We start from the raw sequence: 72,089 nt of genomic DNA, 5'->3' as shown, positions 1-72,089 counted from the left end.
AGATGCAGGAAAAGCAGCTTAGTCAAGGAGATTCAAAAAAAATGCTGAAGAAAATAACATATTAAAGACCAGTTAGGTCAAATAGATAAAACAATCCAAAAAAGTTAATGAGAATACTTTAAAAAGCAGAATGAAGGGGGCAGCTAGGTGGCGCAGTGAATAGAGCACTGGCCCTGGAGTCAGGAGTACCTGAGTTCAAATCTGGCCTTAGACACTTAATGATTACTTAGCTGTGTGACCTTGGGCAAGTCACTTAACCCCATTGCCTTGCAAAAACCTAAAAAAAAAAGCAGAATGGAAAAGGAAATAAGAAAACTCTCTGAAAAAAAAAACAAATCCTTCAAATATACAATGGAACTAAAGGAAGCTGGTGATTTTGTGAGAAATCAAGATGCAATAATTCAACACAAAAAGAATGAAAAACTAGAAGAAAATGTGAAAGATTTCATTGAAAAAACAACTGATCTGGAAAACAGATCTAGAAGAGGCAATTTAAAAATGATTGAGCTACCTGAAAGTCATGATCAGGAAAAAAGCCTTGACCTCATTTTTAAAGAATTTCTACAGAAAATTGCCCTGATATCCTACAAGCAGGAGGCAAAGTAGAAATTGAGAGAATCCACTGATCTCCCCTGAAAAGAGATCCAAAAAAAAAAACCCCAAAAACCAACCCCCAGGACTCCCAAGTCAAAGAGAAGACATTACAAGCAGCCAGAAGGAAACAATTTAAATATCATGGAGCTGCAGTCAGAATTATCTACGACTTAGCAGCATCCACATTAAGGGTTCGTAGAGCTTAGAATATAATATTCCAGAAGGCAAAAGAGCTTGGAATGCAACTGAGAATCAACTACCCAGCAAAATTGAACATCCTCTTTCAAGGAAAAGGATGGACTTTCAATGAAACAGGGGAATTTCAAATGTTCCTGTTGAAACAACCAGAGCTGAACAGAAAGTACAGAACTTCAATTACAGAACTCAGGTGAAGCATAGAGAGAATGGACAAGAAGGGCAAATTATGAGGGACTTGATGATGAACTGTGTGTATTCCTGTATAGGAAGATGATACTGATAATACTCATATGAACCTTCTCATTTATTAGAGCAGGTAGAAGGAGCATATGTAGACAAGTCACAGGAGAGAGCTGAATTTGAAGGTATAATATAATGTAAAAATGGAGTCAATGGGTGAAAGGGAAATGTACTGGGAGTAAGAAAAGGAGAGGTAGAATAGGCTACAATATTCCATGTAAAAGAGTTAAGAAATAGCTTTTGCAATGGTATGGAAAGGGGGAAGGGGGAATGAGGGAGCCTTCATTCTCATCAGAAATGGCTTAGAGGTGAAACAACATACACACTCAATAGGGTATAGACATCTAGAAGAAAAAGGAGACTAGGTGGTACAATGAATAGAGCACTGGCCCTGGAGTCAGGAGTACCTGGGTTCAAATCTGGTCTCAGATGCTTAATAATTACCTAGCTGTGTGGCCTTGGGCAAGTCACTTAACCCCATTTGCCTTGCAAAAAAAAAAAAAGAGAAGGGGCATGGGGAGGGGAGGGAGAGGTGGGGGATAGAGGAGAGGGTAGTTCATAGGTGAGAATAGTCAGATATAACACATTTTCTTTTTTTACTTTTTGCAAGGTGGTGGGATTGGGTGGTCTGTCTGGAACCATGGGGCGGATGGTTGCTGGGTCTCTGGGGTGGGATGTAGGCTTGGGACTCTGTCCAGCACCACTTGACTGCCCCACAGCACATTTTTGAAGAGGGACAGAGTAAAAGGAGAGAGAAAATATAATAGATGGTAGTGGGGAGGAATGGATGGAGGGAATTACAATCAGCAACTGTGTAAAAAGATGGAAGTAACTTCTTTGATGGACTTATGATAAAACATGTGATCCACCCAAGACAGAGCCTATGGTATCAGAACACAGACTGAAACACATTTTTTTCTCTTTCTTTTACTTTATTTCTAATGAGGTTTTATATTTTTGTGGGGGGAGGGGGTATTATGTTTACTCTTACAACAAGAATATTTTAGTAATGTGTAAATAAAGAAAAATTTTCAAAATAAAATAAAATTTAAAAATTTAAAAAAATTTAAAAAGAATATAAAAAAAGAAGAAGCAATACAAGGACATTCTCAAGGTCTTTCTGAAGAACTTTGGAATTGATTGCATGAGGAGCACCCAGCATGGCATGCCCACATCAAAAAAGGTGCTCTGCTCTACGAGCAGAGCACAATTGAAGTAACACAAAAGAAATGCAAGTTGCGAAAATATAGACACGTCACCACTCCCAATGACCATAAGGACTATTTGAGCCTGACTTGTGGTAAAGCCACAGGTCTGAGCTCAAATTGGTCTGATTAGTCACACTGAACCTTGACTCCAGCATAGTGATGTCATTTGGTCCTCTTCTGCCTCAGTGAATGTTTGCTGGTTGATCGTTAGAGGGAAGATCCTATACTGGAAACAGCACAGGGTCTGGAATCCATAGATCTGACTTCTAATTCTGACTCCACTTCTTCCTATGTAAAAGACTTGAACTAAGTTCTGGGTCTCAGTTTGCTTATCTGCAAAATGAGGTCAGACACAATTCCCTTTCAGCTCTTGAATCCTCTGAATTCTAATATCCTAGTGGCTGGGTAAAAATGGATCATGTTTTAGAGTGATGGGGCTACATTTTCATTTCTTTAGGTTTTTGCAAGGCAAATGGGTCTAAGTGGCTTGCCCAAGGCCACACAGCTAGGTAATTATTAATGTCTGAGCCTGGATTTAAACTCAGGTACTCCTGACTCCAGGGCCAGTGCTCTATCCACTAGCCACCCCTTATATTTTCATTTTGATAGTAAGAGATTGTTTCTTAGAAAGGGTTTGACTCATGCCAGTGTTTAGTATAGGGTGGACATCCTTCCTGAAGGTGATTCCTCCTTTTCCTGCAAGCTCAGAATTGATCATTTCATTCACAGTGACTAAGTGGCCGTTCTGGGGTCTGCTTCTGATCTATATTCTGCCCAGACTATGCATTCATCATGAAATGATCTGCTGAGAACCCACCCACTTAATTCTCAACTGTTTATCCCCACTTGAGCCTCTCTTTAAAGTTCTTTTCAATTTCCTTTAGGGTACTTGTTGGCTAAGGGTCAGCTCCCATTGATATTTAATCCTTGATAGGATTTGCCACCACTTTGGACTAGACTCCCAAGTAACCCTATGTGAGGACCACCTGTGCCAGCCTCACACCCTCTGTGGTCCTGATGGGAAGCACTTTTCACCTGGTTACCTCCTCCTCCCACTTCAAGTGAGCCTGTGTCTCTCCATGTTTCAAGCATCAAGGTTTACAAGGAGTTCTTACTTTTTATAGAGGGAATTCTGATTTGTTTCCTTTCAGTCATTGACTAATATGCTTAAATTCAACAGCTTACTCTGTCAGCCCTGAGACTGCATGGTAGGGTTGACTTGTTTCGGCTGACTGCCAGCCCTTCTCTCCCTATCCCTATCCGTCAGGGGGGATAAAGGGAGGTTGACATATTTATGGCTCTTTACTGCCATTTCTTGCCCATTGCATTTCTCATGTCAGCAATGTTCACCCTTCCCCATCTCTGCCTATGGTTTTGAGACACCTGTCAAAAGACATCTTCTTCATTAAGCCTTCCCTGATCTTTCCAGGCTTGCAGAGAATGTGGAAGGCCTATGAATGCAGTGTGAGAATATTTTCAAACAAAGAAGTTACCTCATTAAGTATAATAATGCTCATTTAATGGAAATGCTCCAGATGCTATAGACAGGGGGAAATAGTTGGCCCTTGTGTCTTGTGTTTCTTTTTATTTCTCTCAGTGTTTTGCACACAGGCAGAGTCTTAACTAGGGCAAAACTACCAGAGCATCCATTGCTCAAGGGTGCCAACAATCAAAGGGATCTGATGGAACTATGTTTATCCTATTGTGATCTTCTAGTCTGATCCTTGGATTTCAAAGTCTTCTATTGCCCAGGTCTACACAGAAAACCACCACCTCCTCCCCCAGAGCCCCGTTTAATGGTGCCTCTTTTAAAATCCACATTCCTCCATTTCTGGAGAGGCCAGATTTTGAGGGATGGAATCTTTCCCATCTCCTTGCACCTCCAGGTTACACTAGATGAACTGCCACTTCTTATCCATTGCATTTCTCATGTTGGTCATGTTCTCCCCTCCCCATCTCTGCCTATAACTTTGAGACTCCTGTCAAAAGATATTTTCTTCTTTAAGCCTTCCCTGAGCTCTCCAGATTTGTAGAGAATGTAGAAAACCTGTGATTGTAGTTCTACCCTGGAAATGCCCTTGTCCAGGTCCATAAATTCCTAGTTATGGTTATATCCAAAAGAGTGCCTTAATAAATATTTGTCAATGGAAGACTCAAACTTTAAATATAGTAAGGACCTGATAAATATTTACTGTATTGTGTTGTGTGCTGCTTTAATATATGGTAAGGAGTAATTCTATATTTTTTCCCAAAAATCCAAGTCAAGTTCACTGGGCTACTGCTTGTGGATTTTGATATTTTCCTTTAATTAATTAATTCACCAATTAATTAATTGACAAGTTATCTAGTTCCTTGGCTTAGATACAGGTTTCCCTTTTTAATCTTGGAATTGGCATTTTCCTGGGTTTGGGTCTGTTGACTCTCTCTGATTCACTAATTATCACTAATCCTTTAGCAGGGCTGGGATGTTATTAGGCTTTCCTAACAAAATCAATCCTAATAAAATCCAATCAGAAATTCCTAACAATCCAAGCAGGAGCAGAAGCAAGTAGGGTGAGGGTTCATTTCAGACTAAAAGAGCAGTGCAGCAATTAAATCTGGGATTAGGGTAAGAATGATCACCCAGGGCCATAGCAAGGGTCAACTAATACAGTAGCAGGGGAGCTCAAGGGAAGAGACTCAACTGGGAAAAGCCGTTACTATAATTTATTGGCAATGATGGAGTCAAAGTTCTTTTGATCATTTAAGGCTGGTTCATGAGGTTTTCATTAGGCTAGCCCTTATCCACCTGATCTCTTTGATAGACATCCCTCCCACCCTGGAGGATGCTATTGCTTATGGTGGGTAAACTCTGGTTTGCTTTCCTATGCTCCTGAATGAGAAGCTATTTTGTTAGGAAGATAGTGGCTAAATTGGTTAGACAATACAATCAAGATTGAGGGTTGGCTAGCTTATTGAATGCCGACTGGATATTGGGTGGGTCCATCAAACTGGTCTTGCTTTTCCTCACATATTCCATTCCATCTCTAACTAAGGCTGTCTCCCAGACCTGGAAGGCAATCACTCCTCATCTTGCTTCCCAGACTTCCTCATATTTTTTATTGTCCAATCCTTAAGTTGATTCCTTTTGTAGATTGTCTTTCCTCATTAGACTATAAGCTTCTTGAGGGCAGGAATTGTCTTTCTTTTTCTTACCTGTACAGAATTTACTTAGTTCCTGCACAGTGTCAGCACTTAATAAATGTTTATCCTATCCTATCACCCTAAGTGCCACCTCCCACAGGAAGCCTGTCTTGATTCTCCTTCCTTGCCATGATCATGGTTGAGTTAGAATAGCATTTGTTGTTCCTCTACAATAATTTTCCTTTCTGACCTCTTCTCTATAATCAATTCTGGGTTACTGCAGCATCTTCCTAATTGATCTCTCCACCTCTAGTCTCTCTCTGCTCCAGTCCATCCTTCATATTGTCAACAAAATGGTTTTCCTTCATTTAAGATTTAACGTGTCACTCCTCTACTCAATCAACTCCAATGGCTCCTTGTTGCCTCTAGGATCAGACATAAATTCTTCTTGTTTAGTTTTCAAAACCTTTCACAAACTGGCCCCAATCTCTCTTCACTCAACATGTTTTTCCTTTCCTGCCCTCTCCCTTTAGTCAAACTGGCCTTCCTTCTCTTCTCTATCACCTCCTATGGCCATGTCCTCATTCTTGGAATGCACTCCCTTCTGCCAGATACATCATGTTCTCTGCCTTCAAGATGAAATCATCAACCCCAAGTCTTTCCTGTTCCCCTCAACCTCGAGTTCTTCCAAAAGACCTAATTTGAGTTACTTGGCATTTATTTGTCTTTATTCTCTTTACATTTATCCTTTTTCTCTATCATCTGTCTATCTATCTATCTATCTATCTATCTATCTATCTATCTATCTATATCTATCTATCTATCATTTATCCTATCTGGATGACTGGTTTTCTTTTTCTTTCTTTCTCTCTCTCATTCACTCTTTCCTTCCTTCTTTCTTTCTCCCTTCCTTCCTCTTTCTCTTTCTCCCTTTCTCTCATTCTTTTTTCTTTCTCTTTCATTCCCTCTCTTTCTTTCCTTCTTTCTCTCATTCTTTCTTTTTCATTCTCTTTTTCTTTCTTTCTCTTTGCATTCTCTTTCTTTCCTTCTTTCTTTCCTTTTTCATTCTCTCATTCTCTCTCTTTTTTCTTTTTCTTTCTTTCTCTCATTCTATTTTTCTCTTTCATTCTCATTCTTTCTCCCCTTTCTTTTTCATTCTTTCATTTTCTTTTTTCTTTCTTTCTCTCTCTCTTTGTTTCTCTTTCTATCTATCTATCCTTATTGTCTTCTCCATTAGAATGCAAGCTCCTTTTGAGCAGAGAATCTTTTCATTCTCTGTATTTCTATCTCCAGAGCATAATATAATGTCTATCACTCAGGACATGCCTAATGAATGTTTGTTGATAGGTAAACTCTATTATTATCTTAGAGGGGGAGCAAAGCACTAAGCATGTTGCCTTAGTAGCTTAATCTTCAGTACATAACTTTGCTTAAAAGGCAGGCAGAGCAAGGCTATTAAAAACCAGTCATTAGCAATGCTATGCAGCCCTCTCAATATGTCTGAACTTGTGCCCTTCAAAGGATCAGATAACTAACTCCTGTTAGACCCATCAGACATGTCAGTCATTCCTTTAATGAAAAACAAACAGAAAAATCTCTTCTCACAACCCTGGTGGAAGATGAAGAAGATACACCCAGGCTTTGCACTTAAAAATGAGGTCAAGTTCAAGGGAAATGGGAAATACCTTGTTTCCTCTCAGTAGGGACAGTGAGACAATCGCTAAACAAACTCAGAGAAGTGGAATCAAATCTTCACTTCAAATCTACTTAAAAAACTTAATTTTGTTTTTATTTTTGTTTTTATTGTCAACTTAAGTCATCAGAAGATATGGACATTTTAGCATAAGAGATTAATATATAAAATTATAATTTTTTTCTTAGAAAAATATTAAGTTGAACAAAGTTGTGACAAAATTGCCTTTTGTTTCCCTTTCAGAACTCTTTAAATATTTTTATTTTTAAATACATTTTAAAATATTTGAAAATAAGGCTTTTTTTTGTTTGTTTTGCATATTTTTATTACAAACTATGAACTCACTCCTTCCTTCAATATAAAGGAAAAAATACCTTTGGAAGATTTTTGTTGTTTTTTTAGTCCTTTTTCATTTATTTCTGACTCTTTGTGACCCCACTTGGAATTTTCTTGGAAGAAATATTGCCATTTTCTTCTCCAGCTTATTTTATAGGTGAGGAAACTGAGGCAAACAGGGTTAAGTGACTAGCCTGGGGTCACCCAGCTAGTAAGTATCTGAGGGTCAGTCTTCCTGACCCTGGATTTGGCACTTTATCCACTTCTCCATCTAGCTACCCCCTACCTTTGGAAGATAATGACTCCTATTAATGAAGTGGCCAATCAGTATTCAGGGAAATGATGATGAATCATAACATCAATTTCTGTGAAGTAATAGATTATGGGTGTAGCATAAGGCAGGAATTTTCAAAAGCAGCCAATTTGTTGATTGGTTTTAAGTGACCTTGCTCACTATGCTAGCTGATCACTTAAACACTTTCTGCATGTTTCTGTAGAGAAAGAAGGAAGTACTGATGAAATATGATCTGATGGAACTATGTTTATCCTATTGGGGTTTACTGGTGTATATTTTTAATAAGGCACTCTATGATTCTGAGTTTTTGGGGTTAATTTTACTTAATGCTCTTCTATTCCCAGCCTCACCAAGTTTCAGAGCTGGATGGGGATCCCAAAGACCATCAAGTCCAACTAATATCTGAACATGAATCCCTTGTATCCCAGTTTTGTCAAAATTCTAGTAGAAAGGGCAGTATATTGACTTAGGAAGCCACATATTAACATTATCTTTGTTCTATTGTAATTATATATATATATATATATATATATATGTACATATATATATATATATATATGTTGTTAAAGATTTCCCAACATTATCTTTGTTCTATTGAAATTTTATTCAGTTTGTTAAATATTTCCTAAAATACATTTGAATCTGTCTTAAGGTCATTCTAGGGCTATAGGCTACATCACCCTGGGTTGGATACTTCTCTTCTACAAAATCCAGTCTTTACTTTAAGATTAGCTATGGAGGAAGGGTTTGGGAGTGAGCCACTTCTTCCTGGGGTAACTTTAGTAAGTTCTTAAATCAAGCTTAAATCTGTTATTTTTGTCCATTGTTCCTAGTTTTATGTTCTGGGGCCAAGTAGGACAGACTACTTGAAGAGAAGCTACTGTGATCCCCCTGCATTTTCTCATCTCTCAGTTAAACATCCTACTTCCTTCAAATGGTCCTTATGAAGCATAAAATTTGACAGAATAGTACATAATTATCCTGTGAGGAAGTGCTCCACACAGGGCTATTCATCTCTAACTCATTCAGCAGAGAGACCTTTTCCCAACATGGGATTTTCCATGAAGAATGATAATAGCATTTGACAAAGAGAAGGGAAAAGGAAAAATGAGGAGAGACATAGGGATGGGGAAAGATCAGTAACTCTTCATATTAATTCCTACTGACTCACAGCTTTGGTGTTAATGAGGCAGAGTTATCACCTCTGGGTGTTTGGAACTTCCTGAAGGTCACCCACCCTCTGGCTGCTGGTGCACCTGTTAGAAAAGATATGTCAGCAAGGCAGAGGCTGAACTGGATCTGATCTTCAAAGAAGGACACTTCTCTGGACTTAACACAGAGCTCCCAGGAAACTTTGATTATCACATGCTCATTTCAGTTGCTCAGTTTAAGGGAGCATTTGGGTACCTTGGCAAACTTTCAAAAAGCAGACTATCTTTTAGACTAGGAATCTTGCTGCTTGGGGTAGGTTGTCCTCTTTCCTTCAAGGAGGTATTTGTGTTGAAAGCAGCCTTTTTCCTTTAACCCTTCCCTTCCCTTTTCCCTTTTAAAACTCTTTCCAAAAGCAGTCCAGGGTAATTTACATAACATGTCCCAGGTTCCCTGGAGGAATATGGGAAGCAGAAAGATGGAAAGGCAATAGGAATGTCCCTAGGAACCTTCAAACTCAGTGGGAGGTGCTCATAAGAAAACTGGGATAGGGCAGCTAGGTGGCGCAGTGAATAGAGCACCAGCCTTGGAGTCAGGAGTACCTGGGTTCAAATCCGACCTCAGACACTTAATAATTACCTAGCCATGTGGCCTTGGGCAAGTCACTCAACCCCATTGCCTTGAAAAATCTAAAAAAAAACGGGTAGTGAGGAGGAAAAAAAGGATTGATTGACCTTGAATTCCCATATTTAATACAAGGTGCAATCTGCATTTTTCTCAGGGTCTAGATGTGGTAGATTTAGCTCTCTGAGGGACCTTGGAAGTCATCTAGACCAACCCAGTCTTTATGGTTGAGAAAACCGGAGACAGATTAAGTTGTCCTAGGTCACACAGGTTGTGAGGATGTGAGCACTTCAATGAAGGTCCTCTGATGACAAATCTGGCAACTTTTCTCTCATTGCACTTTCATTTCTGTACCCAGTAGAACTCTAGTCTCTCTTTTTTTTGCTCTAATAGTTTGAAACAGCTGCTGGAGGGACTTCTAAAGGTGGTCCATTAGAAATGGATAAAAGAATGATTGAGCATCAGAGAACATCCAGCTAACGTAGTATGAATGCTGCGTAGTCTTGTTTCTTGTTGCTTAGAGGTCAGTTTGAGTGATGGTTCTTCAGAAGAGATCTGAAGTAATAAGAAGACCCAAATTTGAATCTGCCACTTGTTGGTTGTGTTACCTTACACAAAATCACTAAAATTCTCTGAGCCTCAGTTTCTTCATCTGTTTAATAGTGATGTCAACTCTGAAAATAAATGATGAAAAAGTTACAGGGTTTATGCAATTGCTGCCAATTCAAGAAATAAAATAAAAAAAAACCAAAGAGCTCACACAGTCTCTCACAACCTATGAAATAAAATAAAAACATAGTACCAATACTGGTTATAAACTAAAAGCTTTCTTTATTCCATTGGAGGAGGGAAACTAGATACCCTCTTTAGAATAGGCAAACCTCAATTCTTATACCAATGACTATACAATGAGTTGTAACCCAGAGAGTGAAGGGTTTAACAGCAACAACGAGGCACATTTGATTCATAGTAGAGCTTCATGACTGGACCTTGGGTCCTACAGGTGCCTGTCTGAGCTTAGAGGCTACCTAAGGCTGGTAAGAAACAATTCTGGAATTTTATTTTGGATGAGTTCAAACAATCTGTGCAAAGGATGGTTGTTATGCCAAACTCAGGATTGCAACTTGTTTGATGGGTCTTAGCTCTGGAAGACAGGGTGCATCCTAATAGTAAAAAGAAAAGGCTTCTCAGACAGGGATAATAATGTTTGTACTGCCTATTCCATAGAGGTTTGCGAAAATAATGAGATAATGCACATAAAGTATTTTGTTGATTTTAAAGTCTCTGTAGAAGACAGAGTAAGAAGTATCAAGAGACCCATTCAGGACAAGGTCAGACTTACCAGGTGCTGAAACCTGTAAAGGAGAGGAAACTGGCAAAATATCAACAAGAGAACTCTTGCAGACATTATTTATCAAGTAAAAGAGACCTTCAGAAGGGATGCATGCTCGCTATGTTACATCTAATTAGAAATTGGCCTATTCCATATGTTTTTATCTGATCAGAAATACCTAATGATTCTGTTAATTTTGCAGTTTTGGAGTTTTTTGTTTTTTGTTTTTTTTAGATTTTTCAAGGCAATGGGATAAGTGGCTTGCCCAAGGCCACAAGGGCTAGGTAATTATTAAGTGTCTGAGACCGGATTTGAACCCAGGTACTCCTGACTCCAAGGCCGGTGCTTTATCCACTACGCCACCTAGCCGCCCCTAGTTTTGGAGTTTTAACAGACATATGAGTCCTATGGGCCACACAGTATCCCATATGTCTATTAGTCACATTTCCCCAGGTAGATGATAAGCTCCCAAAGACAAAGACCATGCCATACTTCTGTGTGAGACCTACTCAGACCATTTTGTTCCATAAATAGATGTTAAATAATTGCTTCACTTTCTTTATACAACAATTTAACTTTCTACCAAGCTTAGGGTAACTCTAGCTAAATGTATATATAATGAGATTTCTCATACTAAAACAGTCGACGAATTCAAACAGATGCATTTTTGTAACTTTAAGTTAGAAAAATAACACTACCTGTCAAATTGAATAATCTTATTGGTATACTACAATAGCCATGGATTGGATGCTTAACCTCTCAAACCTCTTCTAGGCGACACTAGAAGACTTTAAATTGCAAAAGAGTTTGCAGCAGGGAAGGGAGGTTTCATAGAGGACTTTCCCTATAGAGATTAAAGAGCCCAATTACACTTTGGGGAATTTCTTTCATCTCTGACTTGGGACCCCAACCAGAAAATCCTCTCACTTTCAGTGACCGGAGAGGTATGTCTCCCACCTGAATGAACACCCACCACTGACTTAGGGTGAAGCACTTGATTTCACCTCAATTGCTTCTCAAGTTCTAGCAACTGGGGGAGGCTACCCAAACATTTGGGTAGAGTGGATGAGCAGATGTAGCGCGGGTCGGGATCTTCTAGGAATGTTGGAGGAGAAAGACCAAATATAAGTACCCCCTGGATGACTTATTGAAAAATGAGAGCATAATTATGTAAACTCTTATTCTACCCTTCATGGTAAAGGTTTGGAAGGCAAGACCATAGTCTAAGGCCACATGGAGTCAGGTAAGATGGCACTACAGTCTAGGGAGCCACCATGTGGTCTTGAGCAGTATTGCAAAGCCTGGATCCAAGGGTGAAATGGAGTGGTGCAACACACACAAACTCCCCCAGGCCGACCTTGGCTGGCCTTTATTACTCTCTCCTCATATTTCCAATTGATCATGTCTCATATGTACAACACATATTTATGGTTATAAAGATGCAATGTGTCTCTTCTTGATTACTCAAATGCGTTTCTGAAAGGTAGGTGAATCCAGGAGAAAAAGAGGACAGTGGAAAAGATTTTGATTTCTGAGTGAAAAATTCCAAACTCAAGTTCTTATAAAGGTCTGTTCCTCCAGTATTTCTGCAATTCAGTAGAATGACTTCTAAAAATGTGCTGATTGCCCCCTTTTTCTGAATGCTTAGCCTTCAGAGGGGCAGAAGGAAATGTGGTAGAATGAAAGAACTTAACTCAGGAGTTAAAGGATGGATGTTCAGCTCCAGGTTCGGCCACCAACTTGGTCAAGTTATCTTAACTTCTTTAGGCCTTATACTTCATCTGTGATGATAGAAGTTCAGAACCAAAGTCAGGAAGACCTGAGTTCTGTTCACCTCCATTTTTCTCATCTTTAAAATGAGAATAATAATAGAACCTATCTCCTAGAGTTGTGAGGACCAAATGAGATAATTGTAAATTTAGTACAATGCCTACCAGAAAATAAGCATGATATAAATGTTTATTGTTTATTATTTTATTTTATATTATTATATGACTTCTGAATTTTCTTCCATTTCTAAATCTATGATTCTCTCCAGACTTTGTCTACCATGTCCTTGAGCTGGATTTCTTAGTCCCCTTCCCATCCCCCCTCCCTTTCAACTTCCCTTTATGTCTTTCTCCATTAGAATGTAAGTTCTTTGAGGACCAGGATTATCTTTCTTTTTGTATATATATTCTTAGGGATTGGCACAGAGTCAGCACTTGATAAATGCTTGTTGATTATGAACCATAAATCCAATTTAGTTGGGTGTCGGTTTTTCTGTGAGTTTTTCCTTTTCACTTCATTTCACTATTTAGTGAGGCAAAGAATCTTGCCTGGGCTTCCAGTGTTCTCTGCTTCACAGGGACATATAGTATCTGCTGGCTGGATTAATTTCTGGGCTATTAGTGATTGTTTTAGGGATCATTTCCTCTTTATGGTATTGTTTTACAATGGTTAAACTTTGCTAACAAAAGTCATATATAAATGTGAATTAAATGTCTTTAATTCATTTCTCATTTTCAGGGTCAAGAGCTAGTTTAAATATGTAGGTTTAGAGCTGATATAATTACACAGTGTCTTTTATCTTTATCTCGATTATTTGGTGTTGATTTTTTTCTTTGACCTAAGCAGTTAGGGATCTGACTAAACATCTTTAATGGGACGGTGCACTCATGGGAAGGTAATGACAAACATTTTGGAAAATGTGCTTCAGGATCAAGGAAATGAAAGAGATCAATAGACTTATTAGGAAGTCTTTTGCTTGAATACCATGAGTCACACACAAAGACAGTTGTATCCAAATAATTTCTATGTTAGTAGTCTATTGTTTTTCTGTATGCCAGAAAAAAAAATTTTATTTTTTGTGATGCTATTCAAAGCCTGCCATGTCTACCACCTCTGAACTCTTGTCTTGAAGAAAATAACGATATGCAGTGTACACCATATACTTAATACTCTGAGTAGTTCCCAACTGCGAAAGATTTACCAGGATCAGAGGAAATGTCATCGAACATGTGAAGCTGCTGTTTCTTACCCAGGAACAGGTGAAGTCTCTGTCTTTACAGTTTGTCTCACCTGCTGATGAACCATGGCTGACAGAGAACAATGGGACTGATGGAAAGAAGGTTTTAGTTCATTGTAAAGCAGCTGACTGACAATGAGCTGTCCGATAATGGACATATTCCTTTGTTGAGCCAGTAAGTTAGTTTTCACCTACAAAAGATTTTGAAGTGGAGGTTGGATGGGGACAGCTAGGTGGCACAGTGGATAGAATGTCAGATAAGGGGTCAAAACATGAGTTCAACTGGGAACTTCAACAGTTACTAGTTGTGTGACCCTGGGTAGGTCACTTAATCCTGTTTGCTTCAACTTCCTTATCTACAAAATGAGCTGGTGAAGGAAGTGGCAAACCACTCCAGTATTTCTGCCAAGAAAAACCTAAATGGGGTCATGAAGAGTGAGATCTGTCTGAAAATGGCTGAACAACAACATAGATTGTAAGAAAGTATTGGAGGGTCTTTTTGCTTTTAGCAGGGATTGTAGTAGCTCAAGGACTCTTAACCATGTCATGGAGAGCTTTGGCAATCTAGTGAAACCTATGCCCCTTTTTTTTATAGAATAATGTTTTAAAGTGCACAACATTAGGTTATGAAAGAAACTAACAAATATAGAACTATAGTTATTAAAATATATTTTAAAACAATTTTTACAAACCTTAAAGTTAAGAACCCCTGGAGTAGATGATCCAGGTGTAGACACCATAAGAAGACTGTATAAAGACTCACACCACTCTGGTTCAGGCCAACATAGGACAGCTCTCAATGTTGGTAGAATATGAGAAGTCATATTGGTTTGGGGAGCAATTCACTCAGCTTGAACTTTGCCAGTTTGAATCACCTGATTAGGTGTTTCTTAGTATTGGAAGCAAGTCCTTTCCCTCTTCATTGGCGAGGAAAAAAAAGGAAGAGACAGACAGATGCTTGGCACAAACATCAGACTAAATTTAACAATGACCTTCATTTATGTCACACTAAATTTTGAGCCCTAGATCAGTTCTCCTAGTCGACTGTTTTGGGTTTTTTTTTTGTCTGCTGATCCTGGCTTGAATAGCCTCAAGTATGGGAATTGGATGTTTTCCCACTAAATTGCTCAGCATTAATTTGGGAGTACAAGAAGAGCAGATACTTAACTCTGTAGCCCATCTTCAGCTTTGGCGATCATAACTCTTACTCTGGTGAAAAGGTCTGAAGAGAGAGACAGGCTATATATATATATATATATATATGTTCCTCCTCAGAATTCTGAGGGAACCCTTGAGCAGCAGAGGGGTTCTTCTTTAATGCTGTGAGTTCCAGTGTCTCCCCAACAGCAATTTCCAGTTTTAGTTAGTAGCTCTTTCATAGTGCTGTTTAACCAAGTGGCTCTGGACCATTTGACTAATTAACATCAAGTTCCCATAATGTCATAACCTCATCCATTGCAATACTCATCACCTAAGGCAGGAAAGTATACATATAATGGAATATCAAGAGAAAGTTTCATGTAAAAAAATTGGTTTCATTTAAAAATATACATATTTTATTATATACATTTAAAACATTATTTTTAAAAGGATCTATGGGTTTCACCAGACTGCCAAGGGGTTCATGATATGATGACTTTTGTCCTTCATTCTCAAAGAAGACCATGACATCATGAAGGTGATGCTATGACAAGTACATGATTTGGATTTGGCCGGGGTGGGGGTGGGGGTGCTGTGGTAAGTTATTAGACTTACTCTCTCCTCAGGATGATTAGAGATGGCCCTGAATGGGAAGTTATTGCCATTAAGTGATTTGGCCAGGGTCACATAAGTAGTAAGTGTCAAGTATCTGAATCTGGATTTGAACTCAGGTCCTCCTGACTCCAGGGCAGGTGCTCTTTCCACTGTGCCATCTATAAAAAAAGTTGAGAAACCTTAATTGAGGGGATAAGCTACTCATACAGCCACAATAAAAGCAGAAAAACATTACACACATAGATACCATAATATTAAATGTACTTCTGTTTTTACTAAATTAGGCACCAGAAATTTTATATTTGGAAATTAAAAACAAAACAAAAGAGTAAATAAATCTGTGCCATTAAGAAAATAAACAAAAAAAATTTCAGTATTGAAAATCAATTCTTTGATCCATTGATATATTATCACACCTATTTTCTATTCCCTTCCATGTCTTCCTATCCTGAATTTTTCTTTTTACACTATAATATTTTATTTTTCTCAATTACCTGTAAGACAATTTTAACATTCCTTTTTTCAAAATTTGAGTTCCAAATTCTCTCCTTCCCTTCCCCTGCCTTCAACATTGAGAAAGCAGCAATTTAGCAGAGGTTTAAACATGCAAAGCACAATTCCATGCAAATCATGATGTTAAAGAAAATAGAGACCAAAAAAAAAGAACCAAGAAAAATTAAAAAGTAAAGGAAAAGTACATTCCATCTGCATTCAGGCTCCACCAGTTCTTTCTTGGGAGATGGTCAGCACCTTTCATCATAAGTTCTTCAGAATTGTCTTAGATCATTGCATTGTTGAGAATAGTTAAGCTGTTTACAGTAGTTTATTATACAAGATTACTATATATTATATAAAATTACTATATATACACTATACAAGATTGCTGTACATTATATAAGATTATTATATATACAATATGTAAGTGCTGTGTATAATGTTCTTTTGGTTCTGCTCATTTCACTTTGAATCAGTTCTTGTATGGCTTTTCAAGTTTTTTGAGGGCACCCTGCTCATCATTTCTTATAGCATAACAGTATTCCATCACAATCATATACAGGTTGTTAAGCCCTTCCCAGTTGATTGGTTTAAGTTTGTAAAAGGATTACAACTAAGTTGTGTATTGTCACCTTATTTATTTCATTTATATGCAGAGTATATCATGTGTAATGCTAGGCTAGATAAATAAAAAGTTGGAATTAAGATTTCCAAGAGAAATAGCAACAATCTTTGATATGCAGATGATACTCCTATGATGGCAGACGGTGAAGAGAAATTAATAAGTCTCTTGATGAGGGTGAAAAAAGAGAGTGTAAAAGTTGGCTTGAAGTTTAAAAAAAATCTAAGATCTTGGCAACTGGTCCCATCAATTCCTGGCAAATAGAGAGAGAAGAAATGGAAGTAGTGTCAGATTTTATATTCTTGGGCTCAAAGATCTCTGCAGATGGAGATCAAAATCATTAAATTAAAAGATTCTTGGTTCTTGGAAGGAAAGCTATTGAAAAATCTAAAAAAGCATTCTAAAAAGCATGCAAAGATCCTTAAAGTCAAAGCTATGGTTTTTCCAGAAGTAAAGTAAAGTTTTGAGAGTTGGAATATAAGGAAAGCTGAGTGCTGCAGAATCTGCACTTTCAAATTCTGAAGCTGGAGAAGACTTTTGAGTGTCCCTTAGACACCAAGAAGATCAAATCAGTAGAATCTGAAACAAATTGATTCACTATTCACTGGAAGGTCAAATACTGAAGCTGAAACTTAAGTACTTGGGCCACATGATGAGAGGGCACGATTCACTGGAAAAGATCCTGATGATGGGAAAGATTGAAGACAAAAGGAAAAGGGGATGGCAGAGGATGAGATGGAGAGATATCATGGAAACAACAAATATGAACTTGGACAGATTTTGAGAGCTAGTGGAAGATGGAAGGGCCATGTTCAAGTTCCATTCAAAATAACTATAAAATGTTTCACTTATTTGGAAGCTCACCTACAAGGACAGACATAGGAGCTATATGGACAAAACTTCAAAATACTTGTAAGAGGTTGTTTTTCACTTGAGTTTAACTCTTCATGACCCCAATTTGGGTTTTCTTGGCAAAGTTACTGGAGTGGTTTGCCATTACAGGGGAGGAACTGAACAACTTTTCATGATCCCTTGAACAGGACTGAACAACACAATTTCTTTTTCACCCCACCCAGCCTCTCTACCAGAAAAGAGAGTGATTAGTCTGGATGGTGACTCAAGTTTCAGCTCAGTCATAAGAAATGATCACACAATATCCGTTGATGCTCTAAAGAGGAGAGGAGGACCCTTCAATTATTATATGGCTCCCTAAATCTCTCCATGTTGTTCAACATGGGCAGAATTTATCTTGTCTGGTCACAAGTTGAAGGTCCAATTGTACAGTCCTCCTACTATAGCAACTAGGTGGGCAGCAGGATGGGTAGCTAAATGGTGCAGTGGATAGAATACCCAGCCAGAAGCCAGGACCCCCTCCTCTTCCTAACTTTAAATCTGTCCTCAGACACTTCATTAGCTATGTGACCCCAGGCAAATTTGCCTTAGTTTGCTCACCTGTAATGGCAAACCACTCCAGTAACTTTGCCAAGAAAACCCAAACTGGGGTCATGAAGAGTTAAACTCAAGTGAAAAACAACCTCTTACAAGTATTTTGAAGTTTTGTGCATATAGCTCCTATGTCTGTCCTTGTAGGTGAGCTTCCAAATAAGTGAAACATTTTATAGTTATTTTGAATGGAGCTTTTATTTCAATTTCTTCTTGTGAGGTTGTGTTGGCAGTGTACAGAATAGAGGATGATTCATTTTAATTAAATTTCAAATTTAATTTTTAGAGTTCTCTAGACAGATTACCACATTATTTTATTTTATTTTTTAGATTTTTTTTCAAGGTAATGGGGTTAAGTGGCTTGAAGTGTCTGAGGTCGGATTTGAACCTGGGTACTCCTGACTCCAAGGCCGGTGCTCTATCCACTGTGCCACCTAGCCGCCCCCAGATTACCACATTATTTTAAAAAGGCAATAATTTTCTTTTTTCTTTGCTTATGTTTATTTTGTCAATTTCTTTTTCTTTTCTTATTGCTATCTATCTAGTTATCAATAAAATAATAATGGTGATAGTAGATGGTGGGTCATGATGAAAGCTTCCCTAAGCTAAATCAATTCAAAGGGTTCTCAGTGCTTATCCTTGTTAAATATCCTCTTCTATGGCTAGGTAAATCTCCTTTTGTTAACTGTTGAATCATGTATGAATTTCTCATTTTGTCCCAGCATTGAAACTAAATTACAATGGGATCTACTAGGACTGGTCCACTCCCAAACACATCTGCTATAAATGGAAAGAGCCTCTCATCTATCCCTATTACAAATAATTTAAACCCATTGTGCATTCCTGGTATAACTCCAACCTGGTAATACTGTATAAACTTTTAAACATATTGTGGTATTTTTGTTAATATTTTATTTAATATGATTGCACCAATATTTATTAAGAAACCTTTTTTGTCTCTTTGTTTTAGCCTACCTTGGTTTAGGTATGAGGGTCATGCTTTTATCACAGAAGGAATTTTAGTAGGATCTTTTCTTTTTCTATTTTTGCAATTAGTTTATGAAGTATTGGGAGTAATTGTTATTTGAATATTTGATATAATTCACTTATATATCCATCTGGTCCTGGTGTTTTTCCTTTAGGAGTTCATTTATATTTTATTTAATTTCTTTTTCTGCTGTTGGGTCAATTAAATAAATACTTCTTATTCTGTTACTTTATTTCATATTTTTGTAAACATGCATCCAATTCATTTGTTCTATTGGTACGTGTTTAGGCAAGTATGCTAGCAAGCATTCTCTCTAAAATAGTTTATTGAATAAATGTTTATTATTAGTTATCAGTTTTTTTTAAAAAATAGCTTCTAGTTGATCAAATCAAAGCAAATGGACTGGAAGCAGGAAAATCAATTAAAAGGCTAATCTAAATATAGGCAAGAGGTGATAGAAGTTAGAATTAGGACAACAGATGTATAGGTGAATAGAAGGGAATAAATTTGAGAGATGCTGTAGAGGTAAAATTGAGAAGACTTGGAAATTGAGACAAAGGAAAGAGAAACAGCAAAAATGACTCTGAGGTTGCAAACTTGGTTAAAAGGATGGGGAAAATCCTCAACAAAAATTGGGAACTTGGAGGAGGGGCAAGTTTCATTTTAGAATGCTGAAATTGAGATGCTTATGGAATGGATAGATAGGGATGCACAGCCAAAAGTAAAACATATGGGACTAGACTTAAGGAGACAGAAAAGGAATGCATGTTTAGATTTGAAGGTCATCCAAGATGATTTTTGAGAAGTTAATGAGATCTCCAACAATGAAGCTCTAGAGAGAGAAGTGACTAGGTCTCAGGACAGAACTTTGGGGACTGCCAGTTTGGAACAGGACATGGATGATTCAGCATAGAAGGCTAGAAGGAATAGTCAGATAAATAGGAGGAGAACCAGAAGTGAGTAGTATCATGAAAAAAAAAGGGAGGAGATGACGGATGGTCAAGTGAGGATGAGGATTGGGAAAAGCTTGCACTGAACCTAGCCATTCAATTTTCTGGTATCTTTGGAAAAAACAGCTTTAGTTAAGTGATGACAATGGAAACCATTTTGCAAAAGGATTGAGAAGTGAGTAGGAGGGTAATAAAGTAGAAGCAATAAGGATATCTTGTTAGAAGTTTGCCTGTGAAAGGGAGCAGAAGGATGGGATGGCAGGGTGAAAAAGTACTGTAGGGAAAGGTTAGATGATAAGCATGCTTATAGGCATTGAAGAGCCAAAAAAATAAGAAACCATTTAAAATGAGAAAAGAAAAGAGTGATTTATTTGATCATAGGAGGTTTGAAGAGGGATGAAAAAAGTGTGGAAGAGTTGCTATAGTGAGCAGCATAGAGAGTTAGAAGGATCGATTACCTGGCAGCAATGAGGGTCCAGTTGAGGATGTATAAACTGAATTTGAAATGGAATAATGCAGAATAAGGAAGAAAATCGTGTAACTTATAAATATGCATATGGATGAATGTTGAAAAACTTTCATAACATGTAATTGGAAAAATGTCTCCACCTTTTTTCAGCAGCACATGTGAGAAAAGGAAAAATTTTGAGGAAAAAAATTACAATAGTCAAAAATGGCCATTTTTCTGAAGCTCCTAGCATCAGTCCTCCAGAGCCCCATGCTGATCTCTTTGGCTTGAAACCTTTGTTCCAACCCCAACCTTTCATGCTTGTGGCTTTATCTTTTGAATGGTATTAACTGGTAGTAACTGTATTTCCTAATCTGTCCCAGTATCTATATTCAGCCTTGGATCCTGAATTGATCTCAGTACCTTTCTCCAGGAGAGGATTTCCATTTTTTCCAGGGATTAGATTAATTATAGCACATGTCTGAAATGGGCAGGGATATGATACTTTTGCTGAGTAGCTTAAATTATAAAATGGTCTTGCTGTACAACTTTGATGATCTCTTTATGTTGCTGTTTTGCAGATAACATCATCATTGCTCATATAATAAAGCAGCCTATTTAGTTTCATCATGTACTTTATACTTTATACATTGTTCTATGGCAAGTTATGATTTGGAATCCTCCAAAAAGGTTATGGCAATCCATGATTTGCAGTCACGTTGCTGTGCTAGAGGAACATTTATATTAAAAAAAAGATTGTGGAGAGCAATATGCAACTATGCCCAAAGAGCAATAAAACTGATCATATCCTTTGACCCAGAAATTCCAATTTTAGGCCTATATCCAGAAGAAATCATGTTCCAAAATATTCATAGCAACTCTTTTTGTAGTGGCAAAGAATTGGAAATTGAGGGATGCCCATCAATTGGGGAATGGCTGAACAAGTTATGGTACATGAATACTATGGAATGTTATTGTTCTACAAGAAACCATGACTGGTCAGACTCTAGAAAAGCATGGAATGAATTATAGGATCTGATGCTGAACAAAGGGAGCAGAACCAAGAGAACAATAACAACATTGTGGGATGATCAACCTTGATGGATGCATTTCCTCTAAGAGAGCTAGGACAATCCTAGGAGACCTATTATGGACGATGCCATCCATGTACAGACGAAGAAACAAAACAAAACAAAACAAACTACAGAATCGGAATGAAAAATATGTTCACTTTTTAAAAATTTCTTTTGTTTTTTTTTCCTATCCTATAGTTCTCTTAGAATTAGAACTCTTAGTTCTAATAGTTCTAATTCCTCCTACACAAGATGACTAACATGTAAACCTGTTAAATACAAATGTACATGGACAATGTTTGACTGTTCACCACTGAGGGGAGGGGGGTGGTGGAAGAGAAGGTGGAAGAAAATTGTATATCTTAGAAATATGCATGTGGATGGATGGTGAAAAAAATTTCATAACATGTAATTGGAAAAATAAAACATCAATAAAAAGATGGGGTTTCATTTTAGGAAGAAGCTTGGGAATATTGAAAGCATTGCCCATTTTCTCAATTTAGTCTGATCCTGGTGGGAGAAGAGAATTAAGTTCCTAATAAAGGTATTCATATAGTGGTAACCTTTCATGGGGTAGTAGAAAACTATTAATATAAGGATAGGTTATAAAAATACAATAAAATACTGGAGATCAATAATGTGGGGGTTAAGAAAAATAATCAGCCTTTCATACTCATATTCCATTATTTAGATTACTGTTTGGTAAGTCTATAACCACATGAGAGAAATAAATAATTCAAAGCAAAAATTTACGTATCTGAATAAAGTTAATTGAATAATATAGTTAAAACCAATAATGTGGTTAACACCAACTTTATCTTATCTTGGCCCTCCAGATGAGAGTAACGTTCTCATCTGAACCTACAGAATGGATTCTATGCTCACTGTTAGTGTGGCCATGTGAGCACCAGCATACAAAGACCAACTTGTGGAGTAGCCGGAGTGTAAATTTGGAACTCTGGTTCTTCCAGTTTATGAGTTGGAAGTCCTGCCTTTTATGTGAATTCAGTTCTGCTGCTTTGGTCCAGAAGGTAGGACTAAGGCAGTGATTAGTTAAGATGGGACCATGTGGCCCAGGAATAGTGCACAGGGCCCTGAGTCAGGAAGAACAGAGTTCAAATCCAGCCCCAGAGATTTATTAGCTGTGTGACCTTGGACAAATCATTTAACCTCTGTCAGTCTTAGTTTTCTCAATTGTAAAATGGGTACCTACCTACCTCCCAGGATTGCTAAGAGGATCAAATGAGATATTTGCAAAGTATTCAGCAGAGTGTTCAAGACAAAGTAGGGGCTTTAGAAATGCTTTGTTGTTCAGTTGTATCTGACTCTTCATGACTCCATTTGGGTTTTTCTGGAGTGATTTGTCATTTTCTTTGCCAGCTCATTTTATATATGAGGAAACTAAGGAAAATAGGGATGGTCTTTTGCTCAGGGTCACAGCTAATAAGAAGAGTCTTCCTGATTCCAGGTCCAGCCTTCTATCCACTATGGCACTACCTGGTGACCCATAAAAATGTGAGTTGTTTTCTTTTTTCTCTTTTTTTCATGTTCTTCTTTTCTTTTTTCTCCTTTTCTTCCTCTCCTTATACTCTCCTCTTCTTCTCTTCCTCCTTTCTTCTGCTTTTTTTTGTTTTTTTCTTCTTTTTCTTTCTTCTTATTTTCTTCTCCTTCTTCTCTCCTCCTCCTTCTTCATCTTCTTTGTCATCATCCAGCTAGATTCATAGTTAGAATGCTTTAGATTTTATCTTACTCAAGGATCTGAGCTTTTATCAGTGATACTCTGTCTCTACAAGCCCTATAGTAAGGGGCCCAATCCTAAGGATAGATGATTATTATCTATATAGCTACAAATCTTTCAGAGTGGGGAAACTGGGACAAAGAGTCTTCATACTCAAGAACACAAGGATAGCAAAGACAAGAAGCATTTAAGAGAATCTTACAATAATTTTTATTTTTTGATTTCATTGATATAACTAATTCCAGTTGAGAAAACTTCCTTTATCAAAGCAAATTGCTTTGTAATTTCTATCCTCAGAGTCGCTGTGGGGCACTCTGAGAGATTTAGGGCCTTGCCTAGGGTGACCACAGAGTATATCAGGGAAGGGACCTGAACCTGGTTTCTTTACTCCAAAGCTGCCAAGCCCCACTGCCTCACAAACAAATGTATCTGGGCTACTCTAAAATAGGGGTTACCACATTCTCCTTGAAGTCTCAGAACACAAGAGAGATATTCTCAAAGATGTTTCTGTTCTTGAAGTCTTATCTTCAAGTGAGGATGATGATGATGATGCTTGTCCTTGAAGAAGACCATGACATCAGGGAGGTGATGCCATAACATGTACATGAATTGGATGTGAGTGTGGGGGTGCTGTTCTAAATCACCAGTCTCACTTTCTCCTCCAGGACCATCTGGGTCCAAGTGGCCAGATATGAATCAGGAGGACTGGAGATGATCCAGATGCCAGGTAATCAGGGTTAAATGACTGACCAAGGTCACACAGCTGGGAAGTACCAAGTGTCAGAGGCAGGATTCAAATTCCTGTCCTCCTGATTCCAAAATCAATGCTCTATCTGCTGTACCCTCTGAATTGTTAACATATCCACCTAAAGACATAGCAATGAATGCAAGGGATTTTTTCCTTCATCATTAAACAATTCTGCAGAATTCTTTTACCTGTTTTCTTTTGTAAAGGTACAGCTTCTGAGAGCATTAGATTCAGCCAAGTAAAGGAGATATGGGATTTTGTTCATTACCTGCATTTGAGAGGTGAGTCCAGGGACATATATTAGAGTCAGTTCATACTAGTTAGCAGTTGTATTTAATTTTCAGGATGAAACTTTATACCTCTACAAATCAGGGCTTGATTTATTGTTTTAATGATTGTTTAAATTTAAGAATGTAATAAACATTAATAATCCTGATTATGCTTAAAAGTATATACTGCATTTTTTTTTTTTAAAGAAAGCTGGTTAGGGGGCAGCTAGATGGTATAGTGGATAGAGCACTGGCCCTGGAAGACCTGAGTTCAAATCCAGTCTCAAATGCTTAATACTAAATTAGCTGCATGACCTTGAACAAGTCACTTAACCTGATTGCCTTCCCCACCTCTTTTTTTCTATTTATGCATTTTTTGGGGGGCAAGGCAATGGGTTGAAGTGACTTGCCCAAGGTCACTCAGCTAGGTATTTTTTAAGTGTCTAAGATTGGATTTGAACTCAGGTCCTCCTGACTCCAAGACTGGTGCTCTATCCATTTCACCACCTAGCTGCTCCCCATTGCCTTGCAAAAAAATAAATAAATAAACGAAGGCTGGTTGTTAAACATTTGTCAGCACCCTCCTGTATGAGCAAAGCAGATGTATGAAAAAGAGCTAAAAAATGTTACTGAAAAACTTTAGACTTTCACAGGACATTTAAAGACACCTGTGTCAATGAATGAACGAATGAGCACCTATTAATTGTGCTAAGCACTGTGAATTGGGTGTTGTCCTTCATCCTCAGAGAGGACCACAATGACATCACTATGTTGAGGTCAAGGTACAGTGTATCCAGACTGTGGCTGATCAGACAAGAGGAAGGCTCTATCAAGGTCCATAAAAACATTTGGAGTCTTGATGTTTCTACATTTACACATCTCATGTTTTTTTGGGGGGGCTGCTGCAATTCTGCTTTGCTCATAGATCATGGCACCTTTGATCCGGGCACACCATGCTGCACAGTCCTTTGCCAGTGTCTTCTAGGTCTCACAATCAATTCCAAAGTTCTTCAGAGAGACCTTGAGGGTTTCCATGCATTGATTCTTCTGACTTCCATTTGAGTGTCTGCCTTGTGAGAGATTTTTCCACAACATGATCATTTAAGCATACATACTTATGGCATTTGAGCTATTTGGTTCAAAACCAATTGGCAACCATTGGCACTGCATTCTCCACAGCAGAGTTTTAATGCTTGAGAAAGGACCTCAGTGTCTGGTACCTATTCTTACCAGGTGAGCTTCAGAATCTTCCTAATCTTCAGAAGGAAGTGAATCACCTGTCACGGTGCTGGTAAACTGTCCAGGTTTCACAGAAATACAACAATGAGGTCAGCACAAGGCTCTGTAGACCTTCAGGTTGGTAGGTAGTCTACTACCTCTTCTCTCTCACACTTCCCTTTAGAGCCTCCCAAATACTAAGAAATGTGTGCGTCAACCTCATCATTTATCTGTACCTCTCTAGAAAGTGCATTGCCAAGACAGGAGAACTTATCAAAATTTCTCCATTTGCTGTAATTGATGGTTCCACACATAGATGATGTGGGGCTGGATGGTAGAGAACTTGTGTTTTCTTGGTTTTGATTGTTAGACCGAAATTCACACAATAAGCCTAGAATAAACCCATCCCTTGTTGTACCTTCAGAGGTCTCACTGAATGCACAGTCATCTGAGGGCAAAAAAAAAGTCATGTACTAACTCTCCCTCTCCTCTAGTTTTGGTTTGTTAAAGCTGCTCAAGTTAAATAATTTACCATCAAGCCCTGGGGATTTAAAAGCAAGGCAAGTCCCCTGTCCTTAAGGGGCTTCCATTCTAACAAGATAATTCACCCAGCATGGAGCCAGAGGTGGAAAGGGGATGAGCAGTAAAAGATAAACACACAGCTGTATGGTTTAGAAGGATCAGGAAGTGTGGCAGCTTGGTACCAGGCAAGACAAGGTGAAAGCTCCTCTATCAGAGACCAGGGTCCTGAGGGTGGAAGTCTGAGGTCTGGCAGAAGGAGGGGGAGGCCAGAGGACAGGTGACACTATTTAGAGATGATGGGGGAAGGAATACTGTTCATGAATTTTTGTAAGAGGGGTGCTCATGCCCAGTTGATAACCTTTTGAATGACTCTCAGATAGGATTCCCACATAGTACTCCACATTCCAGTTTGCCAGTCTCAACAAAAGCTGAGTCTCAGGTGTCAGGTGGGTCAGTGACTAATGAATACATAATCTCCTTGGGCTTCTGTGGAATAAATTCTCTTATCCTCTTGGAAAGCTTGACCTTATCCTGGTTAATCTTTCAGAAACCATCTTGGTAAACTACTTGTTGATGAGGTTTATTTCATGCTTTTGGAATAACCTTATTAAGAAAATGATCCAATCCAAATATGTATATTAAACATATATAAAGGGCTTGCAGGGGATAAAAAAAACTCAAGAAATAATCTCTTGACCTCAAAGTGATCCCCTTCAACCAGGGTGGGGAGTATGGGAGGGGAGGAATTAAAGACAGCAGATAAGTATGTACCTTAATAGTCTGAAGAAGCAGAGAACACTAGCAATGGGAAGATCAATAAGGTTTGGGTGGCTCTGGAGCTAAGCCTTGAAAAGAGATTTTAAGAGAAGGAAGCAGGAAATGGGCAAAAAGAGGGGAGGAGGAGATGGAGGGAGGAGTGCTTTCCAAATAATGGGAAATAATATGGAAAGGTTGGCTAGAACGAAAAAGATCTCCAAGAGAAGTGACTTGGAGCATGCCTGGAGAGGATGAGCTAGGATGTGAAGGTCTTCAAATATCTTTTTTTTTTTTTTTTTTTAGGTTTTTGCAAGGCAAATGGGATCAAGTGGCTTGCCCAAGGCCACACAGCTAGGTCATTATTAAGTGTCTGAGGGATTTGAACCCAGGTACTTCTGACTCCTGGGCCAATGCTTTATCTACTGCGCCACCTAGCTGCCCCGGTTTTTAAATATCTTATGGAGGAGTTTGTATTTTATCCCAGCAATACTAGGAAAGGCCCTGAAAAGTCTTGAACACAGGAGTGATGTGGTTAGATTGTGCTTTTTGAGGGTTTACTCAGCTGTGTGGAGGATGGATTGGAGAGGGGACAGTCATTAGGGTGATGGCTGTATGACAAGTCAGAAGAGGATGTGATAGATTCATTTTGTAGTGTGATATAGTCTTTATTCTGCTTATCACAGGCATAAAGATGGATTTTGTTTCTAAGAATTTTTAAATTATAAATGCTAAACTGTCTCATCCTGAAGAATACAAATGACAACAATGAATAAATAAATCAACTATTCTAAAAATATATCTATCTATACATTTATGTAGTCAGATGATTAAATAAGGACTTTTTTATGATCTTTATCTAATGGGCATTTATTCCTGTGTCACCTTCCCTATGACAATGGAATCTTGAGTTAGCATTCACATATGGGTGTCCAACCTTTTAGCTGTGTTAGACCAAAAATGTTACTGAAAAATTTTAGACTTTCACAGGCCATATGGACTGGTTGAGTTGTGGGCTCATATATGGCCATATATAGAATTTAATATTAATTTATAACAACCATGTAACTATTACTACCAATGAGCATAACACTAAAATGTAATAATGCCCCATGAATGGGCATTGACAACCACATGATAGACACATCTGATAGAGAATTCCAAGGGAAAAAATCTGTGAAGCCTTTGATTCGTCCCTTGAGAGATAATCTAAAACATTCTTCTGGAATTGACCAGTATCTAGCATGTGTCCTCTAAGTGTTCACTGTTTATTGCTTTTTGTTTTTATCCTTAAAACCAGATGAGGTCACCTCCTTTTTTCTCAGTAAGTGTCCATCTGGGCCCAGCTAGACCCTAGCAGCTGTAGATAAGACCCTCCATCTTCCCCTTGTTATTTCATTCTTTTATTCCCCCTCAATCGATGTCTTCAAAGATCCCAGAAGCACAGATTTGTAAGCACAGGGTACCTACCATAGCTGGCATCCATGAATCACCAACCCAGGATTTCTCTTGAAAAGGAGTAATCTTCTGTTAACACACACCAGAGATGGGACTTTATACAAAAGGGCAGAGCTGGGAAGCACTCCTTTTACTTTGTGAACAATGATCAGATCATTACTAACATTGCTAGGAGAAAGGGTAAGAAAACCTATGACCCTCTAGCTGTGATTGTCAAGGCCAAAATTTGCTTCCTTCCTTACCATTCCCTTAGGTGTATTACATCCCTGTACTAGAATGTAAAGTCTTTGAAGGAAGTGCTACATACCCAGGAGACATTCTCATAAGTGCTTGTTGATGTACTGATTGAATGTTCAAACAATTCCTAAAATCTCTGCTTTGCCCTTTCTGACTGGAAGACAGATCTTGATTTTTTTTTGTTTTAGCTGTACATATAACCTCCATTTTTCTATTCTTTACCACTTATCTCCTAATGCTTATATATTAATAGCCCTATTTGTTCAATTCTGGGGTAAATGTTGTCTGCATGTTTTTTTTATTTTTCTGCATTGATATTTCCATGTATGAAAATCCATAACCTAGAAAGTTAGGCTGGCAATTGTTGCACCATAATCATGAGATATTAAAAAACCAAAAGGAAGGCCTCAATTTGAGAGGCAGTTTGACCTAGCAGACAAGGCAATGGATTTGGGTTCCTTCTGGGACCTCTTAACAAAAGATCCCAGGCCCCAAAAAAGATCCTAAATGAGAGTCCAATCAGATTGCAAAGGGCTTATTGTCTGAGAAGAGCTTGCTATAAAACAAAACAAAACTTGCAAGGGATGGGAGGAAAGAGAGAGAGAGAGAGACAGGGAGACAGAGAGAAACAGAGAATGTTACCAGCTGCTCAAAGGGAGTGTGGAAAAGGGTGAGATATTAATAGTTTTTGGATAGGGAATGGGGATTAAGGGAGAAGGCATCTGTAGACACAATAAGCCAGGCAGCAGGATGTCTAGAACACCCTGAGCAAGGTCTTGAGTCTGCGGCAGCTGCTCCAGATTGCCCTTGAGCTGCTCAAGGTTGATTCTGTGGTTTCAGGCAACTAGGAGCATCTTCAAATGCAGCACAAAGGATTGCTGGTATGTCAAGCAGCCCCTGGGCTTCAGAAATCTGATTGTCCATCTTTTCTATTAAGAAGGACAGCTCCAACATATGTAGCAGGTTAGAGCAAGCCCATGTTCAGAGGTCCTATGCAAATTAACAACCTCCATCCTTGTCTTCTCCTCTGTAAAATTAATTTTGGCCTCAAAACTCCTTTTCAGTTTTCAATTTGTGATTCTATGGTCGCCTATGAAGAATTTATGGTAGAACGTGGTTGAGAATCGATGGACTGTCCAATCTCAACCGGACCAGGCTGCTGATCTCCCACTGACAGCTCCCAGATGGTGAAAGATGTTGGTCACCTTTATCAGTTTTTAGGCCACTGAAGCCTTGCTGGGAGGGTTAGTGAGTCACTAGCCTGGCCATGAGCATAGAGAACAGGATCTGAGTTCAAATCTGGCCTCAGACACTTCATAATCACCTAGCTGTGTGACCTTGGGCAAACCACTTAACCTCACTGCCTTGCAAAAAGAAACAAAAAAAAAACTGGCTGCCTGGTTTGGGCTCTGCCCAGTCTTTCAGTTAGAGAAGGATGTTAGTGGAGATTCCTCCCCTCCCCCTTTCTGTAAATTCTGATGGTGACAAGTCCAAGAAAGCAGACCAGGCTTTCTGGACCTCTTTTAATTCTTTCCCATTTATCCTGTATAGGCTTGCCTCTCCATGAGACCTGTCTACTGCACTGCATTGCACTCTATTAATGTGGATAATAAATCTCATTAAGTCAAGGCAAAACTTAAAAACCACCTACTTCAACATCCCTATTCTATTGATTCTTTTTTTAAGCTTTTTTTGCAAGGCCATGGGGTCAAGCGGCCTGCCCAAGGCCACACAGCTAGGTGATTATTGAGTGTCAGAGGCTGGTTGAACTCAGGGACTCCTGACTCCAGGGCCGGTGCTCTGTCCACTGAGCTGCCCTCAAATAGATTTTAAATGTAATAAATACACATTTCTATAGAACTTATGGATGGACAAAGTGCTTTACACAGTCTAAAATAACATTCTTTTTTGCTTTTTTTTTTTGGCAAGGCCATGGGGTCAAGTGGCTTGCCCTAGGGCACACAGCTAGGTGATTATTGTCTGAGGTCGAATTTGAACTCAGGTCCTCTATGCGAGCCACCAGCCTCCCCGCCCCCATTGTATTAATGAGGAAAACGAGGCTATTAGGTCCGGGGCAGCCCCTCCAGCAGGAAGGTCAAGAGCAGGCTGGGAGGGGCCCCGCGGGGGGCGGCCTACGTGCGGGGCGGGGCCGGCAGCCAGCCGGAACCCCGTTCGCCAGTTGGGGGTCCCTCGGGCGCCACTGAGGCCGGGCCCCGCCGCGGCGCCCTCTGCCCCGGGAGCCGAGCCCAGAGCCGGACCCTGAGCCGGGCGCACGCGGGCCGGGGCCAGAGCCGGGCCCACGCGGGCCGGGGCCAGAGCCGGGCCCACGCGGGCCGGGGCCAGAGCCGGGCCGGGAGCCGGGGCCAGAGCCGGGCCCTGAGCCGGGGCCAGAGCCGGGCTGGGAGCCGAGCCCAGAGCCGGACCCTGAGCCGGGCGCACGCGGGCCGGGGCCAGAGCCGGACCCGGAGCCGGGCGCACGCGGGCCGGGGCCAGAGCCGGACCCTGAGCCGGGCCCAGGCGGGCCGGGCCCAGGCGGGCCCAGAGCCGGACCCTGAGCCGGGCGCACGCGGGCCGGGGCCAGAGCCGGACCCTGAGCCGGGCCCAGGCGGGCCGGGGCCAGAGCCGGGCCGGGAGCCGAGCCCAGAGCCGGACCCTGAGCCGGGCGCACGCGGGCCGGGGCCAGAGCCGGGCCCGGAGCCCACGCGGGCCGCGCTACCGGCGCCGAGCAGGGCCAGCCCCGCGCCGCCCCGCCCCTCCGCGCGCGCCCGCGCCCGCGCTCCCGCCCCTCCCTCCCGCCGTCGGACAGGCCGCGCCACACGGAGCCGCCGACTGCCCCGGCCGCAGCGCGGAGCCCCGGGCCGGCGCCCACCCCCGGAGCGGCCCCGCCGGGCCTCGGACGCCCCCCGCGGGGCGGGGGCCATGGCGGCCCCCTCGCCGGCCCCGGGGGCCACGACGGGCGACAGCGGCGGCGAGCTGAGCTCCGGGGAGGAGTCCGCGGACGCGGGGGACTCGCCGGCCGGCCTGGAGCCCCGGGCCCCCGCGGGCCTGCCCGAGCTCTTCGAGAAGGCGGCGGCGCGGCTGCAGGGCCTGGTCCCGGCCGCCAGCAGGGAGCAGCTCCTCTACCTGTACGCCAGGTACAAGCAGGTAACTGCGGAGCCCCGCGGGCGCCCCCACCCTGCTCTCGGGACCCCGCGGGGACCCCCGCGCCCCCGGAGCCCGGGCCGGACCTCCCCGGAGGCCGCCGGCCTGCGCAGCCCGCCCGGAGAGCCCGTGCCCCCCCCGCGTGCCGCCGCGCGCTGCCACCGGTGATTTTGGGTTTTGCCGGGCAGTGGGGGTCAATGACTCGCCCGAGGCCACGCGGCTAGGTCATTCTCAAGTGCCTGAGGCCGGAGTTGAACCCGGGTCCTCCCGACTCCAGGGCCGGTGCTCTGTCCACCGTACCACTTAGCCGCCCCCATAAATTCTTCAGAGCAGACCATAGAATCCCAAATTTAGAACTGGAAAGGAGTTTTGAGACCAAAATTCATTTTACAGAGAAGACACGGATGGAGTTTTTCATTCGCATAGGGCCTCTGAGCAGGACAGATGTATGTTGGAACATCCGAGAGATTTCTGAAGCCCAGGGGCGGCTTGACATGCCGGCAGTCCTTTGTGCTGGAGCATTTCAGTCAGACACCGCTTTACTCATTTTACCTCATTTGATCCTGGAAAAAGGCTTGAGGAAGTAGAGGTAAATAGAAGTTCAGTGCCTTGCCTAGGTTCACAGAGCTAGTAGTAATAGTAACAGGAACAGTAATAATAACAATCGCAACACCTGGCTTACAAAGTGCATCATCATCATCATCATCATAATAATAGCAACACCTGGCTTACAAAGTGCCAGGTTCTGTGCTAGGCCCTTTATGATTGATCAATCATTGATCCTCACAACAACCACTTTACAGACAGACATGGGAAGTGAATTGCTCAGAGTCACACAACTAGGAAGGCGTGAATTCAGGGACTAGAACTGCTGACCTAGACCTCTCTCCAGTGTGTCTGAGGCAGGATTTTGCCTCTCATTAAATTCGGTAAACATGGGTTAAGTGTTTGCTTTGTGGTGGGGACTGGGCCTAGCTTGGGGTCTATAAAAAAAAAAAAGACAGTCTTGCTCACTAGGAGCTTAGAATCTAATGGGAGAGGCAACATGCAATCATCGATAGAAAAGATAAATTGGAGTTCATCAGGAGAAGGAAGGCACCTGCAGTAGGAGGGACAGGGCTTCTGACTGTTCACTTTGCCACTGAACTTACCTTGAGCATAATAAGTAAGCTCCCTGGGCCTCAGTTCTTTCATCTGTAAAATAGGGGTGATCATAAAGGTTCTATCTCTGTCTTTCTTGGACAAGAAACTAGGATGATAGTTAATGTGGTCATTGTAAATGAAGAGCCTTAAGATTGTGAGAGAAAATAATGTTGCCCTCCCACTGTAAAGAGTTAGGGTGGGGGTATTTTTTTTTTAGGTTTTTTTTGCAAGGCAGATGGGGTTAAATGGCTTGCCCAAAGGCCACACAGCTAGGTAATTATTAAGTGTTTGAGACCGGATTTGAACCTAGGTACTCCTGACTCCAAGGGCCCGTGCTTTATCCACTGCACCACCTAGTCGCCCCTGGGGGTATTTTTTTTGGAGCCATACTTGTTCTTTATAATTTTGCAACTTTCACTTCACAGTTCTTTCTATCCCCTTAGTTTTATATATTGTTTTCTTAGCTCTGCTTACTTCACTGTATCACATCATGTAGCTCTTTTCATACTTCTCTGCATTTGTCAGATTTGTCATTTCATACAGCACAATGATATTCCATTGTATTCATGCACACTTTAAATCTTAAACCACAATTTGTTTAGTTTTTTTTTGTGTGTGTGTTTTTCTATCTAATTAAGCAAAGTATACTAGCACTTTTCTGGATGATTCAAGGTCCTTATTTTGAAAATCAGTTATTGTGCTGTGCTGAGGATGTAACTCTAGATGCAGATAGATCAGGTTTTATAAGCCTCAGGCCCAACTGAAGCCCTGAACTGGAACTTTGAGTTGAACCAGAAATGGTGGAATGAAACAGGTACAGCTTCACATCATTCTGGACACGGTAAATATAGCTGTTTTTCTATAAAATTCTGTTTAGTTGTTTAATAGAATGATACGAAAGGTTCAAAATAGCCTCCCAAAAGTATTTTTCTTGCTCTTTAGAAATCAGTGTTTGACTTAGCAGTATGCTATCAAACCTGAATCAGAAAGGCAGTAGACCGCAGTATCCTTGTTATAAGGTCACTCTTATGAGCTAATTGGGGAGACAACCAGGAAATAGGTACACAAAAACTATATGCAGGATAACTAGGAAGGGACCCTAGACATCATACAATACTCAGCTTTCTAGGTGAGGAAACTGAAGTTGAGTGACTTGCTTTAGGTTAGATAGGTAGCAGAGCCAGGATTCAAGTCCAGATCCTTTGACTTATGATTCCTATAATGGAAAAGGTAATTATTCTTCCATCTCATTTCATTGTTTTCATAAAATTTCAAGAATTTTTGTTAAGGTCTTGTGTTAGATGGACTCCCAAACCTGCAAATTAACCACTATCAGAAGCACATGAACTTTCTGCATTTATGAAGAGCATATGTAATGATATCCTATCAGATAAGATTTTAGATATGGAAGGGTCTTCATTTATAGATAAGGTGACTGTAGGCCCCAGTTTTCACTTTCCCATTCACTTTCCCATAGCTTACTACCCTTACTCCTGAAATTAAACAAAAAGAACCCCTCATTTTTTTTAAATCAGCAACTTTATCCTTTCCTAAATGGAAAAGAGTGAGACCTAGAACCAGTTTCTTGGATGGTAAGGAAAATGACTTGAATAAGAGGATTGCATTTGATTATCACTTTAATTCATTTCCTTAAGACTTAAAATCTTGTTGCATTGGACCCATCAACCATCTTTCCAAGGAACTTGTTTTACTAAAAAGGTTTTGCTTCCACTTGTGGAAGAGGAATTTGTTTTATTCCATGTGGACTTGTAGGATAGACTCAGGAGCAAGGTTTGGAAATTCCAGAGTCAAATTTAGTTTTGATAGTAGGAAATTTTTTTTTTAATTTTGAATTTTTTACAATTTTTCCCCCTAATCTTGCCCCCCCCCCCCACAGAAGGCAGTCTGCTAGTCCCCACATTGTTTAGTAGGAAAATTTCTTAAACAGGTTGTCCCCAAGTGGAATCAACTACCTGAAGAAGAAGTGGTACATTTTTCCTTCTGAACAATTTTTTGTTTTTGTTTTGAGAAACCAAGAGATCAGGTTTACTTTTATAATTTAATTTTTAAAACTTATTTAGTATTTTACTTTCCCCTGGTTACATGTAAAAACAGTTTTTAACATTAAAAAAACTTTATTCTAAATTCTCTCCCTTTCTCTCACCTCCTTCACCTCCCACATTGAGAAAGTAAGCAATTTCCTCAACAGTTTTAAAGCAGATACTAGATGGTCACTTGTTAGTCATAGTGGGGGGGCCTTCCAGCTAGCCACTGACTCTCCTTCCACACATTGAGCACATCTTTCCAACTCTATGTGTATCATATATTTAAATTTTTTTTTACAAGGCAATGGGAAGATTAAGTGACTTTCCCAGGGTCTCACACAGCTAGGTAAGTATTGAGTGTCTGAGGCCAGAATTGAACTCAGTTCCTCCTGACTCCTTGGCTGGTGCTCTATCCACTGTGCCAACTAACTGCCCCCCTCTTATGTGCAACATAATCTTGTTGCCTTTTGTTTTTTCAAATCATAACTGAAAACTGTATGTTTACCTTTTTTGGTTGCTTTATTTCCTCAGATTTCACTTGAGTGACAGAAAATTGAATGACATGGTTACTTCTGACCTGTCTCTAAAAGAGTTAAGCCAGAAGAGAATGAAACATTTTTCTCATAATTCATGTAAAAGCAGCCTCAGTGTCTTTTCTTCATTTATTTTGTTTAAACCATTTTGTTTAAGAGGCTTAGTTTAAATCTCAGGCTTAATACCTCCTGCTAGACACTGAATGTCACTGGAACTTAGTTTCTTATCTGTAGGAGTGAGACAGACAGTTGGACTAGTGGGCTTTCAAGGTCTGTTCCAACTCTGATCCTCTGAACAACTGAGAAATCGATTCCCTGGCATCGATCAAACTAGAAACTGGCAAGTGGTAACCACATGATTTGTAGCTCCGGATAGTGTTGGGTTTCGGGTTAAGAAGACTTGAACTTGAATCATGCTTCAGATATTAGAGACCCTGGACAAGTCTTGTAACCTGGCTTTGTTTCAGTTTTCTCATCTGTAAATGGGATAATAGTACCCCTTGACAGGGTTGTTGTGAGGTTCAGGTGAGATAACATGTAAAGTGTTTTGCATATCTACATAAAACCCTGATAGGCTGGTTTACTCAACTTTATAAGATTGTTGAGGGGATAGACTTCTCAGATAAAAAACCTCTGGAAAAAAGTCATCATGTTAGAAGCATCATGACTTAATTCCTCTGTATTTAGCTTCTTGAGGCTAATAATACTATATTTTAGTTTTTAAAATGAAGACCATTTGTTCATAAACATCACTTTTTAAATACTTCTGAGATCAAAGATAGAGGTTTCCTCAAATCTCTTCACTGAAAAACCATATAGGAGTGATGACAGGAATTTTACATACTAATAAAAACAGTATTATATTTAAATTTAATAATTAAATTTAATTTTAAACATTACTATCATGCTTTGAAAAGTTTTCTCCGAAACATCAATGGCAATAATATTTACAATCAACAATAATGGATGGTGCCACTAAACTACTTTGACTAGAGATAATCCTGGGTTTTTGAAATCCAAATTTCAGAATGCTGCATCTTGCAGGTCTTGCCAGCTAGAAATGCTTTTAAGTACAGTTCTGACCTGGTGATGGAGGACCAGCATAGCTAAGTTTGGGAGGCCCCTCACCAGATTTCCCTCAGGATGATGAATTTTGAAAGCACAGTGACTGGCAAAAATGCTACACTGGTTTGAAGGGGCTGTCTGTGCCTTGCTTTAATGGAGGGAATATTGACATTAACAAAAATTAAGAATTCTTTAGTAGAAAGTCATAATAGTAATTATACTTTTAAACAGAGTACTTTTCTTGTAATAACTATCTTAGTTTTGAGGGTTTTAAGCCCTGGAAGGAGAATGCTTCTCCAAGTCCTTACAAATGGAATACACGAGCCCATGTTTTTTTTATTCTACTTTTAGGACTTTTCCTACTGTTCTTTATCTGCTTCACTTGTGAAATAAGAGAAGAGGAAAACATCAGAGCAGTAGGAGAGTTGTAAAACATTCAGAAAAACAGTGATTGTTAAATTTGTAATATCTGCTGTTACTGGTGTTAGTTATGTCATCTTTACACATGAAAGCAGATTCAAGCTTTTCTTTTGGCTTTTTTTGTCATGATAGCACATCTCTTTATAAATTTTCATCTATGTAATCTGTTTAATTTTGTCATTAGTTTTTTGTTTTTTTTTCCCCTAAAGTGTTAACATTGACAATTTTTCAGGTATGATTGTAATAGGGGATGTGCTGATAAATGTTTTGACTAACTCTTTCACCCCAAAATATTTGCACAATACAAAAAGTTTAACAATTGGCTCTTGAAAACCATATAAGCTTTTCTCAGTATTTACATAACCCCTGACCATAATACAGTATGCCTATTAAAAGGATATCTGTGAAATATTAACATTTATGTCTCAACCATCAGCAAATTAGTAGAATGTAGATGTTCAGAATTTAATAGTTTAAAAAAAATTTTAAACTGAGGGATGCTTTCCCTATTAGGGACTCTTTGTGTAGCAAAAATCTGTTTAACTAACTTAGTTATTAGCTTGGGAAACAAAAAAAGCATTCAAAAACTGAAAACATCTTTGGTTGACTCAACAAGTATTTAATGATGATAGTTACTACTGATTTAAATGGTAAGCAGTACCAGCACTGGTACAAGAACTGATTTGCTGATCATTGATACATTCCCCCACAGTACTTCTAGTACTTTACAGGTAGGGAAGATAAAACACTGCAGATTATATTGCTGGGAATAATCTTGTCTAAGAAGTAGAATGAAATAAGGGAACTTAATATATTTTTCTCTTGAAAGATTCTTAGCTTGGCTATGGATTTGAAACTTGCCACCAGAATTAGAAATTATCTTACTGATAGTTACACTACATACTTGTTAAAGTTATATAAACTTGTTCTTCAAAATGAATTTTATTTAAAAATCACTTGACAGTCAGATTGTCAAAAATAGGGGAAGAAGCTCTTTTGTGGAAAGTCATCTTTCTTTCAAAGCATACACAATGAAATCTTATAAGTCATGTCAAATAGAGCTGTTTTGGTAGGCAGTTTTTTTTTTAAGGTAGTAAGACTTTACCTTATGCAAAATTAGAATCTGAGTGGCTTGTTCAGCTGTTGTCTTTTGTTGAAACTTCCCCTCTCTTCCTGGAGATCCACTTTCTGAGAGTACCTTCCTCATGTTAGGCCACCAACCTAAAAGGGACTATAGCTCAGGCCAATTCTCTTTTCCCCAAACTAGAATTTGATTACACTCTTATGTGGGATTCAGTCACACTTGATGTTACTTCCATCAGTGGTTTTTATATTTATTTTTTTCTCCTAATGTTAAATGGAAAGCCTTTACCTTTGTTAAAGGAATGTAGGGAAGAGTATGGAAAGATATTTTGTTGCACCTAACAATGCTTCTGAAATTGTTCCAGGCCAAGTAGTTGACTTGATGTCAAAATTAATGTATTTATTTTCCATTAATCCTTGGTCAGACTGACAGAGACCATAATACCTGAAAATATTAGGACTACAACTGATTCTAGAATATGCTATACTTAGAGCATTTTTCTTTCAATACTTATGCCCCACTCTTTTTTTTTAACTCATAGCTCCCATCTCCTTACTGTAGCCTATTCTCCCTTATCCCAAGATTTTTAATAACTTATTTTATGTATTCTGATTCATTTGAAGTTATTTTCGATGTTATTTTTTGGTTGTAATAGCTCCTATTTCATATTATTTTAGAAATATTAACATTTTCTAATACAATGAATATTTTCTTAATTATAGTAATTAAATACATATAATTCATTTGCATTGAGAAAAATGTTTCTCAGGTATTTAAGTAAATAAATTATTGGTATTTTTTTTCTCTAGGTCAAAGTTGGAAATTGTAATACACCTAAACCAAGCTTCTTTGATTTTGAGGGGAAACAGAAATGGTAAGACAGAATTCTTGGAATTTGTATTTGATCTTGTTAAAGATATTTTAAGTCTATAGGAATTAAGTAATGAGCAGATTATAGAGTATTATTCTTGGATTAATCTCACAGTTTTAAGACATTCAAACAGTTTGTAGAGAGATTAAAAAGAATCCGATTTTATCTAAGGTTCTTATGCACTATGAGTTTAGTAAATAGGCAGGCTTTGATTTACTAAGTCTTCCATAGGAATGTTCTTCTTGGCCTCAGCCGGGTGGTGGGTCACAACACTGGTTTTCCCTTTCTACTTCTACTGCTTAGGATTTTTCCTCTTCTATCCCTTTCTTATTTTGTCCTAGTGTCAGGTAGGATGGAGACGTCATTAGCAGGAAGGGGAAAAGGAAGAAAGAAAGAAGGGAAGGTATCTTCTTTGGCTACTTTTCTGCTACTTATACACTGCTACTAGTGATTTTGGTGGAGGTATACCCATTGCCATCACCTTTTCATTGCCCCAGTCTTATCTATTTCTGACTCAACAGGCTCTCTGCTCCTCCATCTCAGTACTTCCTATTATGAGAAACCTATAGTAGTCTTATTTTTGGAATATTAACAGACACCTCTAAGCATCTTTTCTGCCTTAACTCTTGCAGTACTTTATGTATGTATACATACATACATGCAAGCATAGTGTGACACGGTTTACCTTATTTTGCAATTTTTCCTTATTAGTGGTGGAATATGAGAAATGGTTATTTTTCTCTTATATTTCAATCATTAAATTAGGATTTCCTCTTTCAGCAAATCTTTGGAGATGAGAGTGCCTAAATTCTCTGAGTACATGCTTCTTGATCGTGAGTGAGACCCCATTAACTAATAGACCTTTCAAACAGATCCCATCTAGGCGAGTTCTTGCACTTTGGAAATGAATCCCTGTCCTTGGAACCTTCCATTGGAATTCAGGGTGACTTAGTTTAAGAAAGAGAAACAACCAGAGTGGTCTAGTAAAAATGAATTCTTTTTTTCAGATTGTTGGAGGATGCTGAGTCTCATGGTCAAATCATGTTCTCGGGAGGAGGAACCAAAGAATTTCTGCCCACCTCCTCATTAATTTGTCTTAACTCCTCATTGCTTTTTAATTTATTTCTACCCTTAGAGAAACCCCCACCCCTTCCAAAGATTCTTAATCATTCAGGGGGAATGATAGTACTTTTTGGTTGTTGAGAGGAACCATTCACCTCAATTTATTGATTATCTAGTAGCCTAATTAATATGCTTAATAATTGCCTAGAAACTCTTATCTCAGAAATTTTCATTCTTCACAGTTGAAGAGAAGAGTGCTCTGAGATCTAATCTCTCTTCTTCCCCCTAAAGACATTGTATGGTACAATTAACATCTTATTTCTACTTTAACTCAAATGATTTGTTCTTTGGACTCAACTTTAAGAAACTAGAGGTCTTAGACATAAAATTATGTCATTGGTGTGATATTGTAACTAAGAAAGCTAATGAAATGTAATCTGAGACTGCATAAAGAGAGGCAGAGTGTCTAGGAGTTTGGAGGTCATAGTCCCACTATGCTTTGGTCACACCATATTTGGAAATATATGTTCAGAACTAGACACCAGATTTTAGGAAGGTCATTGATAAGATGAAGATTGTTTAAAAGAAAGTAACCAGTACAGTAAAGAGTCTTTTTTTTTTTTTAGGTTTTTGCAAGGCAAATGGGGTTAAGTGGCTTGCCCAAGGCCACACAGCTAGGTAATTATTAGGTGTCTGAGACTGGATTTGAACCCAGGTACTCCTGACTCCAAGGCCGGTGCTTTATCCACTACGCCACCTAGCCGTCCCCAGTGAAGAGTCTTAAAATCATTCCCCTTGTGAATATGTTGAAGGATTTCACAGATACATAGTCATGAACACTTGATAGTTATATTTAAGTTTTGCGTGATTGTTTTGCCAGTTGCAATCAGGCAAATGTAGGCCTGTTGTAACGAAAAATCCCAAAGTGGTATGAATCTTTTCAATCCACTTGTTGGTTTTGTTGGAAGGCAATTATCTTTTAGATATGGGTTGGATTAAATGACTTCTGAAGTACCCTACAATTCTTGAGATTCTCTGAATATAAGGGGCGGCTAGGTGGCGTAGTGGATAAAGCACCGACCTTGGAGTCAGGAGTACCTGGGTTCAAATCCAGTCTCAGACACCTAATAATTACCTAGCTGTGTGGCCTTGGGCAAGCCACTTAACCCCATTTGCCTTGCAAAAACCTAAACACCCCCCCCCCCCCCCCGAAAACAAAAAAAAAGTTTCACTGAATATACCAAAGATTAGGGTAGGTAATTCTATATAATATGAATACCCCTTGAATCCTTCCTTATTCTCTTCAGTTTGTCTGAATCAAAATGAGATGTTGAACTAGTATGCATGCTGGCCCGAAAATTCTAACCACTTTGTATTATGAGGGGGAAAAAAATAAAAACTTTTTTATGAAAAATGTGGAAGTTTCCAGATTCAAGAAGTTGACTTAGGAATTAATTTGTAACATAGCTAATTTTTTTTGTAGCTTTATTCAGTTACATTTCTTTATCTGATATACTGTTTGAACTATAGTGTAGCAAGGGACAAAAGAGGAGGACTGTCTCTAGTTAATTGAATGTGTTTCAAAGTTAGTCTGAAAAGTAATGGTCTGATTTATTTCTGTAATTCTAAACTTTGAGATCAGTATATGTCATTTCAGTAGTTTTCCAGTAGGTCAGTGGTTCTCAAAGTGGGGTCTGGGAATGCTGGGAGTTCTTGAGACCTTTTCAGGGGGTCTGTGAGATAAAACATATTTTCATAATAATACTAAGATATTTTAATTTTTAATGTGGTAAATACTGATAGAGATAAGTTAATAGAGATATTTGTAAATATGGGGAATTCTCATATATGTTAAGAATATAAAAGGGTCCTGAGACCAGAAAGTCTGAGAACCACTGCTGTAGATCATTTTAGATATTTCTTCTCTATTTTAGGGAAGCGTGGAAGGCACTTGGAGATTCAAGTCCTAGCCAAGCAATGCAGGAATATATTGCAATGGTTAAAAAATTGGATCCAAATTGGAATCCTCAGGTAAGACTCAGATATAGATGCTTTTTATTAATTTAAAGATCTGTTTTGTTGATGTGGGTATTCCCCTCATGCCCTTTTATAATTCACAAAGAGTTGTGGTCCATCGTTTATTATCTTATGGTCAATCTGGTTTTGAGTCTTTAAATTTAGTGTAGATGAACCTCTCGCTAATCCTGTATGTGAAGTGCTTCTCTTTTTCCAGAGCTTGCAGAATTTTCAGAGCTTGCATTTTATTTACATGGCCTTTAAGAGAATTTAGGTCTACCTTTTTACCATAGTCAGGAATAGACATAGAAATTTCTTGGAGGTAATTATATTTTGAAATTTTACTGAATATATACTGAATGTACAAGTATTTTCCTGAGAAAAATATAAAAGTCAGGATAATGTCACATTTTAAGTTATTTTCTTGATTGGTTTATAAAATTGCTTAAAAATTGAATGGTACTTAAATATTAACATAACTGTAGTCTGATATTTTAAATTTCTTTGGGCCACTTGGGGAAAAATCCCAATATAACTGCTGTCACACTTAAATTGCATTCTATTGATTTTTTAGATTTAAATTAAAAAAGACATAATTCTTGACACTAATTGATTCTGGATATTTGAACTTTTTTTTTTACTCTTATCTGATATTCCTTCTGTCAGAATGGCCTTTATAAGTTTTTTGCAAGAACTACTTCCAAGTCATACCCATTAAGCATAGATGTCTCAAAAGGCTTTGTCTTTTCCCTCTGTACCATTTTGCTTGTTGATCTCATCATCTCCCATGATTTCAGTTGTCATATCTGTGCAGATTATTCTCAGATTTATTTATCCTAATCCTCTCTCTTTTGAGCTCTCATCATCAGTTGTCTCTTGAATTGATGTCTCGTAGACAGTCTAAAAGGGGCAGCTGGGTGGTGCCTAGGAGAGAGTACTGAACCTAGAGTTTCAAAGATCTGAGTTCAGATGTGACCTCAGATACTTAGGAACTCTGGGAACCCTGGGCAAGTCACTGTTTACCTAGTGAAGGAAATGGCAAACCTCTCTAGTGTCTGCCAAAGAAAACCCAAAATGAGATCATGTAGAGTCAGAGGTGCCGATTGACACAACAGCAAAATGGAAGTCATTATCTTTCCTTTGAACTTTGTGGGCAATCTAAATGTCATCTCAAATGCTTTATTTGTGACTGATTCTTGTGTTTCTACTTGTCCCTCTCTTGTCTGTCTCCTCTTTACTCACACAAGCCACCCCTGCTGTAGCCTTTCTCTCAGGCATGGCATATTGCCATAGTCTTCCTGCTGCAGAGTTTCCAGGTCATCCTGTACTCAGCTGCCAAGAGTACGGGCCACATCCTCCTCAGTCAACTCCAGGGGTTCCCTGTTAGTCCAGGATCAGACATGAAAGGGTTTGTGAGATTCAGAAAGCTCTTTCCAGGCTCATCTCTTGAGCCCAGGGCATTGTAGCCAGCCTGGTCCCCTTCCCTGGTATGCTCTCCCTCCTTTCCTGTTTCCTTTAAGATTCAACCCAAATCTCTTTCTCTAAGAGGCCTTTCCTCTGCCAATTGCTGGGATCCTTTCTCTCAGATTTCCTTCCTGGACACTGTATTTATCTTATATGAACATGGTTCTGGGGGTATCATTCCCCTTCTTGGAAGATGAGCTCCTTAAGGGCAGGACCCCATTTTTGCCTTTCTTTGTGTCTCCTGTACACACAGCCCTTTATGCAGCTAGAGTTCCATGAGTAGGACTAATGAATCCATGAAGTGGTATCAGTATTTGAAGTCACACTCCAAATTACTGTTGATCTACAAAACAGTAGAAAAAACTCATTAATTACAAGGTCTAATAATGCACAATGGACCACTTCATATAAGCATCTCTATTTCTGTCCATTGGAACATTTCTGTAGCACTCTAATGTGTTGTCTCCTTTGATCCTGAGTACAATTTTGTAAGATAGGTACTGTTGTTATTTCTATTTTACAGATGAGGAAACTGAGAGGAGAGGTCCTGTGACTTAGCCAGTCTCACAAGTGACTGAGGTTGGATTGGAACTCAGTCTTGCTGACTCCCAAGTCCAACACTCTACCATGCCACTTAGCTGCCTCTATAGTTAATCAGTTTTGTAAACTCATTTCTGATTCTCAGTTTTGTCATCTGTAAAAAAAGAGGAAATAGTATTTGCTTTATTTTACTTCATAGGTTGATCAGATTGGATAATGTATGTAAAATACTCTGTAAACTTTAAAAGTTCATTGTTTGAATGTCATTTGTTATTTTGACATTCTTATATAGTTTGTTTTAAAAAAAATTGTCTTAAGTATTCTTGAAATATTCATCTGTCCTCTACTGGGTAGTTATTGAAATAGAACAGTCCTTGCCCTTTGAGAGTTTGCAGTCTAAAACATGGAATCTTTGATCTTCTATCTAGACACTTTTTTAAAGATATTTAAATACAAAGACTTTTTTAATTGTTTTTTGAATTTTACAATTTTCTCCCCATAGACTTTACATTGTTTCCATGTTATCTATTGATCAAAATTGAATGTGTTGAGAGAGAAATCACATCCTTAAGGAAAAAATAAAATACAGAGAGACCTTTTAAAAAGTGTTTTCAAGGTTAAAATGATTCATAATTTTTGAATCATGAAAACGAGTACAAGTTGGAAATCTGTGTTTTTAGAAATATCTTGACATCTGAACTTTGAATTTAGCTTTTTATCAAAGCATAAACAAAGCAAAAGCAAAATAAATGAGTAAACAAAGATTTGTGGTCATCTGTAAGAGCAGCTATGTCTGGATTGTCTGAAGAGAGAATATTTTGAACCTTTTAGCCTTGGTTTTAAAGGGGGTGCTTGGCATCTAAAGCTGCCTGCTGCAAGATCATTTATACAAAACAAATTCAAATTTGAAAATAAAAGAAAGTTTAAACATTTATTTTCCATGGGGAAAATGTTTTATGACTTAAAAAAATTAAAAACATGACTAAAAGAAGATATTCTTTAATTTGATGAACTGTTTACCTGTTTTAGTTTATTGTGATTGCCATGATAATTACCCCCCAAAATACATTTAACGTGTACACCTATTATTTTCATAACTTTTAATAGTTCTTTTTAAGGCTGTCATGATTCTGATATTTCATTTTTCTGTGCTTAATATGTTAAATATTGTTTTTCATATAAGTCCCTCCTAAGTATTTTTAGGTTTCAAAGTTAAAATTTCAGAATTACAATTCAGAGTGACTGAGTATGTCACAATTCTTTATTTAATCTTTTTCTTAATCTTGTGCCTGATCATGGTACAAATGATCTATTTCCAGGTCTTGTTAAATGAAATGCAATAATGTCTTTTTTGCATGCATTAGTAATTTAAATGAACATTTGATTCTCTTTAAATGAAATAGAATTCAATCTAGTGTTTAGCCAAATGTAAAATGAGAATATTTGTTCTTTTTCTGAGATATTTCAATCTGCTTTTCACAAATATTTATTGTTTACTGTAGTCATTGTGCTGTATAGACACTAAGAGTACAGGACCCAAGTATGAAAGCAATCCCTACTTGGAAGGAGCTTCTAATCTAGTGGGGAGATAGCAGATTGTATTATGCTATATATATAGCATGAATACAAGATTAATGGATGCAAACCGATGCAAATTGGGGAAATACTGTTTTGAAAAGGTGAGCATGAGCAGTGGGGACCTGGAAAGGCTTCTGCAGAAGCTGCTACTCAAAGGAAGAGAATCTTCCTTCAGCTGGAGATGAGAGGCTAGAACAAGCCATGGAGATGGTGTCCTTTGGGAAGAGCCGAAGGAGCCCGAAGGGGAGAAAAGCCCAGGCAGGCTGAAAAATTGTCACCTTTCAAACCATGACTGGGCCAGACCCTGGGAGGGCTCAGTGTGGAAGGTAGGGAGCTCATGCTCATAATGAGGCTTCAGAATTGTTTAACAGGATGGACTCCAGTGATGACAGACCTGTTAGGAGGCCAGATATAGCCAGTGCAGCACTGGACCTGGAGCCAGGAAGACCTGAGTCCAGCTCAGACCTTGGACACTAGCTCTAGGGCTCTGGCAAGTCATGAAGCCTGCCTCAGTCTCCTCATCTCTAGATAGCAGATGAGATCATATTTGTGAAGTATTTGGCACAGCACCTGGTACACAGTAGCAACTTAATAAATGTTGATTAACTGATCTGTAAATGTGACCTTGAGAATTACTTTTGACCCTTTGTTTTCTTCCAGACTTTTTGCCTTGTACCAAATGCATTCCTTTGTGGCCACAAGAGGGAGCTAAGTTCATTTTGGTGACTGAAAAACTAGAGATCGACTACGTTTTGGCAAAAAAATAGCTGGTGTCATGCTTTTGCTTGTTCTTCACAGTTTGATTCTCTTAGTTGAAGAAAAAACAGGAAAAAATCCCCCAAAACTTTTGTATTTAGGATTTTCAGATGTCCTGTTAGTATCTTTTTCTGCCTTATTTTACTACCTTAATTTCCTCCAGCCTATGTTTCTCTTGTAGTTGCTGTAATGGGTTTCATATCCACAGAGAATTGAAAGTACAGTTATATATCTTGGTCTTTGAAATGGAAAATTATCTGTCAGTAAATCTTTCATTTTTTCTGTCTTTTTAATTTAAATTTTCTTTATCATTAATAAACATGAATATTTCAGTTTATAGAGAAGAAAAATATGAAATCACAAACCTGTCAGATGTAATTTTTTAAAAAACATTAAGTTTAACAAGGTAAATATAAAATTTCCTTCCTTGTGGGCCCTTCTTTTTATTCTTTTGTACTTTTTACATTTTTTGATCTTTTTTTTTTTTGCATTTCTATCACTCTACAATTAGCTTCCTTTTTCCTTCTACATAGTAATAAATAAATATGGTCAGGTGAAACAATTCAAATCAGTGACCATGTCTGAAAAGATATATTTTAATCTACACTTCTAACCTGCCATTTTTCTACTATGAGCTGGGAAATATACTTCATATTAGTCTTCTGAAATTATGATAGCCCATCATATTGATCAGAATTCTATAATCTTTCAAATATAGTAACAATCTTTCAAAGTTGCTTTCCTTTGCATCATTGTCATTGTGCAAATTGGTTTATTGTGGTTTATGGGTTCTGCTCATTTCAGTTTGCATCAGTTTATATAGTCCTTCCTAGTTATGAATTTCTTTATCATATCCTATGTCCCATTACATTTTTTTAGGGTTTTTTTTGCAAGGTAAATGGGGTTAAGTGGCTTGCCCAAGGCCACACAGCTAGGTAATTAAGTGTCTGAGACTGGATTTGAACCCAGGTACTCCTGACTCTAAGGCCGGTGCTTTATCCACTATGCCACCTAGCGCCCCCCCCCCATTACATTTAATATACCAAAGTTCTTATGATGTAGTAATATTTCATTTGAGTTAATTCACAATACTAGTTGATGAACATCAACTTTGCTTCTACTTCTTGGTTACAGTGTTTTCTGCAAATTTTGAACCCGTTCATCTACTTATAGGTGTTAATGCCTTTTGCTTTTGAACCCTAAGAACTGAGTAAATGAAAGAGCAGATAAATTCATACACACAATTTATTTAACCCTTCAGGTTTTTATAATTTTTAGGATTGAGATTTTAAGGAATAATAAAGCTTTTATGCTTTTTTACAAAATTAATTGTTAAAGGCAGTGTGATATAGTGAAAAAACGATTCTTGAGAACTAGTGTTTGATTCAGGTTCTGATTTCTACTTAACATTGTGTTGGAAGGACAGGATGGGAAGGGAAGAAGAGTAAAGGGAAGACAAGGGAAAGAAAAGGAATAAACATTTATATATATATACACACACGTATATATACATACATACGTGTATATATATATATATATATATGTTCTAGATACTGTGCTACGTACTTTTGAAATTATTATCTCATTTAATCTTCACAATAGCCTTAAGGTAGATGTACTATTATCCTCATTTTACATTTGAGGAAACTGAGGCATGTAGAAGTTAAGTAGCTTGCCCAGGATCACACAGCTAGTAAATGTGTGGACCTGGATTTGAACTCAGGTTTTCCTTACTGTAGAACCAGTATGCTGTCTACCATATGACCACCTCTGCATGACATTGTTGGTGTGGCCTTGGGAAGGAAGGTCAGTTAATCTTTCCCAATTTGAATTTTCTGACCTATAGAATGAGAGAACTGGGTAAGTCAAGCAGTTTCCAAACTTTCTGAATACAAAGATCTTTTTAAAAATACCTGACATAATAGTAATTACTGTTTATATGCAAATAGTAATACTATTTATATCTGAAGATACATGAAATGAAAAAGAAATGAAATATGTGAGATGAGAAAGTACATGAATGTTCTTGATTTGGTGACACTTTGAGTTTATAAATTATTTATCACAGCATATGTGATAAATCTATAAATCTGTCTTTGAAAAAATAGTAAAATAGTAGGTATAAGATATGATCAATCTAGAATTCAATATTAGAAAACTTAAAATTATAGTTGATCATATATATCAATAGCAAAACAACAAAAGCCATATGATTATATCAGTAGATATAGAAAAAACTTTTTTTTTTAGGTTTTTTTTGCAAGACAATAGGGTTAAGTGTTTTGCCCAAGGTCATACAGCTAGGTAATTAATAAGTGTCTGAGACCAGATCTGAACTCAGGTACTCCTGACTCCAGGGGCAATGCTCCATCCACTGTGCCACCTAGCCATCCCCAGGAAAAAACTTGATGAAATTAAGTACCCATTCTTATTAAAAACACCAGAAAGCATCGGAATAAGTAGTGCTTTTTAAAAAATAAATAGTATTTTTCTAAAAACTAAGTCAGCTTTGTCTGTGATTAGGCACAAACCTTTCCAGTAAGATTGCAGTGAAGCAAAGATGTTTGGAGAAACAACTAAAAAAAGCTAATTGAAATGATGAACAACTTTGGCAAAATTGCAAGATATAAAATAAAATTATAGATCTTCATCATTTCTAGATATTTCCACCAAAACCTATAAGGAAGAGATAGAAAAAGAAACTGTAACAACTGCAGACAGTATAAACTACTTGGGAGTCCATCTGTCAAGACACCCATAGGAGCTATATGACACAATTACAAAACACACTTCACACAGATAAGACATATCTAAGCAATTGGAAAAATAGTAATTGCTCATGAATTGACTGAACTGATATAAACAATGACAATTCTACATTGATTTATACAATGCCATATCAATCAAACTATCAAAGAATTATTTTATAGAACTAGAAAAATGATAAAATTAAGGTCAAGATTATCAAGGAAATCAGTTTTTTAAAATGTGAAGGAAGAGGGGGGGCCCTAGCAGTCCAGATCTTGGGCTATATTACAGAGCAGTAATTGTCAAAACAGGTTGGTACTGGATAAAAAATAGAATTGATCAATGGGATCGATTATGTATAAGATGTACAGAAACAAATGACTACAGTAACCTGCTGTTTGGATCATTGGGCTTCTCAGACACCAGGTTACTGTATTTATTTGCTTAACTGGCAAATTTGCAAAGTGTTCTTCCTAAGGTACAGACCTGATCTCATCTCTCTTATACTCCTTGTCACCTATCAGATCAAATACAGAGTCCTCTGACTTCAAAGTCCTTCATGACCTGCCTTCCCTCCTCCCACCTTCCCTGCCAAGTTCTCTGTGATCCAGTGATGTTGTCACCTCTGCTGCTTGGCTTCCTTCAGTTCCAGGTGGCATCCAGCATTCTGCAGGAAGCACCCCCCCCCCCCCAATGCCAGTATCCTTTGCTCTGTTGATTCTCCTAGATTTATCCTGGATCCAGCTCATTTGTACAGAGGCTATGAGATCTCTCTGAGAGTGGGGGTACTTCTTTTGCCTTTGTGTCCCCAGAGTTTAGTTCTCTGCCTGACACATTACCAAGTGCTTCATAAACATTTATTGACTGGCTGTGAAAATATAATTATTAAAGTCAACTTTTTATTTCTTGGTACCATTATTACTAGACATTTCAGAACTTAAAAAAAATTTTTTTGTCCCATTTCTTTGAATTTTGAATTTTACAATTTTCCCCTCAATCTTGCTTCCTTCTCTCCAGTCCCCACAGAAGGCAGTCTGATAGTCTTTATATTGTCTCCATGCTATATATTGATCAAAATTGAATGTGTTAAGAGAAATCATATCCTTAAGGAAAAAATAAAATACAAGAGATAGCAAAATTACATAAGATAATTTTTTTTTAAACTTAAAGGTAGGGGCAGCTAGGTGGTGCAGTGGATAGAGCACTGGCCCTGGAGTCAGGAGGACATGAGTTCAAATCTGTCCTCAGACACTTAATTACCTAGCTGTGTGGCCTTGGGGAAGTCACTTAACCCCACTGCCTTGCAAAAACTAAAAAAAAAACCCAGAAAAGTTAAAGGTAATAGTCTTTGGATACAATCCTTTCTTTGGATACAGAAGGTATTCTCCATTGCAGATATCCTAAAATTGTCTCTGATTGTTGCACTGATGAAATGAGCAAGTTCATTAAGAATGATCATCAACCCCATGTTGCTGTTAAGCTGTACAATAGAATTTTTAAAATTTTTACTAAAATTTTATTTGAAGAATTTTAGAACCACTGCATTAGAACAGATGTATCATACTTGGGACCCCTTCAACTTTACCTGGCTCACAGGACTCCAGAGAACATCCTGAAACACATTAAAATATAATGGAGAAATATTTAAGGAAATAAATAGAAATGTGAAAAATATTTCCTTTTAAAACTATATCAACTCAGCCCACAGGGATTCAATTTTATTTCTTTTTTTTTTTTTTAGATTTTTGCAAGGCAAATGGGGTTAAGTGGCTTGCCCAAGGCCACATAGCTAGGAAATTATTAAGTGTCTGGGGCCGGATTTGAACTCAAGTACTCCTGACTCCAGGACCAGTGCTGTATTCACTGCACCACCTAACCGCCCTAGGGATTCTATTTTTTAGCAGTATTTTTTTTTTCCAATTACATGTAAAGACAGATTTTAACATTCATTTAAAAAGATTTTGAGTTTTGAGTTTTTTTACCTCTCTTTTTTATCCCTCTTTTCTTTAAAAAGGAAAGCAAGTAGATTCTATATATGCAGTCATATAAAAAAAAATTTCTTCATGTAGTAAAAAAACCAGACCAAAAAAGAAAAAAATATGAAAAAATTAAGGTAAAATAGTATGCTTTAATTTGCATTTAGACTCCCATTAGCTCTTTCTTTGGATGTGGATAGCATTTTTCATCTTCTTTGGAATTGTTTTGGATCATCATATTGCTGAGAATAGTGAAGTCATTCACAGTACAGTGATACTGTTACTACTTACAGTGTTCTCTTGGTTGTGATCCCACAGGGATTCTTGTGTGTGTTTGTGTGTGTGTGTATTTACAATCATTATCTCTGTATATATCAGTTATATTTGTTCATGGCCACAAATTTTGCCTCTTTAAGTAAACGATTAGTTAAAATATCTGTCAGAGTAAGACCATATTTTTATTATGTGCTTCAAAGCGATATGAATGTCTCTTTTTTGGGGGGAAGATTTAAATAGTTGGAGTATATATGATTCAGTACAAATCACCATCTTTACTAGAAACAGCTCTAACTGCTTGACTTGCTAGTGTGACAAGTATTATATTTAGCACAACACAATAGATGAATTACTTGCCATCTAAAAACTAAATTCCTAAAAGTTAATTATATTTCTTAAAAATCTATATAATCTGATTTCAGGTTTCTCTGATTTTCCTCAGTAAATTATTATTTGGGTTGGTACAACATAGAATAGTCTGTCACTTTGATGACTGAAAAATTAAAGATGCCCTGCTCAATTTTCAGTTAACTTGAATCTTTACTCTTGAGTGATGGTACTTTTTCTAAGTGATCATCTGTCTTACATACAGCCATCAAATCAATCTTACTGAAATATTGCTTTAGTCATATTACTCTCTTCCTTAAAAACCTTCAAAGAATCTTCATTGCCTATGAAAAAAGGCTTATTTCTTTAGTTAACATTCAGCCTACATTTCCAAGTTTATCTCTCACTCATTCAAAAAAGAGACTAATTTCCAGGTAAGAAAATCTAAATGATTCACTTAGATCACTATGTGTCTTCTTATTTCCATGCCTTGTTTACATTTTTGTAAGAACTCCTTTATTCTCTTTCATGATTGTTCTTTCCAACGCCTAAAACTTTTTTTTATTTTTTTGGAATGTTTTTTCTTCCAGTGACATGCAAAGATGGTTTTCAACATTCATCTTTTTGTAAGTTTTTGAGTTCCACATTCTCTACCTTTCTCCATTCCCTCCCTCCGCATAATAGTAAGTTGATATGGGTTGTATGTGTACAGTCACGTTTAACATACTTCCACATTGGTAATGTTTTTAAAAAAGGAATAAGGACTAAAGGGGTGAAAAACCATAAAACAAGTTTTAAAAAGTGGAATGGTATGGTTTGGTCTGCATTCAGAATCCATAGTTCTTTCTCTGGATGTGGATGGCATTTTCCATCACAAGGCTTTCAAATTGTCTTTAATCATTGTAACTTCTGAGAAGAGCTAAGTCCATCATAGTTAATCATCACACAATGTTGCTGTTAATGCTTTTAATGAGATATTTTGCTTTAGTAGAATGGATGTTGAATTTGTAATGAGGAACCTCTGGAATTGCATTCTGTCTCCAATAGTTACCAGCTGTGTGACCATGGATGGGGCAATCAACTTCTCTGAACTTCAGTTTCCTTATATATAAACTGGCCATAATATTTCTAGGACCTTCCTCATAAAAGGATACTTAATTTGAAAGATTATTGCTAATTAGAAAAGCCTCTTTGCTTACTTTATAATGCTATTGTTACTATTACTTTATACTACCTTATTTGGTAACAATTTTTATACTTGTCTTACATTGTATTTCCTACAGTGTTACCTGAGCAATGTGTATAGACTATACTCATTAAATATTTATTGAATGTGTAAAGATGGGAAGATTCTATCTTTGATAATCGAATATTGGTTAAAATGCTGCATTTTATAAAAGGTCACATTTTCTAATTTTTGAATCTATTACTTCTGTCTTTACCTTTGTCAGATTTTTCTCCTTGGTAATATTTATAGACATTCCAGAATAACTTTTCCCAGGTCCAAGACCTACATAATCTGAATCCAGTCTATATAATTTCTGATTTCCTGGACAGGTTTAGAGTGAGCTCAGGAGGTTCAGTACTCTACTTCTGATACAGGAAGATGTCTTTTAAAGTTGCTCTTAGATTTGACTAGAAAATTGAACCTTTTTTTTTTTACCAAATGAGCAGAAAAGTTAAAACTGTTTTAGAAGTTACTTTTAGATAATAAGCATCTTTTGAGCAGAACCAGAAAAACACTGTACACCCTAACAGCAACATGGGGGTGATGTTCAACCTTGATGGACTTGCTTGTTCCATCAGTGCAACAATCAGGGACAATTTTGGGCTGTGTGCAATGGAGAATATCATCTGTGTCCAGATAAGGAGCTGTGGAGTTTGAACAAAGTTCAAGGACTGTTCCTTTTAATTTAGGGAAAAAACTGCTGTCTTGTCTGATCTTGTTATCTCTTATACTTTATGTTTCTTCTTTAAGGATATGATTTCTCTCTCATCAAACTCAATTTGGATCAATGTACAGCATGGCTTTCTGTGGGGGGATGGGGGGAGGGAAGTAAGATTGGGGAAAATATTGTAAATTTCAAAATAAATAAAATCTTTAATTAAAAAAAGCTAATAAGCATCTTTTATCATAAAATCAGGGCTGTCCAAAAATAAATGGTTTAGTAAACGAAGCCGAGCTACCAGAGCTCTCACTAAAATGGCAAATCAAAATATATGTATTGGTTCAATAAAACTTTTTTTTTAGGTTTTTTTCAAGGCAAATGGGGTTAAGTGGCTTGCCCAAGGCCACACAGCTAGGTAATTATTAAGTGTCTGAGACTGGATTTGAACCCAGATACTCCTGACTCCAGGGCTGGTGCTTTATCCACTGTGCCACCTAGCCGCCCCTCAATAAAACTTGTAAAAGTAAGGTTGGACAGCCCTGAAATAAACTATAAAAAATATGAAAGCAAATTAATATGCATTAAAATAGGAATTATATTTAGGGGAAAAGCAAGGTATGGAAAACCATTGGTTTTCATTCTTGTTTTGACTGAATATAAGTAAGCTTGTCTTGACCCCTGGTGTGCTCTAGGGGTCAGTATTTGACTACTTATCTGGTTGGTAAGCCAGGTGAATCAAATTGCTGCTGAGAAGCAGAAGGATGCTTTTTTGTCTTTTTATGTAGAAACAATGTCAGGTTAGGAGTTGATGGTTTTAAGTGCATTCTCATTTATGTTTAAAGTATATAATAGTAAAATATTTTTTAAAAATTTCAAGGAATGAAAGTTTCTTTTATTACCTCTACCATGGCTCCTTTTTCTCCTGTCTCAACTTAGTAGTTAGTTCAGTTTGCCTGACACATAGTAGGTGATTAATACATGCTTGTTGATTTGATTTTTCACCAGCAGTGTTAAACACTTGAGATCATGCTGAGTTCTTTACAATATTCCTGAGTATAGCCTGAACCAGAATAAAATGTAACTGGGAAATATTTAACAAATAAAAACACAATACCCAACATAGTGTTACATTTTACAACAAAGTGTATATGCAGCTCAAAGGGGATCCTTATATATATGAATTGTGGTCTACACTGCTTTCTTCTCTCAAATTCCTTGCTTCCTGGTTTTTTCCTCTGTCATTGACTTGCCTAACCTTAACCCTGGATTCCTACCCCTATTACCCACTTTGCTCCTCCTAATTAACTTCTTAGTACAGAACAAATTCATGTTATTCAACTTCAGTGAGGCCTTCACAGCAATAAAGCAGTGCTTTTTTATTCCTCCCTAATTGATCCCTGTCTCATTTCCTACAAAAGCTATTCTAAACTTTCTCTTCCCTTCTCTGACTTCCTAGAACTTCTCTTCACCTCCCCCTCTCAGCTTGGGATCTAGCCTCTTACTCTACTGAAAAAATTGAAGCCATTCTTTTCTCCCATCCACTTCATTCAAAATTTCCTGGCATCATCTCTCATTTTTATTCTCCTTTCCTACAGTTTCTGACAAAAAGATGACCCTTTATGCTTGCCATGGCCAGCTCCTTTCTACATTCTCCATCAGATTTCTTCCTCAGTCATCTTTCTTCTCTTTCAAAATATCTAACTTCTCCTATCCTCTGGTTCTGTCTCTTTTACCATCATATATACCCAAGTCTCCTTTAACCTTTATGAAAAAAAAGGACCCCAAACCCTTTACCATCTCTTTAGGACTAATACCCTATCCTCTCTTTTTTCTGCCAAGTTCTTTGGAAAAGTTACCTCCTTTCACTCTCTGTACTTCTTGTCTCATTCTCTCTTAAATCCTTTAAGACATTCTGACTTCCAGCCTCCAATTTCAATTGAAACAGTTTAATCCATACCATTGATTTCTTAATTGCCCAATCTGAATGACTTTTCTTATTCTTCATCCTATCTGCTTCCTGTTACATTTAATTATCTACTCTTGGATATTCTCTCCTTTCTGAATTTTTGTGACCAGTCTCTCCTTATTCTCTCTGTTGGACCACCACATAGTCTCCTTTTCTGACTCATTGCCCATATCTTTCCCCCTAAATGTAGATGTTGCTCAAAGTTCTGTCATAGACCTTTTTTTTTTATTTTTAAAGATTTTATTTGAGTTTTGATTTTACAAATTTTCTCCCACTCTTACTTCCTTCCCCCACCCCCACCCCCCATGGAAAGTAATCTATCAGTCTTTATTTTGTTTCCATGTTGTACATTGATCCAAATTGAGTGTGATGAGAGAGAAATCACATCCTTAAGGAAGAAACAAAGAGTATAAGAGATAGCAAGATCAGACAATAAGATATCTGTTTTTTTTTCTAAATTAAAGGGAATAGTCCTAGAAATTTGTTCAAACTCCACAGCTCTTTATCTGGATACAGATGGTATTCTCCATCACAGACAGCCCAAAATTGTCCCTGGTTGTTGCACTGATGGAAGGAGCAAGTCCATCAAGATTGAACATCACCCCCATGTTGCTGATAGGGTGTACAGTGTTTTTCTGGTTCTGCTCCTCTCACTCAGCATCAGTTCATGCAAATCCCTCCAGGCTTCCCTGAATTCCCATTCCTCCTGGTTTCTAATAGAATACCACAGTAAGCCATTCGCCATTTGAAGGACATCTATTTGATTTCCAATTCTTTGCCATCACAAACAGGGCTGCTATGAATATTTTTGTACAAGTGATGTTTTCCCCCTTTTTCATCATTTCTTCAGGGTATAGACCCAGTAGTAGTATTGCTGGATCAAAAGGTATGCTCATTTTTGTTGCCCTTTGGGCATAGTTCCAAATTTTTCTCCAGAAAGGTTGGATGAGTTCACAGCTCCACTAACAATATAATAGTGTCCCAGATTTCCCACAACCCTTCCAACAGTGATCATTGTCCTTTCTGGTCCTATTGGCCAGTCTGAGAGGTGTGAGGTGGTACCTCAGTGAAGCTTTGATTTGCATTCATAGACCTTCTTTTACTGTCTCTCTGTATTCTATTCTTGGTGACCTCATTACTTCCCATGCTTTTTTGATGTAGTTATATTTTTTCAAAAAACAAGTTCATAGACCTTGGGTAAAGATCCCCCGTATTTGATTGAGAATTCCATGAGGGCAGGCATTGTATCTCATCTAAATGTTCTCTGTCCCTCAAATCACTTTAGATTCACCCAGCATAAGATAGGAGCTTAATAATTGTTTTCTGGCAGGTGCTGTTCTTATTGCTATTTTACAGATGAGGAAACTGAGGACTGATGGTGGAAAAGGTAACGGGAAGGCAACTTTTGCTTCAGAGAAGGGGTATCAAGGATAATGATGGAGAATATAGCAGAGAAAGTGGCTCTCAAGTTATGTTGACTGGGGCTTTTGAGAGGTTACTCCCATGGATATCATCTCTATTTGTATCTATATATCCAATCACATTCTTTCCCCTGAACTTTAGTACCATGTGATCATTTGCCTGTTGGACATTTTCAAGATATACAATATGAAACACATCTCAGATTTACCCTGTGCAGAGTTTTTATTCATCTTTCCCTTCAAACCCTCCCTTCTTCCACACTTTCTGTTTTTGTTGAAGGTCCATCCTTTAGTCTCCCAAATTCTTTTTTCTTTTCTTAGATTTTTGCAAGGCAAACGGTGTTAAGTGGCTTGCCCAAGGTCACCTAGCCAGGTAATTTTTAAGTGTCTGAGCTGGATTTGAACTCAGGTCTCCTGACTTCAGGGCCAGTGGTCTTATCTGCACCGCTGCCCCCCCCCCCCCCCCCTGGTCTTTTAGAATTGACTCTGATCACTGAGAGGAGTTCAGTCTATCATAGTTGATCATCACACAGCATTGCTGTTACTATGTATCATTATGCATTCTAGTTCTTTCACTTCATTCAGCATCATTCATGTCTATCTAGGTTTTTCTAAAATCTGCCTGCTTGTCATTTCTTAGAGGACAAAATAATACTCCATCACATTCGTATCCCACAACTTCTTTAGCCATTCTTCAGTTGATGGGCATCTTCTCAATTTCCATTTCTTTGCCGCCACAGAAAGAACAGCTATGAATAGTTTTGAACATGTAGGTCTTTTCTCTTTTTTTGATCTCTTTGGGGTAAAGACCCAGGAGAGATATTGTTGGATCAAAAGGTAAGCACAGTTTTATTGCCCTTTGTGCATAGTCATTGAGTCTATCTACTGAGTGACATTCATCCCATTGTTCTTTGTTACCTAAATATAGTAAAGTACTTTGCTATGTTGAACTTCTAGGATATTTTTCCATGTTCTTTTGGATTGAACTTGTTATTTAATGAAAAATTTTAGAAACAAATTTAGAAATCTATAACTTTTAATTGACTTTTATTTAGTGACATTTATTTAGCCAAGTACATTTTCTAGGCTCATATAATTATTACATTAATCCTGCCAGATATATCAAATGGTTTGATTGAAATTTTTTCATTTTAACACATGTACTACGAAACTGTACTATTTCTCATGAAATAAATACTTGCAAATATGTTAACTTTTATTTTACTTCAGGAAAGAAAAATTGTTTATATTGTCCCAAACTTAGTTTTTCAAGTACATCACTCATTGTAACTATGTATTTTCAGGAATTTATCTAATTTTCCATTCCCAGTCTAGTATATTACTCCAAGAAAGGTATGAGTGGATATCTCTTAGCCATACTACGTTTTTTATGTACTTAAAATTGACTAATGAACTCTATAGGAAATGTGATATGAATATCTAGGTATATGACATCATCTAAAAATCCATCAGATTTTTAGGGGGTTTTTTTTTTGGTTAAAGATTTGGCTTATCCTGCGGGCTTTCTTTTAGGACCCAGGTCCTTTTACATATTAAAAAGTCATGTTAAAGCCCAAATTTCTTTATTACCTTTTAACCTAATGTAGTTTGGTGATTTTTATGATTTAGATAAGAAATATAAATATTTCTTTTCAGATAGCCTTGTAGCAACATTTCCTATTATTTGCTTTTTTTTTTCTTTAGGTTTTTGCAAGGCAAATGGGGTTAAGTGGCTTGCCCAAGGCCACACAGCTAGGTATTTATTAAGTGTCTGAGACCGGATTTGAACCCAGGTATGCCTGACTCCAAGGCCGGTGTTTTATCCACTACGCCACCTAGCCACCCTTATTATTTGCTTTTTTTAAAAAAAATTTATTTATTTATTTTGAATTTTGCAATTTTTCCCCCAATGTAGCTCCCCCCCCCCAGAAGGTAGCTTGTTAGTCTTTACATTGTTTCCATGGTATACATTGATCCAAGTTGAATGTGATGAGAGAGAAATCATATCCTTAAGGAAGAGAAATAAAGTATAAGAGATAGGAAAAATTACATAATAAGATAATGGGTTTTTTAAAAATTAAAGGAATAGTCTTTGGTTTTTGTTAAAACTACACAATTCTTTCTCTGGATACAGATGGTATTCTCCATTAGCAGATACACCAAAATTACACCTGATTGTTGCACTGATGGAATGAGCAAGTCCATTAAGGTTGATCATCATCCCCATGTTGCTGATAGGGGATGTTCTTCTGGTTCTGCTCATCTTTCTCAGCATCAGTTCATGCAAATTCTTCCAGGCTTCTCTGAATTCCCATCCTTCCTGTTTTCTAATAGAACAATAGTTCTAATAGTTCTAATAGAGCAATATCTATCACATACATATACCACAGTTTATTAAGCCATTCTCCAATTGATAGACATTCACTTGATTTCCAATTCTTTGCCACCACAAACAGGGCTGCTATGAATATTTTTGTACAAGTGATGTTTTTACCCTTTTTCATTATCTCTTCAGAGTATTGCTGGATTAAAGGGTATGCACATTTTTATTGGCCTTTAAGCTCAATTCCAAATTGCTCTCCAGAAAGGTTGGATGAGTTCACAGCTCCATCAACAATGTATTAGTGTCCCAGATTTCCCACATTCCTTCCAACTTCGATCATTGTCCTTTCTGGTCCTATTGGCCAGTCTGAGAGGTATGAGGTGGTATCTCAGAGATGCTTTAATTTGCATTTCCCTAATAATTAGTGATTTAGTACAATTTTTGATATGACTATGAATCACTTAGATTTCCTCATCTGTAAATTACCTTTGCATATCCTTTGACCATTTTGGCTTGTCTTTTTTTTTTTTTTCAAATTTGACTCAGTTCTCTGTATATTTTCGAAATGAGTCTTTTGTCAGAAATACTAGTTGTAAAAATTGTTTCCCAATTTACTACATTTCTTTTGGTCTTGGTTACAGTGGTTTCATCTGTGCAAAAACTTTTTAATTTAATGTAATTGAAATTATCTAGTTTGTTTTTAATGATGTTCTCCATCTCTTCCTTGGTCATAAATTGCTTCCCTTTCCATAGATCTGACAGGTAAACTATTCCTTGATCTCCTAATTTGTTTATAATATTGTTTTTTATGGCTAAATCCTGTATCCATTTTGATCTTCTCTTGGTATAGGGTGTGTGAGGTGTAGTTCTAATCTGTTTCTTCCATTCTGGTAGTTTTTTAGATGATTTTTTGGGATTCTCTAGCTAGACCATCATGTCCATTTCCTAACTATTTGTAACAAAGCATTATTTATTTCTTGCATTTCTCACTGAATGGAAGTGATTATTAGGAAAACCATTTAGTTAATTAGAAATTTTGCTGAAACAATGAAATAGTATTTTCTTATGTTTCCCTCCCCAACCTTCCTTATATTCTGATTCAATCAATTCCATTGTAACTTAGGGAAGGCTTTCTAATGTTTTGAAAAACATAAAAGAATTACTTTTGTTAGCTATAAAATATACAAAAATTCCCAAAAATGTAAAGATCTTTTAATTTCACAATTCTAACCATAATATTCTATTTTAAGAATGAATCCAGGTGTCAAAAATACTATCTATTATAAACAGTTTTTGCTCTTTTACTGTCAAGTATAAGATTATAGGGAATAATTTAAATCAAGTGAATATAATATTTGAAGTTTAAAAATAAACCTCAGATCCTTTAGAATATAACCTATTCTCTGGGAGTAAGTTAAAGTAGGGGAAGCTTATTATCTCATTTAGTTGACTAAGGTTACAGTTTATGTCCTGTGTACTAATTATGAAATTGATTAGATGACTAAGAAATTTGAAGCATTTAAAAAGAAAACTAAATGTTTTAAAATTTCATTCTTATGTTTCATGAACAATGAATCCTAATCTGTGTTTTGTATCTTAAAATGTTGTTTTCAGTACTTGGACAATTTAATAATTGTCCTTCCCTTTTTATTTTTGGTACTCAATTATTTTGGGACTTGAATTTTTATTTTTCAGGATAAAGAAAAGGTATTTCATTTAGGGATTAAAATTAGAATCTTTGACCATGAATTTGATAAATAGTTTTTAATTGTTTTAATAACTTTAATTTTTGTTTGTTTTTTTAGATTTTTGCAAGGCAAATGGGGTTAAGTGGCTTGCCCAAGGCCACACAGCTAGGTAATTATTAAGTGTCTGAGACCGGATTTGAACCCAGGTACTCCTGACTCCAAAGCCGGTGCTTTATCCCCTATGCCACCTAGCAGCCCCTATAACTTTAATTTTTAATAAATTTTCTCCTCTATCATCACTGTGGGGAACACCCTTCTCTATGATAGGGGTTATACTATATTAATTGTTGTGAATCACAAACATTCTAGAGCCTATCATATTAGTGTTTGATACTCTCCCCTAGTCCCCCAAGTCTATTTGGGTTATAAAACTAGTGATGGCTACATTAATTTATCCTTTGAAATTCAGTTCAATTAAGATTTATTGAGCTGCTTCAGGGTACTCTGTAAAGCTCTGAATTAGTGCTGTGATCCCAATGAGTTCTGTCTAATAATAATGATTAGTAGCAGCTTTCTTTTGAGAACTTTTAAAACATCAAAATTCAGGGGCAGCTAGGTGGCGTAGGGGATAAAGCACCGGCCCTGGAGTCAGGAGTACCTGGGTTCAAATCCGGTCTCAGACACTTAATAATTACCTAGCTGTGTGGCCTTGGGCAAGCCACTTATAACCCCATTTGCCTTGCAAAAATCTAAAAAAAAAAAAATCAAAATTCTTTGACATGTGATTCTGACAGACAGTAAACTCAGATACCATGCCATGTAGTTTAAAGAATTACCTTCTCTGTTGTTACCATGCTGAAGGTGAAATCATGGGATTTTTCTGCTTAGTTTCAAGTTTGTTAGTGACTAGTTTCTTGTAGAAGAGAAGCTTTTTTACATATTGTAACATAATCAAAGGATTGCTTTGTGTCAGGCCTGGTGTCCAGATGAGAATTCAGACACCAGTGAACCTGGCCCTGCCTCATTGGAGCTCAGTCCTTTCATGGGGGCACATGGGCAAGGGTTAGGGATGGGTGCATAAGCTGTGTTCTGAAGGAGAGGAGCAAATGACCAGTAAGGAGAATGCATATGGATAGAGCCATTTGAAGTTGGCATCCGAGCTGAACTTGGATGAAATTTAGGAGTTTTCTTTCAACAGTAGTCATTTTGATTGTAGGCTTTAAAATTTGTCTTTCTGACTGCACTGCCTAACATAGTACCTGACACAGAGTAAGTGCTTAATATATGCTGTTGAATAATTAGTTCCTTTAAAATATGCTTTGTGCTAAGAATAAGCAAAATGATCAGTCAACAATAGGCACAGAAGGACTTCTGACATAGGTGGTGCACCCACTTATCTTAGAAATAAGAAAAGCTGATCTTTTCCTGGTTTTTTTTTTTTAGTCCTTATTTTTGTCTTTTATACTATTACAATAGTCAGTCATTTGGCTTTAGAATTTGACAGTCAATAACTCTTGATGATGAAATGAGATGAGGGGTCTATCTTGTGCTACTGTGTACTTTAGATGATACAGTTATTTCATGTATCTGGAGCTAGTTTAGGTAGCACTTTTTACTTCCTGTAGTCAGAATCCAAAAGGATTGATTGACTTCTTTCTCTTCTGCAGAGTAATTTATAACAAAATATAAAATTAAAAGACCTAGTAAATATCAATTTTTGACTCAATATGAATCCCAGTATCAGTGTCTAGATTAAAGAATAAAATCTTGCTGGTTAGGTGGTTAATGACTTTTGGTATAATTTTTTTCTTCCTTTTGAATTAATTTGTAGTTTATATAAGTGATTTTAACATTCTAAATGTGGTTATGCTTTATGCCTTTATAGTCTTATCTTAGACAGTTGATTAAATACAAAATAGACTAATTTAGTGTGCATTTTCTAAATTACTCACCTTTGAAAAGAAAACTTGAAATGTTAATAATGTTTCATAGAGCAAGATAAATTCTAATCCTTTCCTTTCTGTTCATAAGGGTTCAGATCTTTCTGAAACTGTGCATGTTGTCATTTTTTATAGTAATGATCTCCTGGTGAAAATGGCTGATTATTCCTTGGATGTATTAATTTCTTCCTGCTACTAGGAGTAATTGTTGAATTACCATTAGGAGGAAATATTCTCAATTTATTGTTGTAGTATTAATATTTTGCACCATAGCTTGATTTGAGGATATGGCTATCTCTTACTGAATTTTGCACTAAAGGGAGATCAGATTCTTTGAATACTTACTAAAGCCTGCCAGGTGTAGATCACATTTTGGAATTTTATGATCATGCTTCCAAGAAGTACAGAGGAGACCTGGGCCTGGAGTCTGGAAGACCTCTATTCTAGGCTTATCTCTGACTTGCATTTCCTTTTTGATTCTGGATACTCTCTTAACCTTTCATTGCCTCTGGCAACACCCCAGGAGGAATCTGCTAAAAATAAATCATTTATTATGCATTGGTGGGGGGCAGGAAAGGACTTAGGTAGAAAGAAGTACTTTGTCCTTAGAGGTGGAGGAGATAAGGAAGGCCAGTGTTCTAGGCTTAGAGAAGAGTTTGTATAAAAGTAGAAATAGATTTAAATATTAATTCTTTAAAGACTGGTTTTGGTACATCTCAGATTAGTATTGGAGTAATACTATTTCCATCCCTAAAGCAGATACATCAGGTACATCTGTAATTGTTTGCTATATGTAATAATTTTTGTTTCCTTTTAGACTTGGAACTATTAGTCTTTAGGACTAGTTAAAACTGCTACAATCAAATTAGAAATCCTCTAGCTTTTAAAGCTCCTTATAACCTGTCCCTTTTCTGTCTGTCCAGTCTCTTTTCACCTTCCTGCCCTCACAGACTGTGATCCAGCATCTTGGCCTCTGCTTTCTTCAGACCCTCTGTCCTCTCCTGCATGCCTAGTATGCTCCTGGCTTCCTTCAAACCTCCCTTGAAGTTCTCCCTGGCACTAGTGCTTCCCTCTGAGACCAGATCCAGCTTGTCCTCTGCAGACCTGGTTTGCTGTTGAGTTCAGGCCCCCGCCCCCCCCCCCCCCCCCCACCTTGGTGAACTGAGCCCTTAATAGGATATCTGGTGCATATGAGGTGCTTCTTCATGTCTTATGGAGATGATTTACCTTGGTTTGAAATGGAGCATCCTGCCTGGACACAGTGTTTTGCTTTTTGCCTTGTTTTTCAAATATTTATTTCAGTTTTCTCTTTTTTACTTAGGCAGTGCAGTTTTTAATAAATTAATGGTGGAGCTAGTGAAGATAAAAAAATTTCTAATAATTCTGCATGGTTTCCTTTTTTTTTTGGCAAGGCAATGGCATTAAGTGACTTGCTCAGGGTCACACAGCTAGGTAATCTTTAGGTGGCTAAGAGCAAATTTGAACTCAGGTCCTCCAGACTCCAGGGGCATTGCTCTATCTACTATGCCCTCTAGATGCCCCTGTGGCTTCCTTTTTACAACCGAAATCTTATCTAGCTGATAAACAAACCTAAATTATATTTGCTTCAATCCCAAATTCATTTTCTCTCTGTAAAGCTTTTATGTTCTGTAGGGTTACTAGAAAAAAAAAGTGAGAGAGAGAGAAAAATAGGGAAACAGACAGAACTTTGGATGTATTGCAAGAATTAAGATTTAAATAGTTCAGAGGTGGTTAAGATAAGAGAAGGATATTTGAGGAAGGAATAATGTTGGATATTATCAACATACAGCAGGGACCTTTTCTGAGTTTACCCTGTGCCTGGTCAGTGATTTTAAGTGATCATACATTCTTTTCCTTTGTTTAAAGATAAACAAACTGAAGATTAATAAGAACTTTGTGGAACTAGCAAAGCTAAGACTAGAATCTTAAGTTTCTGCCCTGACATGCCCCTTCATAAATGAACACAGTTTGGTTCAGGTTCTCTGTGTTTTGTATTGCCTTGTGTTCAAAGGTGTATTAGATCTTTAAAAGAAAAAAAAAATGGGAAGCAATTGTTTTTAGCAACCAAATTGGTTGAAATTCAGCATTTCCTATTGGAAATAGAGTGAGCTAAATAGATTTGATCATGTGTAAATTAGCATCCTGCAGAAACAGCATAGCCAGAGATATTTAAGATGTGTGGAAGAAGCATTTCTTTACCTGTAAAGTTCTCAGTGAAAGGGCAAAAATCAGTTTCCTAAATATAATCATGGTAAAGGGAACAGCCACTATATTCTTTTTTGCTTTTCTTTTTTCTGGGTAGTGAGGTTAAGTGATTTGCCCAAGGTCACACAACTAGTATGTATCAAGTGTCTGAGACTGAATTTGAACCTAGGTCCTCCTGACTCCAGAGCCAGTGTTCTATCTGTGTCACCTAACTTTCCCCTTCTTGCTTTGAATTTAGTTTATTTTGGGTTTGGAATCAAAGGAGAACACATGTACAGAGAGATGAATTGTTCTGTTAAACCCTGGGATAAGCACCATATTTAAATTCTCTCTTGAGTTCATTGATAGACTTAATATCTGTAAAACCCACTCCCACAGCTAGCTGCTTGAAACAGCCATAGGGGAAAAAATTGGAAGCCAGAGCAGAGCAAGCCTGGGTCTGAATAGAATTAAATGTTTTTCATATTTAGAGCCTTCTCACATTAGAACTTGGATATACAGCTCATGATCCATGTTTGGCTTTTACAGTTAAATAAAAAAAATTGTTTATTTGTTTAGTGTTCATGGTCTATTAGTCATAAGGCCTAAAAAGAAATAAGGTGTTACCAACTGCTTCCAGATAGTATGCTAACAAGCTTGGATCATATAGTAATTTTAATTGCAGCTAAATATAATTAATCTTAATTAAATTCACCGCTGGGCTACAAATAGATTATTGATCATGTGATCTTTTTATTGATAGAAGCAGTGTGTTCTTGGTCTTGTTGAGAGAATGAACATCCCTTAGACTAAATAAATTCTTGGAGCTAAATAAAAATGGAAAAGGGAAATAATCATATTTAGGTTAGAGAAAGCACAAAAGAGTACTTAGCTATTTGTTAATTTTAAAATATTGCCTTAGAGTTATTTGTTAAATCTAGTTTTTAGAAGATATAAGAAATTATTCAATTTGATAGCACTATGCTAGATATTAGTAATGTGAATTTTTTTTACATCAGATTGATAATGAATTAATCTTATTATTTTAGATTTTTCATAGTTTACTAGGAGAAATTCTGATCTAGGAGCAACCATTGCACCATCTGTCAAACAACAGCCAGCACAAAACCCCTCTCTGTCCTCCCCTTCCCTACCTCCTTAGCTTCGACATCTCTCCCTTTATTTATTGTTTTCTTTATGAATACATTGGTCTCCTTTTCCATCTTTGCCTTTTTAACCATTCCTTTAAATCTCATTTTAATCACTACCTCTGGGGTAAGTCTTCCTCTTCTTCCCTCATCATAATATTTTGTTTTATAATTCTATAATTTATCATTTGTTTTTCTATCATAATTATCTGTATGGATTCCCTCTTTCCCTAGTAGATGGTAAGCTTTTAAAGTGTGGGTTATGTGTCCTGTCTAAACTTTGTATCTTCTAGCACAGTGGTATGTAGAGTGTCCCTTGGGTGGACTCCCAGGTCTCAGTTGGAGGCTCCTCAGAGACCTTCGAGTGCAGTTTTTACAGTATAAGACCTGCAACCAGGGGAAGCCAGGTTTGAGAAAAAACTCCTAAGGCCTCTTGATTTTTTACTACTCCAGATCACTATCACTGTGTTTTATTGTGGATAAGGCCTTTCTGTTTGTGTGAAAACTGACTGATGACTTCAACTTGGGGAACATTTGTTTTTGTGCAAGGAGAAAAATTATACCTCAAGTTGTCAGTCAAAAAGCAGCTAAATATTTTTTGAGCGCTTCCAGGTACATGTGGTCCTCTACTAAATAGTATTTCCTTTATTTTTAAATTCTGTTTTTAGTTCCAAATTTTCTCCCACCGTAAATCCATTATAAATATGTAGTAATGGTAAATGAATTTCTATATTAGCTATGTTTTTTTTTAAAAAACAAGAAGAAAGAAGCAGAAGAAAAATTCATGTTTCTTTGTTGTCTCCTCCACTCGCATGTGGCTCCTTGAGATCAGGGACCATTTTTGCTTTTCTTTGTACCCCTAATGCTTAGTTTAGGATCTGTCACAGAGGAGGGACTTAATCTCTGATATCTGGTCTAATATCTGATAATGTGAAAGTGTAGGAAGCCTTTTGGAAGTGACTATCAATATGATATGTTTTTAAAAAGGTGCTGAGGTCCTTCAAATAAACTTTATTTAATTACAGTTGAAATTCTCATAACACTATATAGTAGATAGTACTTTCAAATCAAATGGAGTAAATTTATTTTATTTTTATTTTGCAAGGCAATGGGGTTAAGTGAATTGCCCAAGGTCACCCAGCTAAGTATTAAGTGTCTGAGACCAGATGTGAACTCAGGTACTCCTGACTCCAAGGTCAGTACTTGATCCACTGCATCACCTAGCTGCCCCCTAAATATGGAGTAAATTTCATAGGAATATAGTAGATATATTTTTAAGAATTCTGTTGAACATACATTTTTTTGATATTCCTTTTTTATATTCATTTTGCACCATTTTAATAACTATTAAATTGAAATAAATAATTGCTTATTTAATATTTCTAATCAATAGGATAGATTTTTTTATTTATTAAACAATTGTTTAATTGGCAGCTAGAAGATACAGTGGAAAAAATTCTTTTTTTATTATATTTATTTTATTTTTGTACAAATGATTTTTTTATACATTACTAAAATAATCTTAAGAGTAAACATAATACCCCCTCCCCCCAAAAAATATAGACCCTCATGAGCATAAAGTAAAGAGAAAAAAATTAAAATTAAAATTAAAAAAATAATAATAGGAGCAGCTAGGACAGTGGACAGAGCACCGGCCCTGGAGTCAGGAGCACCTGAGCTCAAACACAACCCCAGAGACCCAACAATCACCTAGCTGTGTGACCCTGGGCAAGCCACGCCAACCCCATTGCCCTGCAAAAACCAAAATATAATAATAATAATAATAATAATAATAACAACAACAATAATAATAATAATAATAATAATAATAAATAGGGGCGGCTAGGTGGCGCAGTGGACAGAGCACTGGCCCTGGAGTCAGGAGCACCTGGGTTCAAATCCGGCCTCAGACACCCAACAATCACCTAGCTGTGCGACCCTGGGCAAATCACCCAACCCTACTTGCCCTGCACCCCCCCAATAATTATAATAATAATATTACTATTAATAATATTAATAATAAAAATAGGTGGATCACATTCTTTATGATAAGTCCATCATAAAAGCTACTTCCATATTTTTCTACTGTTGCCATTGCTGATCGCAATTCCCTCCAATTGTACTTCCCCACTACCATACGTTATATTTTCTCTCTCCTTTCACTCTGTCCCTCTTCTTAAATGTTGTGTAGGGCAGCTGAGTGGCGCAGCAGACTGATCACTGGCCCTGGGGCCAAGAGGCCCTGGGCCCACATATCACCTCTTAGGTCCAGCAACCACCCGGCCCTGTGGTCCCGGACAGGCCATCCAATCCCAGCCCCTTGCAAGAAGTAAAAAAAAAAATGTGTTATATCTGACCATTCTTCCCCACGGTCCACCCTCTCCTCCATCACTCACTTCCCCCCCTTCCCCCTGTCCCCCTTCTCTCCTTCTTACTCTAGATGTTTCTACCCCATTGAGCATATATGCTGTTTCCTCTTCTAGCTCTTCTGATGAGACCAAAGGTTCCCTCATTCCTCCCTTGCCTTTCCCCCTTCCATATCACTGCAATAGCTCATTGGAATAAAAAATCTTATTATATGAAATATCTTAGCCTATTCCACCTTTCCTTTCTCTTACTCCCATTACATTTCCCTTTTAGCCATTGACTCCATTTTTACAATATATCTTCAAATTCAGCTGTCTCCTGTGCTTCATCTATAAAAGCTCCTTCTACCTGCTCTATTAAATGAGAAATTTCTTATGAGTATTATCAGTATCGTTTTTCTATGCAGGAATACATGCCGTTCATTATCATTGTCATTCATATTTTACCCTTCTCCACTTTCTATTCTTCACCTGAATCTTGAAAATCAAACTTTCTGTTCAGCTCTGGCCATTTTTAACAGGAACATTTGAAATTCCCCTGGTTCATTGAAAGTCCCTCTTTTTCCCTAGAAGAGAACATTCAGTTTGGCTGGGTAGTTAATTCTTGGTTGCATTCCAAGATCTTTTGCCTTCCGGAATATTATATTCCAAGCCCTATGAGCCTTTAATGTAGTTGCTGCTAAGTCCTGTGTGATCCTGACTGCAGTTCCACGATATTTGAATTTTGCCCTTCTGGCTGCTTTTGTAATATTTTCTCTTTGACTTGGGAGTTCTGGAACTTGGCTAGAATATTCCTGGGTTGTTTTTTTTTGGATCTCTTTCTGGGGGATATCAGTGGATTGTCTCAATTTCTATTTTGCCCTCTGGGCAATTTTCCTGTAGGAATTTTTAAAAATGATATCAAGGCTCTTTTCCTGACCATGACTTTCAGGTATCCCAATAATTTTGAAATTATCTTTCTTGAATCTGTTTTCCAGATCAGTTGTTTTTTTCAATGAGATGTTTCACATTTTCTTCTTTTTCATTCTTTTGAAGTATTGTGTCTTGACTTCTTGTAAAGTCAGCAGTTTCCTTTAGTTCCATTCTATATCTGAAGGATTTGTTTTCCTCAGAGAGCTTTCTTATCTCTTTTTCCATCTGGCCAATTCTGCTTTTTAAAGCATTCTCCTCAATAACTTTTTGAACTGTTTTATCCATTTGACCTATGCTAGTTTTTAACATGTTATTTTCTTTAGCATTTTTTGGGATTTCCTTGACTAAGCTGCTGACTTCTTTTTCATGTTTTTCCTGCATCTCATTTCTTTTCCTAATTTTTCTTCTGTCTCCCTCACTTGATTTTCAAAATCTTTTTTGAGCTCTGTCAGCCTGAGCCCAATTGCCATTTTTCTTGCAGTCTTTAAATGCGCAGGAGCTTGTACTTCATCTTCAGATTGACTATTTTGATCCTTCTTGTGATCATAGACAATGTATTTCTCAATGGTGTTCTTTTTTTCTCTGTTTACTCATTTCCCCAACCTGTGCCTGGTTTTGGGGTGCTTCCTAAGCTTTTGATTATTATTGGGATACCCCCCCCCCCACAAGGATCTCTGTGTGAAGCTCTGTCTTCCCTCCTGGTCTGTGAATGACCACAAGCTTACCCCTCTGCCATGGGCTGAGGTGGGGGGGGCCTTGCTGTTCTATGGGGGGCCTAGACTGTGATCAGGATCTGAATATGGTCAGAGCTCCAGTGTCCTGTTCTGGGTACAAAAGACAGACCTCAGAAGTCTCTCTCCACTCCTCTTCCTTGGGTATGCTGAGCACTTAAGGCTCAGTTGCCTAGGGGCTCCTGCTTACTGGCTCCACCTGCTTCCATTTCCCAGTTCTGCTGCTCGCTGAGTGCCCTGAGGGTTAGGCTTCACAGTGCTTGCTCTGGCAGATACCTCACCCCTTCCCCCAGCCCAGCTGATCTTCCAAGTTGTGCCTAGTGCTCCCTGGGGTGTAGCTCAGGAAACTGCCCCATCTGCCAGGAGCCCCGGCTCCCAGGCACCCTGGGGCTGCCTCCAGGAGGCTGAAGTTCCTTCACTCTGGCAGCCACCCCTCTAACCCCGTAGAGTCGATCCTTTCCACTATTTTCCAGGTTACCTTGGGCTGGAGAATTGCCTCATTGATCTTTCTGTGGGACCTGTCTCTCAAAAATTTAGTTAGAGTCGTTGTTTTATGATTTTTGAAATATTATAGGGAACACCTAAGAGAGGCTCTTTTCCTTTTGCCATCTTGTTTCTGCCTCCCAATAGGACAGATGTTTAAAATGGCTTATTTTACTGTTAAAAATGGAATGTGTGTAATTTTCTCAATCTATTTTTTCATTATATGTATTTTTTTGTCTTAAATTTATTTTCACATTACTTCAGTAGCCTTGTTATGAAAGTAAATATAATCCCCCCATCTCCCACAAAGATCTAGAAGAGAGGGAAGGATTGTGGGAGAAGGTAGTCAGAAGGAACATACTTTTGAGGAGGGACAGGGTAAAAGAAGAGAGAGAATAGAATAAATGGACAACCCTGCTCTAGGGTAAGATAGATTTCTATACCCTATTAAGTGTGTATGTTATTTCTTCTCTGAGCTACTTCTGATGAGACTGAAGGCTCATTTATTCCCCCTCTACTCCATCCTTCTACACCCCCCTTTCTACTTCATAGTAAAAGCTTTTTCTTGTCTCTTTTACATGAAACAACCCATTTTTTCTTTCTCTTTTTCCCAGTACATTCCTTTCTCTCCCATTAACTCCATCTTTATAATGTACCATACCTTCATATTCAGCTCCCTCCTATGCCTTGTCTATATATCTCTATATATCTATATATCTATATCTATCTATCTATCTATATGTGCTTCTTCTAACTGCCCTAATAAATGAGAAGGTTCAAATGAGTTATAGTATCTTTCCATACAGGAATACAAACAGTTCAACATCATTAAATCACTCATAATTTGCCCTTCCCGTCCATCCTCTCTATGTTTCACCTGAGTCCTGCATTTGAAGATCAAACTTTCTATTCAACTCTGGTCATTTCAAAAGGAAAGTTTGAAAGTCCTCTGTTTCATTAAAAATCCATCTTTTCCTCTGAAGGATGATGTTCAGCTTTGCTGGGTAATTGATTCTCAGTTGTAATCCAAGCTCTTTTGCCTTCTGGAATGTCATATTCCAAGCCCTATGAGCCCTTAATGTAGATGCTGCCAAATCCTGTGTAAACCTGACTTGCAGCTTCACAGTATTTGAATTCTTTCTTTCTAGCTGCTTGTAATATTTTCTCCATTAATTAGGAGTTCTGGAATTTGGTTATTAATATTCCTGGGGTTTTTATTTTGATCTTTATCAGAAGGAGATTGGTGGATTTCCTCAATTTCTGTTTTACCCTTTGCTTCTAGGATATCAGGGCAATTTTCCTGGATTATTTCTAGAAAAATGAAACCTAGAATCTTGATCATGACTTTCAAGTAGCCCAATAATTTTTAAATTATCTCTTCTGGATCTGTTTTCCAGGTCAATTGTTTTCTCAGTGAGATATTTGACATCGTCTAGTTTTTCATTCTTTTGATTT

General features: G+C 37.8%; 1 protein-coding gene across 2 annotated transcripts; it reads left to right on the top strand.

Moving 5' to 3' along the window:
• The first annotated feature begins 31,385 nt into the window (after nucleotides 1-31,385).
• On the top strand, nucleotides 31,386-53,585 carry LOC141512853 (acyl-CoA-binding domain-containing protein 6-like). Of its 2 annotated transcripts, none has more exons than XM_074222171.1 (4): nucleotides 31,386-31,661; nucleotides 38,758-38,822; nucleotides 41,816-41,912; nucleotides 46,140-53,585. In XM_074222171.1, exons 1-4 carry the CDS (start codon nucleotides 31,437-31,439, stop codon nucleotides 46,203-46,205), a joined length of 453 nt encoding a protein of 150 aa, XP_074078272.1. In that variant the 5' UTR covers nucleotides 31,386-31,436; the 3' UTR covers nucleotides 46,206-53,585. The 2 variants fall into 2 exon arrangements, with proteins under 2 accessions (XP_074078272.1, XP_074078273.1); XM_074222172.1 differs by lacking the exon at nucleotides 46,140-53,585 and adding an exon at nucleotides 43,885-46,133.
• The last annotated feature ends 18,504 nt before the right edge of the window (nucleotides 53,586-72,089 follow it).

Source organism: Macrotis lagotis, chromosome 2 (genome assembly GCF_037893015.1).
Source record: "Macrotis lagotis isolate mMagLag1 chromosome 2, bilby.v1.9.chrom.fasta, whole genome shotgun sequence".
Classification (NCBI taxonomy): domain Eukaryota; kingdom Metazoa; phylum Chordata; class Mammalia; order Peramelemorphia; family Peramelidae; genus Macrotis; species Macrotis lagotis.
The sequence above is the reverse complement of the archived record's forward strand: the minus strand, read 5'-3'. Positions and strand labels throughout refer to the sequence as shown.

Bases quoted from the DNA above. Each gene is read 5' to 3' on its own strand.
- LOC141512853 (XM_074222171.1), top strand. From the start codon at position 31,437: ATGGCGGCCCCCTCGCCGGCCCCGGGGGCCACGACGGGCGACAGCGGC. The intron at 31,662-38,757 runs GTAACTGCGGAG...TTTTTTCTCTAG, and splicing joins TGTACGCCAGGTACAAGCAG to GTCAAAGTTGGAAATTGTAA. The intron at 38,823-41,815 runs GTAAGACAGAAT...TCTCTATTTTAG, and splicing joins TTTGAGGGGAAACAGAAATG to GGAAGCGTGGAAGGCACTTG.